This window comes from Nicotiana tomentosiformis, chromosome 12 (genome assembly GCF_000390325.3).
Source record: "Nicotiana tomentosiformis chromosome 12, ASM39032v3, whole genome shotgun sequence".
Taxonomy (NCBI): Eukaryota; Viridiplantae; Streptophyta; class Magnoliopsida; order Solanales; family Solanaceae; genus Nicotiana; species Nicotiana tomentosiformis.
The window spans coordinates 84,576,030-84,648,118 of NC_090823.1; the positions used below are offsets into that span (position 1 = coordinate 84,576,030).

Genomic DNA, 72,089 nt, shown 5'->3' on the forward strand with positions numbered 1-72,089 from the left:
TTTTTTAAACTTTTTTTTTTGTAATTTCAAATTTTTATTTTTTCATTTTTCTGCACCTCACTCCTACCGGGAAAAAAATATTTTTTTTATATATTTTTATTTTTCGGTTTACAAGTTCTAAAGTTATGAATTCGGAGGTTTATGTATTTAGAAGTTTACGAGTTTAGAAATTATAAAGTTTACGGGTTCGAAATTTCGCGATTTCAAAAGTTTAGCTGTTCGGAAGTTTATGAAATTTGTGGGTTCGAAAGGTTGTTGGTTCGAAAGTTTATGACTTTATGTTTATTGTATCTAAATTATTTATGAATACTCTTGAGAAGTTATTTTCCTTAATTTGCGTACAAAACACCAAAAAATGAATAAGATTACTACTTGTTTTTCAAGAAAATATTTTCTTGGAAACATTTTTCGTTATATCAAACACACCCTTATTCTCAGGCCCTTTCAATCCAGAAGCGGCCGAGAGCAGGTTTCGTTGCGATGCGTAGTAATAACGCTGATCTTTCCCTGTTCCAATCATATTATAGTTGTGACTCGTGCAGTTTCAATCTTCATGTTATATATATGTGCTTCTATACCCATAACCTTGAACCAAGAAATGAAATACCCTCTTCCTCTCTTCTTTTCCTTTCCTATAACCAGTGAGGCCACTACTCCTTTTTGTTCCCTTTGTGCTAAAGTTGTTCCCGCTTCCGGCTGCTGGGTATTTTACAACCACGATCATGATTACATCTGTCACTTCCACGGTGCTGTAGCACAATACGTAAAGGAGATTAATTATGATATAAAACTATAAAAGGTGGCCTTATTTTTAGGCTTTTTATTTGTAAGCCCTGTTGGCATATTTGGAGCCTTTTATTTAAGGCCTTGTTGGCCAAATAAATGGCCTTGTATTTTGAGAGGATGTGGCCAATTGTTGGCCAAGCATTTCTTTCCTCTCTTCCTATATAATGAGGACTCTCTACTCATTTGGAGACACACCAACAAGACTTGAGTCTTCATTTCTTGTTTCTTTCTTTCTTCCTTTATTAAGAGTGTTTTGTATGAGAGTTAGTGTGAACCCTTTCTTTGGAGTGATCTTGTGAGGTTAATCCCTTAGGGTATTTGGGATTAATTAGAGTATTTACTCTAATTTTGTACTCTTATTTTTATAGTAAATTGCCCCTCTCCGCTTGTGGACGTAGTTCACTTTGACCGAACTATGTTAAATTTGTGTCTTCTTTATCTACTTTAATTGTCGTTGTTATCAACTTCCATTGTCTTTGTTATTGCCATTATACCGTTGTTTGGCTATATTTCGCACTACCCGGGTTCCCGATCCTAACAAATTGGTATCAAAGCCGGATCTAACCGGGTTAGTTTCAATAACCAAAATGACTCTAACAAAGACCTATGTTGAGAAATTTGATCGAAGTGCAAATTTCGGAATGTGGCAATTAAAGATGGAAGCTATCCTAATTCAGGATGGCTTAGACTTGGCGTTGCAAGGAAAGGAGAAGAAGCCGGATAAAATGACGGATGAGGAGTTTGTCGTCATAGACAAAAGAAAAAAAGCATGTATCATTTTAAATCCCTCAAATGAGGTTTTACATGAAGTTTCTGTAGAAACCACAGCCAAAGGCATGTGGAAAAAATTGAAAACCTTATATATGAAGAGGACGGTAGAAAATAGACTTTACCTGAAACAGAAACTTTATACAATTCGTATGGGCGAAGGTACCTCTATTCTCTCTCATCTTGATACCTTTGATTCCATTCTTATGGATTTGAGTAATATAGATGCTGAAATTAAAGATGAGGATCAAGTCGTGTTACTGCTTTGTTCTCTACCCCCATCTTTTAAGCATATAAGAGATACTATGCTTTATGCAAAGGATAATATCTCTTATAAGGATATTAAATCTATCTTAAAATCAAAAGAACAGATAGATAGTGATATTACTGGGGAAGCTAGTGGAACTCAAGGGGAAGTTGGCTTGTTTGTTAGGGGCAAATCCGACTCCAATTTCGGATACAATAATTTAGAGTATCGCTATTGTCATAAGAAACGTCACAATATCTCTGAATGTTATAAACTGAAAAATAAAGAAAAGCATAAAGAAAGAAAAAATGAGCACAAAAATACTGACACCGCCGAAGCTAGTGTAGCAACTGATGAGATTGAGGGAACTATATTTTTAGCAACTGAAACTAGTTTCAGATTAGACAATGAGTGGATTTTAGATTTTGGATGTTCATATCATATGTGTCCTAGTAGGGACTTGTTTTCTACATATGATTCAGTTGCAGGTGGAGTTGTCCAACTGGGTAACAATGTTACTTGTAACGTTATTGGCAAATGTACAATTCGGGTCAGAATGCACGATGATGTGGTGAGAACTCTCACCGATGTTAGATATGTTCCTAAGTTGAAGAAAAATCTCATATCTTTGGGCATTTTAGAATCCCTTGGGTGCAAATTTACTAGTGAAGGTGGAGTTTTAAAAGTTTTTCAAGATGCTCTTGTGATCATGAAAGTACATAGATCTAGTTCGTTGTATACTTTATTGGGCTCCACTGTTATAGGCCCTACTGCAGTTTCAGTATCAGACAACTTGTCTGATTTTGATAGCATTAAATTTTGACATATTCCCATTGGAGCTTTTGCGGAGAAGGTGAAGCAAATTTACTATATCAGCCAAAATTAGGCCAAGGTGGAGATTTGTAAAAGGTGGCCTTATTTTTAGGCTTTTTATTTGTGAGCCTTGTTGGCACATTTGGAACCTTTTATTTAAGGCCTTGTTGGCCAAATAAATGGCCTTGTATTTTGAGAGGATGTGGCTAATTGTTGGCCAAGTATTTCTTTCTTATCTTCCTATATAATGAGGACTCTCTACTCATTTGGAGACAGACCAACAAGACTTGAGTCTTCATTTCTTGTTTCTTCTTTTCTTCCTTTATTAAGAGTGTTTTATATGAGAGTTAGTGTTGGGAAACACTTGTGTGAACCCTTTCTTTGGAGTGATCTTGTGAGATTATTCTCATAGGGTATTTGGGATTAATTAGAGTATTTACTCTAATTTTGTACTCTTATTGTTATAGTAAATTGCTCATCTCCGCTTGTGGACGTAGGTCACTTTGACCAAACCACGTTAAATTTGTGTCTTCTTTACCTACTTTAATTGTCATTGTTATTAACATCCATTGTCTTTGTTATTGCCATTATACCGTTGTTTGACTATATTCCGCACTACCCGAATTCCCGATCCTAACAAAATCCGACTTCAGTCCCTTTCTGTAACAAATCGTCCTCCTACACTGGCAAGTGGGGAGGTCACGCATTTCACTCACCGCCATGCTCTCAAGGTATATAACTCGGACAATCCCCTGAGTTGCAACTTCGAATTCTCAACAGGTTATATTTGCAGTGGTTGCGATTACTTTATCGATTCGATTTGCTTTACCGTTCCATCCAATATTCAACATATGTCTCATCCCCAACACCCTCTCAAATTGACTTGCTACTTAGATTTTCAAAATGAAAATATCAATTGCCCGGGCTGCCAAGGTGATTCCAGTGTTGGTCGTACTATTGCGCCCGTTGTAAATTTTATATTAATCGTCAATGTGCTGGAGCTCCCAAGACATTGTACTTGGGGGATAATGTCTCTTACGAGCTCTTCTTTTCATTCCCGTTTAAATATGAGAATGCAGAGATCAAGTGCAACATTTCCTCCTAAATAATAGTGACCAAAGATGGACTGTTATACTATATTTGTATCGATCCGACTTGTCGTTTTGAGTAATTACTCTCCTTTCTACTATTTGAAATCTTGAATAGCTTCATATGATGTATTACAAGCTCTTCTTTTCCTTTCTACTATGTGAATCGTCGGTTTTGATTTTTTCAGGTGTTTCGGAATTAGTTCGTAAGAATGAATTTCATGTTGGAAGCTTAAATTAAAAGGGTTGATCGGAGTTTGACTTTTGTGCAAACTACCCCGGAATAGAGTTTTGATGATTCCAACAGCTCCGTATGGTGATTTTGGAATTAGGTGCGTGTCCGAAAAATTATTTGGAAGTTCGTAGTTAAATTAGGCTTGAAATGGCGAAAATAGGAAAATTGAAAATTGGAAGTTTGACCGGGGAGTTGACCTTTTGATATCGGGTCGGAATGCGATTCTGAAAATTTGGAATAGGTCCGTTATGTCATTTATGACTTGTGTGCAAAATTTGAGGTCGATCCGACTTTATTTGATAGGTTTCGTCATCGAATGTAGAAGTTGGATATTTCTAGTCGGTTTCGACGTCGTTTCTTCAAGATTTAAGTGGTATCACATTAATCAAATGAGTTTCAAATTCAGTTTTGATTGAAGCATTAGATCCGTATTGAAATTACAGAGCCATAGCAAAAAGAATCGTCGAATTCGGACATTGTATGAGTAAGTTATGCCCATTTCCGTGTCAGGAACGATTTTCCGTGTCAGGTTATCTATTCAACGCTTAAACGAAATGAGGATAGTTGATTAAACCGAACTTAGTTCCTCAGCGAGACTACAGTAGTTTGGAAGTTGCAGTAAGTCTCTTGTCAGGAACAGGTTCACCCTAGAGGTGTTTGTTTTTGGGAGTATGTTACGTTTTGGTGTTTTTGTTTCTGCTGTCTGATTTTAGTACTGTTTCTGTTGTGTGTTAATCTTTGAATGAAAACTCAGTTGCCCTTCTTTTTTTATGGTTAAGCATAATTTCTGCTGAAATGTCTAAATAGTGAAAAAGGAAAACAGAGTTGAATTAGAATTATATTCATGCCCAGTAAGCGTACTAGTGAACTTGTATGCCACACAAAGCTAGACAAACTTCCTAATAAACTTTATCTTCACCTACAATTCATTTTTTCTACAGAAAATATGATCATTTTGCGTTATACTATGATTTTTGATAAATAAGACGTCCAGAATTTAAGAAACCAAGAGAAAAATATCACGAGGACATGCAGCAGCACCACCTTCCCAACAAGAATTAATTCATCGTCTTAGTGCTTTAGAGAATAAAATAACATGGATCCTCTTAGAGAAAAATAACCAATAATAATAATAATAATAATAATAATACCTTCACATTCTGAATTTTAAATAAAATCTTACGAGCGTGTCTCAAGTCAATTCAACCATCAAGAACACAAACTCTTGAAAACATTTTAAAAGGTATATATTGACACAACCCATTTTAACCCAAGTGAACTTTGTGTGGGGTTGCGTCCATCTTAACCAGCTCACACTAACTCATCTAAATTGAAACGGAGGAAGTAGTTGTTAATGTGCTGGAGCTCCTAAGATGTTGACCTTGACGGATAATGTATCGTACGAGCTGGTGTGCACATCTGCTGTTTAATTGGTTTTAGTTATAGTGTTTGTATTTGTTTTAGTTTTTCTTCTTTTCTTGATTTGTGTCTTCAACGGATATGCAGTTCAAATTAGCTTCTGTTGGCCCTTTAACCTGTTATAAATCTCAAGCTATTAGTCCGTAATCAAATTGCTTTTTTCCTTTTAATTTCAATTTCAATTTACTCTGCTTATAAACCTGAGGCATTCTACGATATGTTTTGGTGAACTTATCAATTGCATTGGTTCAAATTAATTTACTTAAGTACAAGCGAAGTAGAATGCTTTGAGTAGGCTAATGAACATAAATTCAGGCTCCTGACCTTGAATCCAGCAAGATAGAAGTGAATTTGCAAATTAGTTAGCTTGCCAAGAACAAACGAATACATTATCTATAGTAGTTTTTACCATGAAAAACAACAGACAGGAAAAACAGGGAATAGACAAGGGTTGCTTATTAACTGAAGAAGCATGTTAACATGCAAGATAAGAAGCCCTTTTTTATAGTATCCATCTCTCTGTCCCAAAATATTCTTCTATAAAGAATTACTCAAATTATACTCTACAAAAGAAATTCATTTTGCAAATTGATTCAAGTTTATTGTACCCATCCATCTCTATAATCTGAAATAGAAAAAGATAACGAATAAAGAGCTTCCATATAGGATGTCGTTACAAGAATGGTGGAATCCTCCTATTTTTTGGGTGAAATCCTAAACAAACTCAGTGGAATAAATTTAGAGTCCAAGTTGTCTTATACAGTTATACTACTATTTCCTTATATATTATTTAATAAATATTAAAAAGTGAAAATAATTGAGAATATTGGTAGATATTGGTTAAAATCATGTACGTTCAAGCTCTTGTACAGAGGTTTCCGTGTATATCGGCCTTACTAGATTGCTAGATTTTTCAATTTTTGTACTGTATGTATATCTTTAATTAGTGTTCGATGTGAAGCGAGGACACCAAGAGGTAATTTTCTATAAATATGTTATTAAGCAAGGTAATTTTTCCTTCAGCCTCTTTGGCTTCATCTTTTTCAGCTTTCGACAAAGGTAAGAGATGTATATTGCTGACAATATACCGCTGGATATGAATGAAAACAAAACTCAAGATAAAATTGGACACAAAAATCGAAGAATAATGACGAAGTTACTAAGAGCTGCTTTTGTTGATGCCTCAGATCCTCCTCCTCCTCGTGAGGGTGACTTGAATCACTTCATCCATTGCTGCGATTACGCCTTTGAGAGAGTGAAGGCATCAAGTGCAACTTTTGCGATATCATCATCTCTGGTCGAGGTTTTGCTTGCGAGCATTGTGATTATTAGCTTCATGAGGTGTGTAGTAAGTTTCCTAGAGAAATTCGCCATCCCGGTTATGACCGCACTCTTGTGCTTAGGCCCTTTAAATGAGCAGTTTCATTGCGCTGCTTGTGGCTATGGTGATGATTCCCTGTTTCAGTCATACTATTGCTGCGAGTCGTGCAATTTCAATCTTCATGTCGAATGTGTTTCTATACCCATAACCTTGTCCCGAAAAGTGAAATACCCACTTCACCTGTTCCTTTCCTTTCCAATAACCAGTGAGGCTGCTGCTCTCTCTTGCTCAATTTGTGCTAAAGCAGTTCTTACTTCGGGTTGCTGGGTATTTTACAATCATGATCATGATTACTTGTGTCAATGAGAAGGTCGAATGCCCGGGCTGCCAAGGCAGTACTGTCAATGTTGGTCCTGTCAGGGCGTACTATTGCACCCCATGCAAATTTTATATTAATCGTCAATGTGCTGGAGCTCCCAAGACCTTGACGCTGGCGGATAATGTCTCTTACGAGCTCTTCTTTTCCTTCCCATTCAAACATGAGAAGGCAGAGATCGAGTGCAACATTTGTTTCCAGAAAGTGGTGGCCAAAGACGGACTGTTATACTATAGTCTGGAGCGTGATGAAGCTTTGCACGTTTACTGTGCCCTCAAGGAAGAAAGGTTATCTATTCAACGCTTAAACGAACTGAGGATGGCTGATTAAGCAGGATTTTTTGCCTCAGCAAGACTTTAGTTTGTCCAAGTTGCAGTATGTTTCTTGTCACGAACTCGGTTCGCCACTTTCCTAATAGGTGTCTGTTTTTGGTAGTGTGTTAAGTCTTGGTGTGTTTGTTTCTTTTTCTTTTTTCTTTTTTCTTTCCGCCTAATGTATTTGATTCTGCTGTTTGATTCTAGTAATGTGTCTGCTGTGTTTAATCTTGGAATGAGAACTCTGTTGCCCTTCTTTTTGATAGTTAGGTTTTAATTTACTGTGGATTTTGCTCTTCCTTTGCTGAAGTCTCTAATACTGATAGTTGAACTAGTAAGCAACTTCATGAACTGTATAGACACAAAGCTAGATAAGCTTTCTAATCAACTTCATTGTCGATAACAATTATCTATTCTACAGAAAGAAAAAATCATTTCCAGTTATAGTAGGATTTTGGATAAAATAAACAAACTTCTATATGAGAAGGAAGGCAAGAATTCAAGCAACCAAGAGAAAAGATCACGAGGACATGCAGCAGCTACCACTTTTCCCACCAGAATCCGATTCCTGTCCAGGGACAATGATCCTAGTGCCCTTTAAAGATTGTGACTTCCCGTAATCTGCACCTGGATTTGCAGTGAGTGTGTTCTTGCTAATGATTCGATAAATTTCTGTTAAAATTGTCATAAATGCATCCTCGACGTTTGTGGATTGAAGGGCTGATGTTTCCATAAAGAATAGATTCTCCCTTTCTGCAAATTCTTGAGCATCTTCAACTGGTACAGCTCGAAGACTCCCTAGATCACATTTGTTACCAATGAGCATTATAACTATGTTCTTGTCTGCGTGACCTCTTAGTTCCTCCAGCCATCTAACCATATGGTCAAATGATTGACGTTTTGTTAAGTCGTAGACTAGCATTGCGCCAACTGCACCTCGATAGTATGCACTTGTTACTGCTCTATATCTGTGTGAGAGAGGAGATATTTGTTGTGTTAAAACAATTATCCAATTGGCAAAAGTTAATAGTATGAGCCTATGACAGGGAAAAATACTGACACCTAAATCCCAAAGTATAACATTTTAAGTAGAATTCATCCAATCAAAATATAGGTCTCTGCCCTTTCCTTCCACCTAATGTACTATATTACCTCATAAGGAGGAAGATAAACCAGGAGAATAAATCCATCTACTTAGCTTGATATATACTAGATTTAGATACTTACAGATTCCTCACAATTTTCTTCTTTAACAACATTAACACTATAATGCTATTCTAGAAGACAACATGTCTTTACGGTGTACGCATTATTTTAAATGTTTTGTCGCTGAAGCTTTCTTGCTGGCCTTAAATACTTTACAGGATGTTCGTATACAAGCTGCTGTAAATTGTGTTAGGTGCTCTTTGAATTGCAAAAATAGAAGGAAAAAAACAAACAAGAAAGGAATGCAGTGATGTAGAAGGGTTCTCTTGAAGCGTTATGCAATTGTTAGAGATAACATCAGCAAGATAGAATCGCATAAATTTTCTAGTAGTAGCTTTGTTAGCTGTGTGTGAACAAAGTCTCGCGTGGAATGTAGAAAAGAAAAAGAAGCTACTTATAACAAGTTAGATGTTCTTAAGGGTGTGAGGCCTTTTGGGAAAACCCTGCGAATTTGGCCCAAAACAAACAATATCACACGGTGTTAAGAGTATCTTTGGACTGTTTTAGCCCAACAGCTTTTACGATGAACAATAATAGAAACTAGAAATTAAAGACAGAAGAAATGGGGAAACAGGCAAGGGCCGCAAAAAGGAAGATGCATGCCAAATATTCTGGTACTTGAAGTAGGATCATACATTGTTAAGAATAAATTATGACTTCTATGAGACTATGACAAGTAACTTCTGAAAATTGGTAGAAACCAAAATTCAAGAAAAAAAACATATATATAGAAATTAGTCCTTAATCACGAGGACCTAATTTCAATTTATATTTGGCTTGGGAAGGAGCATTAAAACTTTCTTTTTTCCTCTTTAACCATTATGTATCCATAGCTCACCGGACCGACTAATACGCATTTCACGTTAGATAAGCCTACTAAAGGAAGGATATGTGGGATTCTCAATGAACAAAAATGACCCTCAAATTAACCATCTATGTTATGCGATGACTTAGTCATTTTCTCCTCTGGGAATAAGAGGTCAATGAAGATGATAATGAAGAAGCTGCAAAAGTATGAACAAGCCTCAGAACAAGAAATTAGTAAAGAAAAGAGCTTTTTTCTCGCTCCTACGCACACTCCTCAATCCAGAAGAGATAGAATTCAGAGAGTGACTGGTTTCAAATACCAACACTTTTCACTAAAATATTTGAGGTGCCCTATCTATTGTGGTAGAAAGAAGATCAGTTTCTTCACAGACATGGCTACTAAAATTGTCTACAAAATCCAAGGATGGCAGGGTAATCTTTTATCAGTGGGCGGAAGGGCCACCCTGATCACACACGTTCTTCAGTCACAGTGACATAATGGTTGTTATCTTCCCTCCAAAGTCCATCCTCAAACAATTAGAGAAGCATTTTGCGGACTTATTTTGGGGAAACAATGATACCAAGAAAAAATTTCACTCGAGTGCTTGGAACAAACTGTGCTTTCTTACTAGTGAGGGAGGAGTAAATTTCAGGAGTTTAGTGGATATACAAATACTGTCGGAGGAGTCATTCCATGGCAAAAAAGAAGCAGCCTAGAGGTAGTGGAGGTTGAGATCACAAGACAACCTTTGGTCTAAGTTTATGCTAAGCAAATACTGTCGGAGGAGTCACTCCATGGCAAAAAAAAAGCAGCCTAGAGATTCTAGCAGCTGGAAAGAACTTATGGATATTAAGGATAAAGTTGACTCTCACATTTTGTGGAGAATACATGTAGGAGAATTATCTTTTTGGTGGGATAACTGGAGTAGGCTGGGCTACCTAGCCTCCTTACTGCAAATTCACAATCCCGGTACCCTTCTGGTAGAGGATTGCATTGTCGATGGAAATTGGAACCTTGATCTCATTAGTGAACTAGTTCCAGTTACTATTTTACAACACATCAAGCATGTGAAAATTGAGAATAATCAGGAGAAGGATAAGTCTATCTGGAAACCTTCTACTAATGGTTTATTTTTAGTCTCCTCAGCCTTTGAACTACTCAGACAAAGAAGGGAGCAACAACAAATCTGGAAACAAACTTGGATCAAGCATATCTCTTTCAAGATATCTTTCTCACTTTGGAGGATTTGGATGAAAAATATCTCACTTGATGATATTATACTCAAGTTTGGGCTTACAATTATTTCTGAATGCTCATGTTGTCGACAACCTCACGCAGAAACAATTGAGCATGTTTTTCACACTAGTAAAAAGGCCAAACAAATATGGTCTTTTGTTTCCACAGCTTTGGAATTTACATCATACTCCCCTATTCTACTAATGAGATTTTTCACTTGGAACAACTTCATTTCTACCAATTTCTATATTAGAGCTCTGAGTCATTTTGCTCCGGTTTATATTTGTTGAAAAATCTGGAAAGCTAGCTGTGAAGCTAGATTTGGAAGAGGATATCCTCATGTGGAAAGAATTTGTGAGGAATTTTATTTTCATCTGAAAATCCATTTAAAGAAGATTGGTGCTCCAATTGACTTAAAATGGAATTGGCATACCTTATGTAATGCTCTAGACAACGCCAAACCTATGTTAACTATTGTACCAGTTAGTTGGGAAAAACCTCCACTTAATTGGTTAAAAGTTAATACAGACGGTAGCAGTAACTCAGCTAACCAAACTGTTGGTATTGGAGGTATTGTGAGGGATAGAAATGGAGATTTGATTATGGCTTTTGCTAAAAAAACTCCATTTCTTCACTAACAATCAAGCTGAGGTACAAGCAGCCTTATTTGCAATTAATTGGTGCAATCAAAAAGCTCACAGTAACATTATTTTGGAAATAGACTCATTGCTTGTTGTAAATTTGCTAACTGACAGGAATGTTATTCCATGGGAATTAGCTCAATGGGTGGAGGAGATTAAATAGGGTCTACAAACCCATCATTTCAAAATTCAACACTATGGCAGATGTTTTAGCAAAAACTGGGAGCAACTTATTTGATGGTACTACTGTCTTGTTTGATGAATGGAAAGACCTCCCTAAAAAAGCTAAAGGATGCTCCAGAATGGATCAAAATCAAATTCCTAATTTCAGAATTAGGAAAAAGCACAAGAATGGAACTTCCTGAAGCTATGTTCTTACACATCGGTAATAGGGAGTTGTGTTCCCTCATTTTTTGGAAGTTTCACTGTTTATTCCTAATCAATCCAACACTAGGATCAACTTATTTATTTGGTGATCAATATGGGAATGACCTTGCATCATGTAATATTTTGCTAACTTTACGGTTAGGAATACCTAACTTACTTGTTGTAGAAGGAGAGGTAAGGTTTTATGTCCCCCGTCTGCATGTATTTCCTTTTTGGATTCTAATATACAGGTTGGGGTCAGTTTAAACCCCTCGTGATGGTTGGTATGGGAAAAAAAACGGCCTAATAAAGGAGTAAAAGAAAGGTTATTTATATACAGGGATCAAACCCGAGAGTTTTGGTAAAGAATAGAGGATCCAACCATCCCACCACACGTCTCCGGGGTTTAGCCAGCTTTTCTCTTAGGAATATTTTTGAAAGGAGAACGTGAAAAAAACATACAAAATTAAAAATAGAAGCAGAGAATGAAAAATTAAAGTGAAAACTGCACACCTTTCTTGTCCTGCAGTGTCCCAAATCTGTGCCTTGACGGTCCTGTTATCTACAAGCAGAGTCTTTGTCTGGAATTCAACCCCAATTGTAGCCTTTGAATCTAAGTTAAATTCATTCCTTGCAAATCTTGCCAAAAGCTGAGATTTTCCAACTGCAGAATCTCCAATTAAAACAATCTTGAAAACATAATCAATCTTTCGATTATAATCTCCATACAAATTCGACATTATACCCCAAAAATCTCCCTTAACCGAAAATTCGTATCAGCCTCTCTTCCTCAACCGATGCCTTTCAAAATCTCCAGATTTTAGCATAGAATCGAGATTAATATCGATCGAAATTTCTACTGAAAATAATTCAAAAGGCTAAAATGAACCTGATGCCAATTTCTCATGAATTTGAAATGCACGATTTGAGTTAGAATTAGGCTTATTGTATGATAAAGATAATTAATTTTGAAGATCTGTTGCTCCATGCATTCATGGGAGAGTTGAGGAGATAACTTGGAAAAATACCAACGGTTAGTACGGGCCCCTTCAACTGTTTTCTGGAAAAAGGAAAATGAAACAAGGAAAACAGTTTTTCTTTTGTTTTAATTTTCTCCGGATTTTCTAATATAGAATGTCATGGACATTGCTAACAAATTTAGTAAATTTTCAGTGAAAGTTTTTATCATTTAATTAAGAGTAAATACTCTAAAATCCCCCTAAACGGTCGAGCTTTTGTCCGTTTCCTACTTAAACTATTCGGTGTCCCCAAACCTCCCCTGAACTATATTGCCCTTCATATTAAAATCCCCTCATTGCATTCTTAGATGTGCGTCTAGTACTCGCTCCTAGTTGTCTAAAAAACGTGTCATGTAGCACTACACGTGACTATTTAACTCAGCCTAATATCCGCCTAAACTATTACTTTTTTGTCAGTTACCTACTTAAACTATTTGGTGTCCCCAAAACCCCCATGAATTATATTCCCCTATATATTAAAACCTCATGTTGGACTTTTAAAGGTACGTTTGTCTACCTATATTAACTTATGTTTTGTACAAAAAAATTTATATAGTTTATTCATGATGTATTACTCTCGAATGATTGATTAATTCTATGAGTTTTGGCCAAAATAATATCTAATGTACTATGTTAATTTTAAATTTAATTATGATTGTACTTTATGCTAGACTCCAGTTGATAAGTCCTTATTTATATTCGCTTTGTAGCACAGTTAAAATATAAATAAAGGCATATAATGTAATATTTCTTAAAAGTCATCTTGTATTACATAAAAAAGATTACACAAAATAAAATTTCGCAAATAAAAAATCAATTGCCCAGCAATTATATTCTCTAATTCCAGATTACATAAAGAAGGTTCAAGAGATTCAACTTTATTCTTTATAAGGTGTTGAGTTTAATAAGAAGATTTAAATTGATATTCTTTTAGCAATATGTGTAAGGCATGAAAGAAGACTAAAACAAGAAAGAGAATATATAATTTCAGAGGAAACAAGAGAGGGAGAAATTTTTCCGAGGAAACCCATATGAAGAACCGAAGAAAAAAGGTTAAAAATGAAGAAGAATGTGAAAATCAAAGAGGAAGGTGAAAAAATAAGGATGAATGGTGAAAAATGAGGAAGAAATATGGATATAACTGAAATAAGGAGAATATTTATTAAAATAAATAAATTTGAAAGAGGGTTAGGCTAATTAGCCATTATTTTCTGTTAGGCGGGCCATTTTGATGGCTTTTTTCAGCTAGCACGCGCTCCCAAGCGAGTATCTACATATGTTATGCCAGTTCAGCGACAATGGGTTTTTAATACGAGCGGCAATATAGTTCAGGAAGGTTTCGGGGATACCGAATAGTTTAAATAGAAAACTCACAAAAATATGATAATTTAAGGAGGTTTTAGGGTATTAACTCTTTAATTATTTAATTAACGGATAACTAAAAATAAAGAGCTATGTGTCCTTAAAATGCTTATCATGATAATTGTTGATTCATAGATGTCTATATTCTTGAAGCTGATCAATCGTTGTTGAGTGTTTATCACAAACGTAATGATTAGATTATAATATAAACTAGAAATTTAGTTGTGGACACTAGATACGTATAAGGAGCCCCCTCCATTAGGTGAATCTTTCAAATGTGGACATAATCTCTATTATAGATTTAAGATATATTGTAATGCAATTTTCACACCATAATTTAATATTGTATAGGAAGTCACTTGTAGTATTTTATTTTAAGTTATCAATAGATATTATTTTATTAAATAACGTTATCTACATTCATCTTTTAGGTGATCTCTAAATAATTTATACCAATAATATATATACTCCATCTATTTCAAAAAGATTGGCAGCTGTAGTACGTTACTATTAGCTACAGTAGTATGTTACTAATTAGTTAGATTGTCAGCAGCTATATTATAATCCTATATATTAATTAGCATACATCATTATATTATACAGCATGATCTTCTCCTTACAGGGACACTAATACACTATTGGATTTGATAAGTAAAGTTTAGCTCAATTATATAATCAGAATGTAATCACAGCTTAAAGACGGATCACGTTTGTTTGAATTCAAAGAAAGAATAAACAAAGAAGAGATAAAATAATCACAGCTTGTGGATTTGTGTCTTAGGTCACGGGTTCAAGCCCCCACACCATGCAAAGCAAAGCATGATATTTAAGTGGAGAAGGGTAGAGGGGCGGGCCCATTATCCACCGAGTTTCGAAGGCTGCGGTTGGTCCAAAGGATCGGCCCCAGACGGATTTCTCGGTCATCAAAAAAAAAAAAAATCACAGCTTAAAGACGGTCTCGATTATTAAGTGACCTTTTGTAGTGGTGATGAATATACAGTACTTCCTCCATTCTGGTTTATATGAATCTATTTAATTTTTGATCTGTTCCAAAAAGAATGACTCATTTCTAAATTTGAAAATAATTTAGCTTAAACTTACAATTTTACCTTTAATGAGAAAGTTTTATAACCACACAAATATTCTAGGCCCCTTTTTGACTTGTTTAGGACCACAAATTCCAAAAGTCTTCAGTTTTTCTTAAACTCTGTGCACAATCAAACAAGTTCACATAAATTGGAACGGAGTACTTAATATATAGATATGTTGTATGAAAAGTACATTGGATATACAGTGTGCGTGATTTTCAGCCTTGGGCCCTCAGGCTCATGTATAGAGTTCAGAACCCATTTGTGGTTCTTTTTGACAAAAAGAACGAAAATACGTGGAAAAAAGTGTGATCTAACTATGTATAACGCTCTTTTAAAGAGTGTTATACCTTAACAGACGTTTTGGACGTTAAGGTATAGCGTTCTTTAAAAGAGCATTATAAATATATAACGTCCTTATAAACAGCGTTATGCCTGGGCTGATAAGACAGTTATGCATAGCGCGGTATATAAAAGCGCTATATGTATAGCGCTGTTATATACCGCGCTATACATAGATAAAACGGTCCCCTTCCCTTCTTCCCCGAGATTAAAACCAGTCCCCTTCCCCCATTTTTTTAAAAATCTTCAGCCCCCCCCCCCCTCCCCCCTATTTTCTTTCTTAACAAAATTTAGTGGACCCCACCCGTCCCATAAAAAGACAAGATTGTTGGTCTCACATCCTAGCCATCCATTCCTATTATTGTGGTTTGCTTGTTTCGGACTCAAATATTCAATTCTTCAACTTTTCGAAAAAATAAATCGAGTTATTCCGATTTAGTTTATGTCGAAACTCATATAAATAATGCATATTAGGTGTTTTGAATTTGTTCCATCTTGTTTTGTATTTTTTTTTGCGTTTAAACTGGTATATTATTTTTATCCGGACTAAGATATTAGTGTTCTAAAATAATATGTAAAAATTGAGAAATCGTTATTATTTGTTAATAAAAATGTTAATAAATTACTTTTACTGTTTTATATGTATTTTCGTGAATGTTTTGTGATTAAAATGTATTTGTTGATTTTATCTAGTTTAGATTATTTATTTGTTTAAAGACTAGTAATATAGTGCCCTTTTAGCTTAGTAAAATGTAGAGCCTTTTGCGTAGTATCCCTATTTTTTAGTATATCTTATACTGATAGATCAAACACAAACTCTGTCCAATATACAAAAATTAATCATTTAATTTACAAACAAACATATAAAATTATGAAACTAACATGTAAAATGATAAAATTGACACACATAAGAATTCAGGATAACTTGATGCTACTGGGCCTCAAATATCGAGCCTGGAACCCATATATGAATACTTTATCTAATTAAATATTGTATAATTATAAAAAATAATTATTTAATTTACAAAACAAACATACAAAATTATGAAACTAACATGTAAAATAATAAAATTGACACATACAAGAATTCACGATAGCTTGGTGCTATTGGGCCTCAAATATCGAGCCTGGAACCCATATGTTAATACTCTGTCCAATTAAATATTGTATAATTATAAAAATTAATTATTTAATTTACACAACAAACATACAAAATTATAAAACTAATATGTAAAATAATAAAATTGACACATACAAGAATTCAGGATAGCTTGGTGCTACTGGGCCTCAAATATCGAGCCTGGAATCCATAGATATATACTATATCCAATTAAATATTGTATAAGTATCAAAATTAATTATTTAATTTATAAAACAAACATACAATTAATGTTGTTTAATTTACAGTAGACGACATGGACGTGCCTATGCATCCCGGACCTTTTTGCGATGAGCTATTAGTGTTACAGGGCGATCATAGGTCCGCCCACGTATGGGAGGGAGATTTACTGGCCCAGACTCTCCGCGCCAGGAGAGTGGACGACATGTGGGATTTTATGAAGGACAGAGATCTCCATCCCCGTGTAGTCCAGCGTTGCAGCTCGACTAGTCTTTGGTCATGGCCCTGATAGAGCGGTGGCGACTGAAGACGCACACATTCCATCTGCCCATTGGCGAGGCCATCATCACGCTGTAGGACGTGGAGGTTTTATATAGGCTGCTCGTTGCACTGCCTCAGGCCATGAGAGAGATGACGCGTGGGCAGTATTTGGACATGCTGCAGCAGCTCACTGGTTTCAGGCCACAGGATGATATTGCACACTCAGGGGCCAGTCGCATGAGTTTGACAGCTATTCGACAACATTTGGAGATATTGCACCCCGACATCACTGGCGAGACAGATGATCTGCATATTCACCGGTATACGAGGTTGTTGCTGCTCCTTATGTTTGGAGGGGTCTTGTTCTCGAACACTTCGGGGAACCTAGTCAGCTTGAGATTTCTTCATCATCTTCAGCGGCTAGATGATTTACCCCAGTACAGCTGGGGTGATGTTGTTCTCGCCTACTTGTACAGGCAGATGTGCCGGACGAGCATGGGCACCCAACATGATGTATGTGGATTTTTGTCGCTGCTACAGGTGACAACATATTCGAATACTCTATTCATTATAACATATCTAGTAAAAAATTATCATTTAGTTTTACGTCAACTTTGTATGTTAGGTTTGTGCCTGGGAGCGGTTCCTGCAGTTGCAGCCACCTCTACCACCATTACCTCTGGATGTACCACCTCCTTTTCTCCCTCTAGCTAGGAGGTGGGTTCTCCGGCTGGGAGACGTACATATCTACGAGGCTCGGCATAATCTCCCCCTTTGCAGGGATTTGTTGGATATGCTGGAGGGAGCAAAGGTAAATGTATACCTAAGTTTACTTGGTATAGCTTCACATGTGTTGCGCATACTCACGTTTTCTGTTGTCATTTAATAGTTCATTTGGACGCCATACAACGACGACTTGATAGGTGGCCTGCCCGATTATTGGTCGGCCGACCGACTGATTTGGAGCACTTCCGTCCCGCTGATGTGCCTCGATATTGTGGAGCATCATGCCACGGAGCGGGTACTTCGCCAGTTTTGCCGTTCGCAGCTTGTACCGAGAGGGCCCACATGGGAGCCCACACATTATCAGCTGGATGATCGTTCTAGGATGGACGACGCATATATGGCATGGCTAGAGGCGCAGGTCGATACTTGGAACCGGCGAGCTGACCTGATTCAGCCCCCCCTTCACAGAGCCGGACGGATACTATTCATGAGTATATGCCCCGGTACCGCCGCGTTACCCGACTTTTCGTCGGGAATCCTATTTATCAAGCTGGCGGTCGGTACGTTCCATACGCCGGGCAGCACGAGGCCCCGGTATGTTTTCTGGTATTATTACTTATATAACTGTAACATAGTGTTATGTAGTTTATATTTTATACGTTGTGCAGGCTATTGGCCTACATATAGTCTACTAGATGGGATTGCAGATGCAGCAGCATGCCGGCGAGGGAGCGACCGCTTTGCACGATTATGGCCAGTAGGTTACAGAGGTGGCTGCCCGAAAATTGCAGCGAGCCTGAGAGGATCAGCGCTTAGGACACGACCCTGCTTATATGGCGTCGGAGCAGTACCAGTGAGGTAGGGGTGCCCCACGAGGCAGGGCTGCCCCATGGGGTCATGGTGGGCGGCGAGGAGGTGGTCCCCAGCAAGGGGGCGTTGAGGCCCCTGTTGATGATGTTGATGCTGATTTGCCGGGTGACCTTCATGAGCCGGACGAGTATCCCAGCAACATGCCGTCATACAGCCTTGGGTTGCAGCTCACTCTAGGGACTTCGCAGGTGACCCCGTCAGGTCCATTATTGACCACGGGCACGGACATTACCGGAGAGGATTGGGATGCGTACTTCCCAGACCTATCGACCGCTGCTAAGGATCGGCTGACCCAGATGTGAATAGTGGGTGTCGGCTGAGTTATGGCTCATCATCGAGGGGTGCTTGGGAGCTTTCACAGGCGCATGTATATTTTTATTAGTATTTATTCTAAATTTGTTTTTTCTTTTCTCATTTATTTTCCATAAATAACTTTATTAATTTTCTTATTAAGGCTTCATCCTCGCCCGTCACGGAGGCCGCTTTGTGCGATGCTGACCTGGCTGCGACGGATGATTATATTCAGGAGTCCGATGAGATCGTGGTAAGAAAATTTAAATTGTTGTGACTTAATATATATTTTCCTATACTGAGCTGACTTATTCTTCTGTAGGTTACTACTAGACTGACGGCCCCTTCTATCGATCCTGCCAGCCCTACTGATGATCATGTTGCAGCGCATCCTGCTATAAAGAAGCGACATGATAAGGATGATCCTGATAGCGTAGCCGGGCGGGATGGGATGCGCCTTAGGCCAGCGGCTGCATTGAAGCACACAGGTTGTGGAACACATTGATTTTTTATTTTTTTTTTGTATTTGATGTAAATATTATTTTATGTAAATAATAGCAATAATTTTTATTATTTTCGTTATATGCGCATTATGTATATATTTCTCGGGTTCTTCGTTATTTTAATACTGCAACACAAACACAAACACAACAACTTAACATAATTTAAATTCGGCACACATAATGAAAATACATGACATGGAAAGCATAAAGATAAAATACAACACTCAACACATACATTGGTTTGTTTAGTCAACTATTCTCTTCTTCAACCACTCAAATTGATCCAACAACTTATTTTTTTTCTTCTTCCACCTCTTTTAGTTTCTCCTTCAACGCCGCAATTTCTCGTTTATACATAACCTCATCACGTTCGTATTTTTTGTTCAAATCATGAATATACTGCAAAATTTGTTTGTAGCATTCCTGCTTACAGGGTTCATCAATCCACACATCAAAATTGCAAAAAGGTTCGTCGGGAATCCTATAAAACTTGTTCACACACATCCAGTATCGGCGCCCAACTTCACCATCATCCCAATAGTCCGCCATCATACATCTTTTGCCGCACTGGCACCTTGGTACATAAAAGCGTTCAGACATTTATTAAAGCGAAAAAAGAAACCCTGCTTTTATGGAGAGTTTTGCTATTGGTTATTGTTAAGCGCAGAATATAACTAGAATGCGCCCGTTATTTATAGGAAAGATAACACACATAACATAGTATTTAACTGCGATATGCTAACACATAATATAGTATTTAACCGCGCTGTCTTATCAGCCCAGGCATAACGTTGTTTATAAGGGCGTTATATATTTATAGCGCTCTTTTAAAGAGCGCTATACCTTAACGTCCAAAACGTCCATTAAGGCATAGCTCTCTTTAAAAGAGTGTTATACATAGTTAGGTAACTCTCTTTTTTTTTTACACGTATTTCCGTTCTTTTAGTCAAAAAGAACCACAAATGGGTTCTGGACTCCTCATGTATAGTAGTAGTAGTAGTACTGTAGTAGTCAATAACAGTTTCACGCAACGCAAGATATTGTTCAAACATCAAATCAAATCACTTGTTTATATGTTATCTACTCAACTCATAAAGTCTCAGTTTTTCTCATTCTTGTCATTAGCACTTATCATCACACTTCTTTTTGTGACACAGTAAAAAAGACGTACTGTTCAATATTTGCCTGAACAAAAAATTTAGAAGAATGGGAATGATGGGGAAGATTATGAGGCATCCAGATGAAGTATACCCATTGATGAAGCTCATGCTAGCTGCAAAACTCATCGAGAAGGGGACACCATTGCAGCCACACTGGGCCTTCTGTAATACTACTCTCCACAAGGTCTCTCGCAGCTTTGCTCTCCTCATTCAACAGCTGCCTACCGACCTTCGCAACGTGCTAAGTCAAAAGCCTTTTTTCCTTGTTTTAATGTAAAAGAAACTTTACTCAATTACCTTCAAAGTGTCTACAAGTAATAATTTTAAAAATAAGGCAAATTACCTTTCCTTTCCAACATATTAAGATTAAAATATACCTATGATTATACAAGTGTGAAAGTGCAAGAGGGGGGTGAATTGTAATTTTTCTTTTCTTTTACGAGGTAGTCGACTAAATTGCTTTCTAATCGAATAGACTTTTGATATGGGATGTAAACTAAATACAGAAAAGTAAATGACACGGGATGTTTCCGAATGAATCCTACATCCACTCGCCTTGGGTTATAAGGGTGTTCTCTTTCAAGTATGAAGTTTCTTGATACAAGTTAGTTGGTGTTGTTAAACACCAACAACTATGTCACTATATTTGTTCTTTCCTCTCTTCTTGATACAATGCCTCATCAGTGATTTATCTCTCTTTCTTATCTCCCTAGTTACACAGTAAATCTAGAGTAGACTACAATGCTTGTTTGGAGTAGAACAAAGATATTGATATTGGTTCGATCAAAGTATGTCCTTCCTTTATATCTTTTGTTGTATATATAATAACTGGGTTCTATTCTTCACCGCGTGACAGTTCAATGATATCACGATTTTTATTAAACGGAACAGTTCCGATACCGATAATTTTTTCTTTTGAATCATCACCAAACATAATGTTTCGCCATTGATGTTGGTAACTTCCTTGAAAGCTTTTTGTTTCCCGTCATGTGACTGGAACACGCACTGGCGAGATACCATTTTCTTTTTCGATGTTTCCTGTGGTGTTCCTGCAAAGAAAGATTATTACCTTCTTTTAGATACCCAAGCTTGCTTGAGTCCTTGTTGTTTAGTTCTACCAGGATCAGGGCTGTTTTTTTGTTTCCAAATCCATCGTGAGACATTTGATTTGCGAAATCTACAGAAGGAATAATTGTGTCCAACCCTATTATAGTAATAACACACATGGGTTCATCTAGTCTTTGATCTACTACTAGTGTTAGTACTTGTGGACTTTGTTCTGACAAGTCCTTTTCCAGTTGATTTGTATGTCACTTGGTTGTACTTGACAGAACTGTGACTGGTGGACTTGCGCATGCCATTAAGTTGTATTTGCAATTTCTGAACCTCATCTTGAAGTACATCTCTTTCGATTTCATATACTTCAAGTTTGAGTTCCCAGTCCTTCTTTTCCCTATTGAGTCTCTTTAATTCATTTAGCATTCTTTTTAGACTCTTTTAGGGTAAGATCAAGAATATCCTGCAATTCGTTACATCTATCATAGTTATAAGGTCTTACCTCACTTGTTTCACCTTGTGCCATGAAGCAATTTTCAGTATCTTCTTTACAGTCGTCGTCTGATGCATCTTCATCAGTCCAGCATCTAGAGTATTAGTTCATATTATTTTCCAAAATCGTCATAAAACATAGATTGGTTATTTCTTCATGTTCTGAACTATCTTCATCGCTCCAACTTTCGAAGGATTTATTTTTGTTGAATCCTCTAAAGATTTGTCTTTTAAGATCTGAGCATTCAGCTTGAACATGGCCATACCTTCCATATTCAAAGCACTTTCCGTTATTTTTGTCTTGCTCATTGTATTGCCTGGTTCGTCTAGATGACATCCTTCCCTTTTTTGTCTTTCTGTATCTTCTCATCAATCCATTCATGTTTCTTGACACCATGGGAATTTCTTCTTCAAGAGCTTCTGGATCATCATCAAAATCATTTTCAGGACCTTCAGTTGTAGTTTTGAAAGCAGTTGTATTCTTCTTTTCTTCCTGACGCGTTTTCTCAAATGCTATAAGATCTCCTTGTACATCATATGAAAGTTTGTCTAGATCTTGAGATTCGAGTGCAACTACTTTTGTCTGCCATGTGTTGAGCAAACTTCTCAGGATTTTTCGAACTTGATCACCACTTGAGTAAGGTTTACAAAAGGCTTTCAGATCGCCAATGATTTTGCTGAATCTTGCAAATATCTCCTCAATGGATTCTCCTTCTTTCATCTAGAAGAGTTCATAATCGTGAACCAATAGGTTTATCCGAGTTTCTTTCACTTTGCTAGTTCCTTCATAGGTAACTTCCAGTTTGTTCCACATTTCCTTGGTGGTATCACAGCTTGAAATTTTCTCATACTCTTCTCCACTTATAGCATTATAAAGCAAGTTTCATTCCTTAGCATTAACTTGAACGACAGTTATTTGATCGTCTGTGTATTTATCTATATCTTCAAGATCAGCGGGTGGTTGAGCTGCTGCTGGTAGTGGATAATTTTCCTTTTTCATAACACGCCATACTTTGACACCATAGGACTTTGCATAAATTTCTATGCGCACTTTCCAGTGAGAGAAGTATTGTCCATTGAAATGTGGTGGCCTTACTTGCGATGCCTCTTCTTGAAAGAGTTCTCTAATAGTTACTTGGCTTGACATGATCTTTTATCACTAGCTGTTAAGCAAAAGATAAAAGTGTAAGACCGGCTCTGATACCAATTGAAAGTGTAAGGAGGGGGGTGAATTGTAATTTTTCTTTTTTTTTACGAGGTATTCGACTAAATTACTTTCTAGTCGACTAGACTTTTGATATGAGATGTAAACTAAATACAGAAAAGTAAACTACAGAAAGTAAATGACACATGATGTTTTATACTGGTTCAGATTCAGAATGAATCCTATGTCCAGTCCCCTTTGGTTGCAAGGGTGTTCTCTTTCAAGTATGAAGTTTCTTGGTCAGGTTGGTTGGTGTTGTTATACACCAACAACTTCATCACTAGATTTGTTCTTTCCTCTCTTCTTGATACAATACCTCACTAGTTATTGTTTTCTCTTTCTTCTCTCCCTAGTTACACATTAAATCTAGAGTATACTACAATGCGTGTTTGGAGTAGAACAAAGAGATTGATATTGGTTCAATCAAAGTATGTCCTTCCTTTGCATCTTTTGTTGTATATATAAGAATTGGGCTCCATTCTTCATGGCGTGACAGTTCCATAGATGGAGGAGGGCAACCCAAGGGAGTTGATCCTCAGAATCAATCAAGATGATCTATTCCAAGAATAGAATGGAACTTCCTTTACTGAACCGTTGCTTCCGTGATTTTCTTTTCTTCGCAAGCCGTTGTGATTGAATATTCTCTGTGATGCGTGATTGAATATTCTCTATAGATCTTCTACATTGATTGATTGATGCCTTCCATAAATAGATGAATCGAATATTTGTTTTTCATGAATCTCGCAATCACAACACATTTGCTCCTTGATTCTTGCTTCTGGATCTTGACTTGCACGTTTGACTCCTTGATTTTATCTTTCAGATCTTTTACTAGAATCTTTTCAATTCTTGTGGCTTCCTTCTTTGGGATTGATTTCCTGCAATTAGAATTAAGTTATTTTCTATCATTAAAATATATATCTAACAATCTCCCCCTTTATTATGATGACAAAAAAACTTAATTCATTTCACTTCCCTGTTTATACACTCCACTTGCTTTTAGAGATTTTTGTAGCTTTAGTCGGCTCCCCCTCAACTTGTTGTCAGGTACTTTGAGTCGACTCCTCCTTATTCAGTTGCCCAGTAGTTGACTTTTGTTGAGTTAGTCCACTAAACCTTACCTATAAGTTAGTAGTACTCTATTCTCCCCCTTTGGCATCAATCAAAAATAGGGCTAAGCAAGTCTAACTACTAGCAGATAAGATTAGCAGATAGTAAGCTTAATTACAGTCATCCATAGAGTACCAAAAAAATATGCAAGATATCCAGATAAACCAAAAGAAATTGTCTAAGCAACCAACACAGATCATCGACGAAGGAAATAGGTAAGGGTGTTGCAGATAGCTTCTTTGAGGCGATCAAAGCTTGTGTTCATTGTGACTGAGATTCCATCAACACAATCATGAACTTCCTTGAAAGCTTTCACTGCCTTTTATGCGGTTTTCAGAACCATGACTCTTAGCTTGGACATGTTAGATCATATTTCCTTTGCAACTACGTAGGTATATCCAACTAAGGTCTGGGTGGCGAGGAGTAGCTCTTTGATGGTAGTCAGTTTGTCATCAAGTGCATCTATCTTTTCAAGCAACTCCGGATTGTTGACAACAGCCTGAGAAGTATCAACTTTTACCTTGGAACTGGAGAGAATCACTTTGGCTTCAATTTTCTGCGTCTTCATCCAAGTACCATCCACAACAACATATCCCATGCTAATAAATGCCCTATTGTTATAACACTTGGAAACAGATATATAGGGATAGTTTGAGAGAAGGATATTGAAGGCCTCGATGAGGTGAGTGATGACCATCCCGTAAGGTAGACTCGAAGGATCTTCGGCACATTCAATCATGAAATTGATTACCCAGGAGAACAGTTTCACCTTGTGCTTGGTGAGAAGACAGTAGACCAAAAAGGTGTCCCTTTGAGATAATGTGGTGTAAGAACCTGTTCTGGGAAGAATGATGGTGGCAACAATGTGGGCAAGAATACCGATTTCAAAATTGATGTCACTAGGTCCTAATTGACTTGGCAGTGAATCAGACAGGGAGTCAGCAAGGCATTGTTTGGCTTGTTCAAACAACACTTCAAAATCATCAGGCCAGGAGTTTTAAATAGAGCAGAGTAACCAGAACTTTTACACTTAAGCAAAGAATCAAAAGTAGAACAGTCTAGAATGATACGTTGACCTAGCATGAGTGATTCAATTTTATCATATTTCTGGGAATGAAGATTTACATAGAACATACGAACTAGATCTTCATAGACTTTTGGAGGGATTAGGTCAAAGAAATTTTTCCATCCTTGAAAAGTTAAAAAATCTTTTACCTTGCAGTTTAGGATTTCCATCTCTTCCAGGTTGATGATTCTTCCATGAGCAATTGATTTTTCTTTGAAGGTGACGAACTTGTCTTTGTTGGGTGAATCCCAATAGTTTAATTCTGACTCCACCGCACTGTTCAGGTCTATCTTCACTTTCTTTGGGATGAACGCTTCTACTTCTTCTTCCATGGGGCACTTTCCTAGGGCCTTTTCTATTCGAGCATCATCAGAGAGGTTTTCTTGAGAAGATAAGAAACCCTTAGAGTGGTCAGAGCCAATAGTAGCTGGTTTTGACGGTTGAGAAGGAGGTTTCCCTTTAGACCGAATGTTTTTGCGAGTGAAAGCAGAGGTTTTTTTAAGCTTTAGCCATTAGAGAGTTTGAATGGAGATTGCACAGAGAAGACTCAAAGAAGAGGTGGACTTATAGATATGGAGGGAGGAGTGAAGAGACATGACTGAACCGACGTGACTGATAGGTCAGAGAAAGGCAAGATGCACGGCTGATTGATTCAGTTTTCATCTCGATAAACTAAAAGGTGGAAAAAAGTGCTAAAAACGGAGGCGCTTAATTAATGCTACAGGCAGTAATAATGAGATACACGGTACAAAAGATTTTTTACCAAAATCACTAAAACACGCAATCTTTGAAAAGTACCAAAATTCCAATACCTTATTTTAAAAAAGTAACAATGCCAAGTAAATCCCTAAGATTTTGAAATATGTCCACTAGAAGTGGCTTAGTAAAAATATCAGCTAATTGATTTTCAGTACTAACAAATGATAATTCAATGTCACCCTTAAAAACATGATCTCTAATTAAATGATGCTTGATATCTATATGTTTTTCCCTAGAATGATGCACTAGATTTTTTGATAGACAGATGGCACAAGAATTATCACAAAAACTTTTAACATGCTTAAAAGAAATATCATAGTCACTTAGTTGATGAGTCATCCAAAGTAGTTGAGCACAACATTGTCCGATGGAAATGTATTCAGCTTCAGTTGTAGATAATGCAACTGATCCATGTTTTTTACTTTTCCAAAAAATAAGCGATTTTCCAAGTAGTTGACAAGTTCCACTTGTGCTTTTCCTATCATCTTTATCTCCTGCAAGATTTGCGTCTGAAAAACCTTCAAGCTTAAAATTGTTAAGACATGGATATCATAATCCATGTGATGTAGTTCCAATAATATATCTAATAATTCATTTCACAGCTGATAAATGTGACTCCTTGAGAGCAGCTTGGAACCTGGCACATCTGCACACACTAAACATTATGTCAGGGAAACTGGCAGTTAAATACAGTAGAGATCCAATCATTCCACGGTATTTTGAGTCATCCACTGGTTTTCCTTCCTCATCTTTGTCAAACGATGTAGCTGGACTTATGGGAGTTACAAGTGCCTTTACATTGCTCATTCCGAATTTTTGTATCAGCTCCTTCGTGTACTTTGTGTGATATATAAAGATCCCTTCATCTGATTGATGAATTTGAAACCCAAGGAAGAAAGTCAATTCTCCCATCATGCTCATTTCAAACTCATTTTGCATGAGATGTGAGAATTACTTACATAGAACAGGGTTAGCACTTCCCAATATAATATCATCAACATAAATTTGAATAATGAGATTTCCAAATGGCAGTTCCAAAAAAATGCACTTCGACATCAAAAAAGACCCATAACATCTATGTCAACTTTTGGTCTGAATACAGATAAAATAAATAGCTTTGTAGATGATCCTTCTAGAAGAGGGGGTATTCTGCCTAAATAGTAGACACAAATAATTTTTTTTGGGGGGGTGTGAAGCAGTGTCAAACCAAAACACCCAACAAGCATTAGCTCTCCCTAAAAAGGAGGTGATCCAGTCGCACCTTCCAGTACGGCTACCTTGTTACGACTGGAGTACCTTTTGATGAAGAGGGTAGTATCAATCTTACCTCTTGAGAATCCATGACTGACCAAAAATGAGCTTAGTCTTTCATACCAAGCTTGAGGTGCTTGTTTTATCCCATAGACTGCCTTAGTCAACTTAAACACATGATAAAGGAAATGTGAGTTTTTAAATCCAAGAGGCTATTTAACATAGACCTCATCATCAATGAAGCTATTTAAAAATGCTCTTTTAACATCCATTTGAAATAATTTAAAACCTTTAAAAGAAACATATGCTATTAAAATACGAATTGATTCTAACTGTGCTACCGTTGCAAAGGTTTCATCATATTCGACTGCTTCTTGTTCAGAGTAGCCTGAGGGACTAGCCTAGATTTGTTCCGGATAACTTTACCTTCTCCATTCAGTTTGTTTCTAAATACCCATTTTGTTCCTATGATTGCTGCGTTTGCTGGCTTGGGCACCAATGTCCAAACTTGATTTTTGTCAAACTGATCAAGTTCTTCTTGCATAGCTTGTATCCAACTTGAGTCTTTCACAGCTTCATCAACTTTATTTTGGCTATATTTGGGATATGAGTGCAATGTTAGCCTTTTTCTTTAGAGCTCCTCTTGTTTCCATTCCATCAGTTGGATTTCCAATTATAAACTTTTGAAGATATTCAGGTTTGCTTCTCTATTCGTTTGGTACTACTTCAGTACGTTAAATAGTTGACTCATTCTTAGGTTGATCATGCTCACTGATGTCTTCATTAGTCGACTGTAGGATTTCATTTGCATTGTCAGCAAATTCTTTTGAAATCATTTGTTCACTAATCTTTCATTGATTTTGACTGATCTCTTCATCACCTGCAAGATCTCCTTTCTCGGACATAGAGTTATTATCATCAAAAATAACATGAACTGATTCTTCTACACATAAAGTATGCTTATTATAGATTCTAAAAGATCTACTATTATTAGAGTAACTGAGAAACATACCTTCATCACTTCTTGGGTCAAACTTACCAAGATTATCCTTACTATTATTGTAGACAAAGAATTTGCTTCCAAAAGGATGAAAGTATCCAATATTGGATCTATTACCTTTCCATAGTTCATATGGAGTCTTCTTTAAAATAGGTCGAATTAAGCACCTATTGAGAATGTGACATGCTATGCTTACTGCTTCTGCCCAGAAGTGATTTGGTAGGAAATGCTCTAGTATCATAGTTCTTGCCATATCCTACATAGTTCTATTTTTAAACCACTTCATTATGCTGTGGTGACCTTTGGTGCTGAAAAGTTACGAGTGTATCCTTGATCATTGTAGAATTACTCAAATGCTCTGCTTTCAAATTCTCCTCCATGATCACTCTGAATAGTTGAGATAAGGCACCCCTTTTCTCTTTCTATCTTTTTGCAAAAAATCTCAAAGTTCTTTAGAGCCTCATCCTTGTGAGCCAGAAATATTATCCATATAAAACGTGAGTAGTCATCCATAATAACAAAAGCATACCTTTTTCCTCTTATACTAGCAGTTCTAGTAGGTCCCAACAAGTCCATATGTAGTAGTTGAAGAGGCTTGCTAGTGGAAATTATATCCTTAAGTTTGAAAGAGTTTCTAGTTTGATTACCAAGCTGACATGCAACACATACATGATTTTTAGAGTAGTTTAGCTTAGGAAGACCAATGACCAAATCATATTTGGAGAGTTTTTCAATCAAATGCATGCTGGCATGACTAAGCTTTTTGCGCCAAATCCAGGGATCATCATTGATGGATGCAAAACAGATATGACTTTCCATATTATCAATGCAATCTAAAATGTAGACATTTCCAAACCTCTTTCCTAGAAGAATGATTTTACCGTATTCATCTTTAAATAGCACAGCCATCTCTTTTGAATTTCACTTCATATCCAGAATCACATAGTTGGTTGATGCTTAGCAGATTGTAATTTAGTCCGTCAACAAGATAAACTTCAATGATATCACAGTTTTTATTAAACGGAACAGTTCTGATACCGATAATTTTGCCTTTTGAATCATCACCAAACATAATATTTTCTCCATTGATGTTGGTAACTTCCTTGAAAAGATTTTTGTTGCCTGTCATGTGACTGGAACACGCACTGGCGAGATACCATTTTCTTTTTTGATGTTTCCTGTGGTGTTCCTACAAAGAAAGATTATTACTTTCTTTTGGTACCCAAGCTTGCTTGAGTCCTCGTTGTTTAGTTCTACCGAGATCAGGGTTGTTTTTTGGTTTTCAAATCCATCTTGAGACATTTGATTTGCGAAATCTACAAAAGGAATAAATGTGTCCAGTCCTATTATAGTAATGATATACATAGGTTGATCTAGTCTTTGATCTACCACTGGTGTTAGTACTTGTGGACTTTGTTCTGACAGGTCCTTTTCTAGTTGATTTATATGTCCCTTGGTTGGACTTGACAGAACTGTGACTGGCGGACTTTCGCATGCTATTAAGTTGCATTTGCAATTTCTGAACCTCATCTTGAAGTACATCTCTTTCGATTTCATATACTTCAAGTTTGAATTCCCAGTCATTCTTTTCCCTATTGAGTCTCTTTAATTTATTTATCATTTGTTTGAGACTCTTTTAGGGTACGATCAAGAATATCCTGCAATTCGTTACATCTATCACAGTTATAAGGTCTTACCTCACTTGTTTCACCATGTGTCATGAAGCAATTTTCAGTATCTTCTTTACAGTCGTCATCTGATGCATCTTCATCAGTCCAGCATCCAGATTATTTGTTCATATCATTTTCCAAAATCGTCATAAAACATAGATTTGCTATTTCTTCATGTTCTGAACTATCTTCATTGCTCCAGCTTTCGAAGGATTTGTTTTTGTTAAATCCTCTAGAGATTTTTCTTTTAAGATCCGGACATTCAGCTTGAAGATGGCCATACCTTCCGCATTCAAAGCAATTTCTGTTATTTTTGTCTTGCTCATTGTATTGCCTGGTTCGTCTAGATGACATCCTTCCCTTTTTTGTCTTTCTGTATCTTCTCATCAATCCATTCATGTTTCTTGACACCATGGGAATTTCTTCTTCAAGAGCTTCTGGATCATCATCAAAATCATTTTCAGGACCTTCAGTTGTAGTTTTGAAAGCAGTTGTATTCTTCTTTTCTTCCTGACGCGTTTTCTCAAATGCTATAAGATCTCCTTGTACATCATATGAAAGTTTGTCTAGATCTTGAGATTCGAGTGCAACTACTTTTGTCTGCCATGTGGTAAGCAAACTTCTCAGGATTTTTCGAACTTGATCACCACTTGAGTAAGGTTTACAAAAGGATTTCAGATCGCCAATGATTTTGCTGAATCTTGCAAATAGCTCCTCAATGGATTCTCCTTCTTTCATCTAGAAGAGTTCATAATCGTGAACCAACAGGTTTATCCGAGTTTCTTTCACTTTGCTAGTTCCTTCATAGGTAACTTCCAGTTTGTTCCACATTTCCTTGGCGGTATCACAGCTTGAAATTTTTTCATACTCTTCTCCACTTATAGCATTATAAAGCAAGTTTCGTTCCTTAGCATTAACTTGAACGACAGTCATTTGACCGACTATGTATTTATCTATATCTTCAGGATCAGCGGGTGGTTGAGCTACTGTTGGTAGTGGATAATTTTTCTTTTTCATAACACGCCATACTTTGACATCATAGGACTTTGCATAAATTGTCATACTCACTTTCCAGTGAGAGAAGTGTTGTCCATTGAAATATGGTGGCCTTACTTGCGAGACCCCTTCTTGAAAGAGTGTTGTAATAGTTACTTGGATTGACATGATCTTTTCTCACTAGCTGTTAAGCAAAAGATAAAAATATAAGACCGGCTCTGATACAAATTAAAAGTCCAAGGGGGTGAATTGTAATTTTTCTTTTTTTACGAGGTATTCGACTAAATTGCTTTCTAGTCGACAAGACTTTTGATATGAGATGTAAACTAAATACAGAAAAGTAAACTACAGAAAGTAAATGGCACATGATGTTTTATACTGGTTCGGATTCAGAATGAATCCTACGTCCAGTCCCCTTGGGTTGCAAGGGTGTTCTCTTTCAAGTATGAAGTTTCTTGGTCAGGTTAGTTGGTGTTGTTATACACCAACAATTTCGTCACTAGATTTGTTCTTTCCTCTCTTCTTGATAAAATACCTCACCAGTGATTTTTCTCTCTTTCTTCTCTCCCTATTTACACAGTAAATCTAGAGTATACTACAATGCTTGTTTGGAGTAGAGCAAAGAAATTGATATTGGTTCAATCAAAGTATGTCCTTCATTTGCATCTTCTGTTGTATATATAAGAATTGGGTTCTATTCTTCACCGCGTGACAGTTCAATGATAACACGATTTTATTAAACGAAACAGTTCCGTACCGATAATTTTTCCTTTTGAATCATTACCAAACATAATGTTTTCTCCATTGATGTTGGTAACTTCCTTGAAAAGATGTTTTAGCCCGTCATGTGAATGGAACACGCACTGGCGAGATACCATTTTCTTTTTCGATGTTTCCTGTGGTGTTCCTGCAAAGAAAGATTATTACCTTCTTTTAGGTACCCAAGCTTTCTTGAGTCCTTGTTGTTTAGTTCTACCAGGATCAGGGATGTGTTTTGGTTTCCAAATCCATCCTGAGACATTTGATTTGCGAAATCTACAAAAGGAATAATTGTGTCCAGCACTATTATAGTATTAACACACATGGGTTGATCTAGTCTTTGATCTACCACTGGTGTTAGTACTTGTGGACTTTATTCTGACAGGTCCTTTTCCAGTTGATTTGTATGTCGCTTGGTTGGACTTGCGCATGCCATTAAGTTGCATTTGCAATTTCTGAACCTCATCTTGAAGTACATCTATTTCGATTTCATATACTTCAAGTTTGAGTTCCCAGTCCTTATTTTCCCTATTGAGTCTCTTTAATTCATTTAGCATTTTTTTGAGACTCTTTTAGGGTAAGATCAAGAATATCCTGCAATTCGTTACATCTATCACAGTTATAAGGTCTTACCTCACTTGTTTCACCTTGTGCCATGAAGAAATTTTCAGTATCTTCTTTACAGTCATCATCCGATGCATCTTCATCAGTCCAGCATCCAGAGTATTTGTTCATATCATTTTCCAAAATCGTCATAAAACATAAATTTGCTATTTCTTCATGTTCTGAACTATCTTCATCGCTCCAGCTTTCGAAAGATTTATTTTTGTTAAATCCTCTAGAGATTTTTCTTTTAAGATCCGGGCATTCAGCTTAAAGATGGCCATACTTTCCACATTCAAAGCACTTTCCGTTATTTTTGTCTTGCTCATTGTATTGCCTGGTTCGTCTAGATGACATCCTTCCCTTTTTTGTATTTCTGTATCTTCTCATCAATCCATTCATGTTTCTTGACACCATGGGAATTTCTTCTTCAAGAGCTTCTGGATCATCATCAAAATCATTTTCAGGACCTTCAGTTGTAGTTTTGAAAGCAGTTGTATTCTTCTTTTCTTCCTGACGCGTTTTCTCAAATGCTATAAGATCTCCTTGTACATCATATGAAAGTTTGTCTAGATCTTGAGATTCGAGTGCAACTACTTTTGTCTGCCATGTGTTGAGCAAACTTCTCAGGATTTTTCGAACTTGATCACCACTTGAGTAAGGTTTACAAAAGGCTTTCAGATCGCCAATGATTTTGCTGAATCTTGCAAATATCTCCTCAATGGATTCTCCTTCTTTCATCTAGAAGAGTTCACAATCGTGAACCAACAGGTTTATCCGAGTTTCTTTTACTTTGCTAGTTCCTTCATAGGTAACTTCCAGTTTGTTCCACATTTCCTTGGCGGTATCACAGCTTGAAATTTTCTCATACTCTTCTCCACTTATAGCATTATAAAGCAAGTTTCGTTCCTTAGCATTAACTTGAACGACAGTCATTTGATCGTCTGTGTATTTATCTATATCTTTAGGATCAGCGGGTGGTTGAGCTGTTGTTGGCAGTGGATAATTTTCCTTTTTCATAATACGTCATACTTTGACATCATAGGACTTTGCATAAATTTTCATGCGCACTTTCCAGTGAGAGAAGTGTTGTCCATTGAAATATGGTGGCCTTAGTTGCGATGCCCCTTCTTGAAAGAGTGCTCTAATAGTTACTTGGCTTGACATGATCTTTTTTCAATAGCTGTTAAGCAAAAGATAAAAGTGTAAAACCGGCTCTGATACCAATTGAAAGTGCCGGGGGGGGGGAATTGTAATTTTTTTTTTTTTACGAGGTATTCGACTAAATTGCTTTCTAGTCGACTAGACTTTTGATATGAGATGTAAACTAAATACAGAAAAGTAAACTACAGAAAGTAAATGACACATGATATGATATTTTATACTAGTTCGGATTCAGAATGAATCCTATATCCAGTCCCCTTGGGTTGCAAGGGCGTTCTCTTTCAAGTATGAAGTTTCTTGGTCATGTTGGTTGGTGTTGTTATGCACTAACAACTTCGTCACTAGATTTGTTCTTTCCTCTCTTCTTGATACAATACCTCACCAGTGATTGTTCTCTCTTTCTTCTCTCCCTAGTTACATAGTAAATCTAGAGTATACTATAATGCTTGTTTGGAGTAGAACAAAGAGATTGATATTGGTTCGATCAAAGTATGTCCTTCCTTTGCATCTTTTGTTGTATATATAAGAATTGGGCTCCATTCTTCATGGAGTGACAGTTCCATAGCTGGAGAAGGGAAACCCAAGGGAGTTGATCCTCAGAATCAATCAAGATGATCTTCTTCCAAGAATAGAATAGAACTTCCTTTACTGAACCGTTGCTTCCGTGATTTTCTTTTCTCCGCAAGCCGTTGTGATTGAATATTCTCTGTAGATCTTCTACATTGATTGATTGATGCCTTCCATAAATAGCTGAATCAAATATATGTTTTCCATGAAGCTCGCAATCACAACATATTAGCTCCTTGTTTCTTGCTTCTGTATCTTGACTTGCATGTTTGACTCCTTGATTTTTTTCTTTCACATCTTTTACTAGAATCTTTCCAAGTCTTGTGACTTCCTTCTTTGGGATTGATTTCCTGCAATTAGAATTAAGTTATTTTCTATCATTAAAATATATATATATATATATATATATATATATATATATATATATATATATATATATATATAATAAAGTGAACATTTTTTCATTCCTTTGTTTTCTCCTTAAGTTCATCTTCAAAAACAAAATTTGGCAACCTAATACCTTTCTTCTATGCATGGATTTTGTTTTGCCATCGATTTCATTTGGATGGTCACTCAACTATTATTTCGTTTCATTAGAGTTATTAAACTATTTTTTGGATGGCCTATGCTTCTTTTCATCTACTCTCTAGCCGAGGGTCTATCGTTAACAGTCTCTCTACCTTCCTAAGGTAGGAGTAAGGTCTGTGTATACATTACCCTCCCCAGATCTTACTTATAGAAACTCACTGGGTTTATTGTTGTTGTAATATTATTAAATTATTTTTTGCAACGAAAATGTTAGTCAACTTTATTTAAGTATCACAAAAGTCACTAATTATCTTTCGTAAACAAAAAGTGTGTCAACTTTCATGATTAAGGAGTAAAGGTGAGTTACTTTTTATTATAAAAATAGATCTATACGTCAGTGAAGCTAGGTTACCAACTACATCATACCCCTTTGGTGCGGCCTTTCGCGGACCTTACGTAAAAGCAGGATTACTTTTTTTAGTATAAATGTTTTTCGTACAATAAAGTAAAAGTCAATGATCATACATAAATTACCCCTGTTGCCTTGTGAAGGTTGAGTTTTATAAACTTCCGTCCAACTCTGCAGGTTTGTGTTTACTATTTGGTTCTACGAGTACTTGACACTGTTGGTATGTTCAATTCCATAATCTCTCATCAGTTTAATTTCATGATATACAGTAGGAATTCTAATCAATTTAAGCATTATTCTATTGGTTGATTTCTGTAAGCATTGGAATATTGCTTCACTAATTTTGTTTTTTCCTTCTAATGGACAGAGGATGATACCAGCTTAGCTACTGAGGTTAGAGTACCTATCCTGAGAAATGTTTACTGCCACTTCTATGATCGTGAATGGCATTTTTCATGTGAGTGCTAATTGCATCTCAACTTTGTTATTCTTGCTTTTGTAATTAAAGAGGCTCCATAGGACAAGCTTTGACAAACATGCGTATTTGGTTCTTGGTTTTCTTCTTCATAAAATCTTTTACACTATTAATTATAAGGTTTCCAATTAATGCTTATCAAAAAAGTAATTTATTATTACTTTGCAAGCGACCTGATCGCTTAAATACTTTTTACACCGTCAAGCAGGGGCGGAGCTAGAGTGTCGGTTGCGGATTCAGTCGAACCCAGTAGTTTTGGTTCAAACCTTGTATTTATCTTATAAAATTCATTTGATATGTTAATTTAGAACTATTTACTTAAAATGATTAGAATCCCGAGCTTATAAGCTTCAAATCCTAGTTTCGACTCTACCGTCAAGTGCACAGAGCGTAAATTCAATGCACAATAGTATCAGTTGTTTTCCAAAAAGAAATAATTAGCATTGTACTTTTATTTTAGAGGAAATGATCTCACCTTAGTTTCATTTCGAGATATAGTTTTTTCCCCCCTTCATTATTCTTTCCTACTTCTCTTCTATAGTAATTGAGTCATTTCTTTTCTTATTTTATGATATTTATGTGAAGTTTTCTGGATTAGTTGCCTTATACCTGTTGTTATTCATTAGGTGGTACAAAGGCCTTCAAGGTTCTCATGGACCAATTCCATGATGTTTCCACTGCTTTCCTGGAGCTTGATAAAAAGTTAGTTCTTGCAAAAGATTTTTGCTTTTCTGCTACTAATTAATGTATTGTTGTATATTAAGAATTGATTGCAAAATATTCCAGAATCATAGTTTGAAGTCAAAATCAGAACAATAGTTTTATGTGAATGAACGTTCTACGTATTTTGCAGTTATCAGGAGGTGATTAAGGATATTACCAAGAGGATGGGTGAAGGGATGGCAAAATTTCTATGCAAGGAGGTGATTCAGGATATATATTAACTTGAACATGTCTAATGTGCATTATGAACTTTAATAGAATGGACGGGACGGGTTAAATTATACTCATCTTTATTTTGCTATTCCTCTTTCCCTTCTTCAATTCCCTCTCCATGATTCAAAAGCCTAAGAAAGTTTGGGTCTCACCAATCCATTTGTCTTCTCAGTACTGTACCAGAAAATTTAACTTTGACATCTGCAGCTTTACTAAAGTTTCTGTCAATGAATTTATTATTAGTATTTCTGCAAGTAATAATTTATATACCTGCATATATATCGTCTACATATTTTGAGGAACAATATAAGAAAACCATGAATTGCACGTTTTGTCATTTTGGAGTAATCTTCTATGTATCTGGAGAAAAAAGAAACAGCACTAAACAGTATCGACAGATGAGAAATACTTGATCTTTTGATTGATAATTTCAATGGCTAGTCATCATTCTAATTTAGATTTTCAAATCTTTTTTATGCTTCTGGAAGAGAAGATTTAGCACCAGAATCCCTCTCCATTTCTATGGGTTTATTTCTTCAGGTAATGCATGTTTAGCAGTCCTCAAAAAACTTTGTCTAGTGACATAAAACCATATTTGGAAATATATTTCAGAAAATAAGCATCATTAGAGATTATCTAGAGGACATAAATGAAGTACCCAAGTGTCGTATTTTCTGGCCCCGTCAAATTTGGAGTAAATATGTTAACAAACTTGAGGTTAGTTTTCTTTGAAATGAGGTTACAGATGTTTTATCATCTAGAATTCATTTTATTTCATCATAACAGTAATAGTCCTTGTTTGAAGTTCATATTTTGGTTCATTGCTCTGAATCTTCTTTATGTGCCTCAGGACTTTAAGTATGAGGAAAACTCAGTCAAGGCAGTACAATGTCTGAATGAAATGGTCACTAATGCTTTATTACATGCAGAAGATTGTCTGACTTACATGTCTAATTTACCAGATCCTGCTATCTTTCACTTCTGTGCAATTCCCCAGGTATAAACTTTCCTTGAACAGTTCAAAATTTTTGTTTTTGCCCGTTATCCTAATATTTTGTACAGCATATTGGTGAGTGTATGAGAATGGAACGCGTTCTGGAAAGTGTAAACAAACTCACTTTAAGCTTACACTTTAGTAAATCATTCAGTTGTCTTGTTACATATGCATCCCATATATGGTGTATTACAATAATTTTCATACTTCCAGAAATATAATACTCCATTACTTTTGTTCATATTAAGTAATCCTTCTTGAAGCATTCATTGCCTTTACGGTGCTTTCTTATACTACCAGATCATAAATATGGAGAACTTGGCGATGTACTACAACAACATTGAAGTTTTCAAAGGCGTTGTAGAAATGAGACAGAGGTAAAGATACACGGCTTCTCAATATGCATGTCTATAATTTCAATTGGACAAGGAAATATACATGATTCTCAATATGCATGTCAAACTTGAATCAGAGGTTTGTTATGTTTCCTTGTTATTCTTCTCTGGAAATTTTTGTAAGTATCAGTTGATGACTTTATCTACCACCAGGAAATCTTACATATTCGGCTGTCAGCCTAATTGTTATATTCAACTTCTGGTGAGTTTTTATGCTGATATATAGTTCATACATTTCATTAGCTTTTCTGCAATAAATTTCGATTATTTTCCTTGTCATCATACTGGCTATTCCTTATATATCAACAAAAATACCTTAAGAGACCATAGGTAAGCATTCAGATGACTCTACTCTTATTTGAGTAAAATGCGAAGAATGTGAAAATGTAAGAAAGAGAATCTTGATTACATTAGTAAAAATAAAATAAAAAACTGTTGGACTCACATTTGTCACATATATATATATATATATATCAAAATCATATTTCGACAGAATTTTTTGTTGCTAAATAATAAACAAAGAAAAGCAAACTTGTGTTCTATATGATCAGCATTCCAAGTGTCTACTTCATTGTATCAAATAACAATCATACTTAGTTTTCACTGGTTTTGCTAGCAAGGATATTAGGATTGGCATTCAATCTTAAACACAAGCAAAGAAACATGGTGGTTAATTAATACAGTAGTGCTTGCTTTTCATATTGTGGAAATACTACCTTATTCATTTTCCTTCATTTTGTATTACAGGTTTGATGTAGAAGAAAAGAGAAGTTTAGTCAAACAAGTGGAACCAAGTTGTAAATCTTTTAAAGATGATTGCTATATCCATTGATATATTCAATCTCCAGAATTCTCAATGTGGGTAACGGCTATGCAATCCTTATTAGTCTTATTCCTAGTAGATGTACTCAGTCGTCTATATTATCCCTTGAACATCATATCCTTGGTTGTTTAATACTTTCTTGGTTGATAAATTTCTATAATATATCCTTTTGATTTTCACTATAAGAACGGGTTATCAAATTATTTAGTAGGGTGCGGTTTGTGTTGTTTGGTACTATGTTTTTTCTTTCGCGGGGTTTTGGTGGTGGGAGGGGGGGGGGGAACATTAAAAATATCATCTCTGCCCCCTTCCCAAACCCCTAAGAAAAAGAAAAAAGAATACACTCCCTCTGTTCCAATTTATGTGAACCTATTTGACTGGGCACGGAGTTTAAGAAAAAATGAAGACTTTTGGAATTTGTGGTTCTAAACATGTAAGAAAGGAGTCCAGAGTATTTGTGTGGTTATAAAAGTTTCTCATTATGGGTAGAATTGGAAGTTTAAGCTAAATTGTTTCCAAATTTAAAAAGTGGTCATTCTTTTTGGAACAGACCAAAAAGGAAATAAGTTTACGTAAACTGGAATCGAGTGAGTAAATGATTTCACTCTTTGAATGTGGATGTATTATCCACATGAACAACCCAGAATTAAAGGCCTAGTTCTACTCTGTTATAGTTTGCTGCTCTGGCGAACCTGCTTTTCTTTGTATCCTCTCTCAGTACAACTGTCTTGTTTATGCTTTTTAATTAAAACCCTATATATGGATTCCAAACTTGAATATGAAAAGGAGCTAGAGCCAACATCAATTTGTTGTATACACATAATCGTTTTTCTGGTGAAGACAAAAACATGAGGTGGTTTCTTTCCATCTATCTAAGTCTTGGTGGATAGAGTATACATGATAATTGTTGATGGTGGGAGGTAGGAGGTATTCTGTGAAAATTAGTACAGGTATGCCCAAGATGACCTGGACACAGCGATTATTAAAAAAACACTAGTCGTTAATTAAGTACTTCCATGCTTTATTCCTAAAGGTGTGCCCGAGTGGGATTCAATTGAATCCCCTTCGTCAAAAACCATATTGACAAATAGAGTATAAAGGAATTTTTTTTGTTTTTTTAGTTTCCCACCAGGCTCAAAAATTACTTAGGTTAAAAGTTTTTTTTCCCTCTCAAGTGCTGTAATTGTTAGAATACATTCACGTGTCAGTCATTCATTACAGCACCTCACACACTAGTCAGTGCTGTGGGGCTGTCATGGGGCCAAAGCTGTCCTGTATCTTTGCACTTTTGTTGTCACATTTCCACCTCAGAACTGATATGGTATGAGCATTCCCAAGGCAATCCCAACTAACCAATTCAATGCAATGAAATAATATCAGTCCCTTTTTCTAATTGGACAAGAAATAGGCATAGCAGTAAGCAGTAAGCAGAGATGCTTCTTAAAATTTTTTGTTCCTTCAAATAATAGAATAGGAATCAGATAAGGTTCCTCTAGGGAAAAGGAGACACAATGGTCATCTAGGCAGTTAAAGATTTAAGTCATATAGGCTTTAATATTTAGATACGTTTGACTTCCACCAATAACAACCTCAGCCAACCCCATCTTGGTCGGTCTATAAATGGAAAGGAGGGATCCAACAGCTCATATATAAGATCAAGTGGGAAAAAAGAAGCATTGACTTTTATGCTAATTCACACTTCTTCATTAAGCAAAAGAAAAGGAGTCTGTGCTATGTATACTGACAGTGTAAAACGTTTCACATTATTATGTTAAGTTAGACCTTTAACAACATGTAATTTTCAATATCAGACCTGATATGATAACCTGAAAAATAGAATAATAACCCGCTATTACCTGTTATATTGCTAATAATGCAAAAGTACTTTATGTGCATTACTTAAACTCGAAGAGAAAAAGGAATGCATATACCAAGGAATACATAATCTTATTCTTGCATGTCCTATGCAACTAATGTACACTTTTCCACTAATTATGTTATTTGAACTTTGAAACATTGTTAGTTTATAGCATCTACCATCTGCAAAAACGACAGCCAAAGATCTGTTTTTTTCTTCTTCTTTGTGTTATTCCTTGTTCTTTTTCTAAAGTTTCTAACCTATACCCTTTTGAAAAGAAACTCCATTCATGTATACTCCTTCACTTGTACTCTTCTCCATTGTGCATAAGCAAATCAGACCCTTTGGTTTTACAATGGCTTTTGCATTGCTGAGCATTTGCAGTTCGCCCGATGATCAGTGAGCGTCTGAAAATCATGACATAAATGTGTGAGAAGTTTCAAGGATAGAATTGATTAAACCAGATTTTGGATTTATGCTTCCAAATTGTACCTTGTACTGTTTTTGGAGGTCTTTAATGTACTCCACAGCCAAATCTAACATGTCTGCTGTGTTTGTTTGCTGCCAACATGATTTTACCTTAATAAGACTCCATCACAAGAACAAAAGAAAAGGTGCTGAAATTGAAAGAAAAAGGAAAATTGGTATGAAAAATCTACCTTGTCCATGTTGGGAACAAGCTCCTGTAGCTTCCTCATTCTTTCACTTATACGAGTTCTTCTAACCTGAAATAATTCTTGATTCATAATTGAACTTTAAGACTGACTTCTTGAGAAATTTCAGAGATGTTGACAAAAATGAACATAAGACTTAGATTGGGCTTAAACATATATGTACATGTATATGAACATGTTGTTTATGTCCTACCCTTTCTGCAATGCTCCTAGGATGAGTAGCACAGCCACGTTTGGCGCGGATCTTACAGGGAATAGTAGTGTCTTGGAAATGCAATAACTTCTCAATAGCTGCAATTTCAGCTGGTGTCTTTGGTAAACTTAGGTGGTGTGACAAAACTGGAGGCCTATTTCCAAGTTCTTCAATCTGGTCACAACCAAGAATGCCAATTCAAATTCCACATAATATAACAAATGATTTCAAATAGCTTCCCTACATTTTATTTCCATACCTGATTAGCATTAGCAAATAGCTTCCCCTCATTATCTAGTTGATGGGAATCACTCCAAGAGGTAAAAGGAAATCCCATATTGTAGAATTGAGCTTCTGAGTTGCCATCTCCAGACTTGACATCATCAAGTACAGTTGTTATGCTTCTCTCGTTATCGACCTCTGAGATTCGAGACAACATTCCTAATGATGAAGGTGCCCCTGATGGGAAACTACTACTAAAATGACCTTTCAACCTGCTTGAAGATGGACTTGAATCTCCATTGGCACCATTTGCCATTCTATAACCTCCACCACTGCCTTTCAACGTGCCATAGCCTGTAATTTACTACTATTAAACATTAAGTAGCTAACAACTGAAACTTCTTATTAGTGAACACTAAGAGTGTCAAGAATGCAGAAGCCAACACAATTATATTAGGGAAAGAAGGTGGGGAAAAGCACCTGAAACTCCCATTTCATACTAGAAGTGGATGTAGGACATGCTCTGTGGATTCAACTGAACATACTGTTTTTAGCTCGATCTATGTATATATGTTTTAAAATGTGTACATATAATATGATCACACTCATTGAACCCACCACTCTACATCCTGGTTTCGCCTCGATTTAAACTTACCAACGACTCTACATCTTGCCATCATATACTCCAATTTGGAACAGATATGAACAGAAACTAAATCAGGGCAAACCAGAGACATGGTTTCATCTGCTTAATCTTTTAGCAACTGCTAGAAACTCTAAATCCACCAATACTTAATTAAAAAAATTAACTGAAAAAATATATAACCGTACAACAACAACTATACGAATCCTCACTTTTTCATTTGTATATAAATTTAGAAGTATTAATGAATGCACCCCTTTACCTACTTTTAAGAAAATAAAAATCTAGAGTACTTTCCCAAAGAAGAAAGATGAAGAATGAATATGAAACAGTACATACCAATTTGAGAATTGAGGTGAGAGAATAAGCCAGGTGGAGAAGTATTTTGCCTCATAAGATTTGATGCCAACTTGTTTTGCCTCTCAAGATTATTATTTCCCAATGAGCCCATCACCCTGTACCCACCACCATCCATTGACCCCACATCACCACTAGTATTTTGCCTTGGATATTGAGGTGGCAACTGTGAATTCTGAGAGACCAATTGGTTATTTAAACCAGCAAGATTGAACCCTTTATTCTCACTGCCAAAATTTTCAATCTTTATTACTCCATCTGTGAGATTCTCAAACAAAGAACTTGGAGCTGAACGAAACCTTAACAAACCAGAATTCATGTTCTGGTTTTTATCAAACTCTGAGTCCATTAATAGCTCTCTGTTTTTTTTTTTTTTTTTTGCAAATAACACTTCTTTATGTTTGGAATTTGCAGAATATATAGAACTAGAATCAGAAGATAAACATTTGGGAGTTGATTAGTACCATATATTTCTTCTGCATAAAAGTTATAATCTTTGTCTGAAATATCAGCTTGTTTGTTAAGCAGTATGGAGATAGAAATCTTCAAGAACAAGCAAGAAAGAATAGTCTGCTAAGATTTTTTCTTTTTTTTCTTTTCAGAGAAGAAGCTTTTAGATCTCTTAGCTAGTGTTTTTTCATGAAAGAAGAGTAGCAAATTATAGAAAAAGGTAATGGAGAATTTTTTATTTTATTTTTGGTGTGGTAAATAAGTGGAACCCTGAGGTCAATACAGGATAATTAGAAAATGCAAGAAATAGAATGATCTTTTAATTTTTCGGTATTGTCCCTACAAATTTAAATTCATGTTGAGTAAATCTATTAAGAGGTAAAATGCTCTTAATAATAATTTGTTTTATTCTTAGACACAATATAAAATCTCTTATTAAAAGTGATGAAGGAATCCTTATCATCACGCTATATTTGTGGTGATAAATAAATAATCTACCATTTGAACTGTTTTTAGAGGATATATATATATATTAGACGGTTGAATCTAAGCTCTTTTGAAGGTTTTGGTTGCATGGATTTCAATTCCCAAGGGGGACAGATGTTCGAGCCACTCTTTTTTTGTTTCTATTTTACTTTGTGTACAATATTTGTGGAATTAGAAATTAATTATTCTGTTGTATCTACTAGTTTCCTTTGTTTTCCTGCACGGCTGCACTACGTGTTACGACCATTATTGGAGCATCTAAAGATTCTTGACTGTTAAAAAAGTAAAAATGTTAGATTGTGCCAATTCAATAATATTACTGCAAGCATTTTCTCTTCTTTTTTTCGGAATAATATTATTATGCTGCGTATATATTACTTGACATTCCAAGATAACAACATAAAGCCTAAGGTATTTCGAATTTATTTGATTTTTGAGTAGATCTGTGTTGCGGAAGATCGTGGGTTAACTAGCACACAATCACACACAAAGAAAATAGAGAAGAAAAATCCACACAAGGATTTAACGAAGTTAAGCCTAATCCTCGGGGCAGAAGCAGAGAGTTTTTCATTATGAATGAGAAAAAAATCACAATACAATCTCTAGAATCCCCAATTACAACCTCTATATATAGATCTCAAATTGTCCCAAAAAGGTTTTCCAATTTGACAAGGGCTATAAGTTTTCTTTTCCCAAATCTATTAGGACAATGAGTTTTCCTAAACCTACAGGGATTATAGGTTTCCTTAAAATACAAGAAAATAATTCAAGCCACAAAATAACAAATCTCCCCTTTGGCTTGAATTCTCTTCATTAACAAGAACAACATCTATCTACCTTGCCCTCAGCCCTCACGAGGGCTCTACCCATTGCCACACACATCAACCAAGTCTAGGCAAAGCCTAAACTTGTTAAGAGACTCAATCTCTTCAGCCATAGCACTAATCCGTCGATTTGGTTCTGTACCCGGAATAGCTTCTGGATAGTTATAACACTCAAACGCATCAACGGTCTTTGCAACTGTCAAAGCAAATCCAACAGGATTCGTATATCCAAGAAGATTCCCATCAACTACATTTGCAAACCTTTGCGGTCGGTTGATCACTATCTTCTCTCTGCATGTTGCAATGTTATATGGTTGTTGTTGCGCATGTGCATCAACATTATCATTTTGATCAATATTTTGCACCTCCTCCACTTCATCTACTTTAGAACTACTGGGCTGAGCTAGTAGAGATTCAATTTCTAGCTCTATGCGGTCACTGACACCATGATCTGTCTTCGCTATTGCCTTCTCCCTCTGACTGTCCAGTGAGGCAGATTTATTTAATGTCATATCCCTACTGATAATTAGCCCTGGAGTCTTTTGATCTGTGCACCACAACCTATAACCTTTCTCTCCAGTTGCATACCCTAGAAATATGCACTTCTTTACCCTCGGCTCAAGTTTTTCATCACTCACATGAGCATAAGCAGGACAACCAAATATCCTTAAATTTGAATAATCAACAGGCGAGCCGGATCATACCTCAAAAGGAGTTTTGAACTCAATAGTTGTGGATGGAGATCTGTTGACCAAATAACAAGTTGTATTGATTGCTTCAACCCAAAAATCATTTCTAACATATGAGTGTGAAAACATGCTCTGTGCCCTATCACAAAGCCTTTTGTTCATATGTTCTGCAATATCATTTTGTAATGGTGTTCCGACACAAGCGTGGTATCTCACTATGCCCTCTCTGCTGTAGAAATTATCGAACTCGGAATTGCAAAATTTCAACCCATTGTCATTTCGAAGATGCTTAACTTTTCTTTTCGTCTGCCTCTCAACCATCGTCTTCCATTTAACAAATGTCGGAAATGCCTCATCTTTTGTTTTTAGAAAATACACCCACATCATCCTTGAGTAATCATCAATCAAAGTCATAAAATACCTAGCACCACTCTTGGAGAGAACTCTATTTGGACCCCACAAGTCTGAATATATAGAATCTAACTTGTCTCTAGTCTTGTGCTCGGCCTTCTTGCTGAACTTTACCCTTGTCTGTTTACCAAACATATAATGCTCACAAAAATTTAAAACTTAATTTTTATACTCATTCAGCAAATTCTACTTACTCAACAAAGACAATCCATTATCACTCATATGACCAAGTCTCAAGTACCATAACTGAGACTGATTCAGATCATTTTTCCTAGAAGCTACAACAGCTTCCCTTTCAACTACACTGGCCTGAAGATGATACAATTTAGAATGCAGTTTACCCTTCATGAGTACCATGGAACCTTTACACACTTTAAGTATTCCATTCTCGGAGTGAAACTTATATCCCTGATCATCCAAAGTCGAAAGAGAAATCAAATTTTTCTTTATTCGAGGAACATGCCAACACTCAATGTTTCTGATAATTCCATTGAACATTTTCAATATGATGTTACCAATCCCATCTACTGTAATGGATTGTCATCTCCCATGTAGACCGTCCCACTGATCTTCTTGTAAGTTGCAAACCAATTCTTGTGTGGACACATGTGGAAAGTAGCACCGGAATCAAGAACCTAGGAATTCCTCCCATGACTAGAATCCACGACACAGACTTCCCCTACATAACCACTACCATCAGAATTATTGCTAGTGTCAACAACATTTGCCAAATTATCTATTTTTTGCTTTCCTCTTTCCTCTTTTCTCTTTCAGCTCAGGACAATCTCTCTTGTAGTGATCTTGCTCCCTGCACTCATAACAGTTCTGCTTCCTTGCTCTAGACTTCGATCTGGCTGTTGACTTTTTTCTATTAAAGTCTGTTTGTTGTGTTCTTCCTTGTCACGACCCCAAATTCCCTCTGTAGGATGTCGTGATGGCACCTAGTCTCTAAGACTAGGTAAGCCTATCAATGCGGAATAATAATAAATATCTGAAATAAATAAACTACAATTCAAATAATTTCAACTCCCAAAACCCGGTAGAAATAAATTACAAGCTTCTAAGAATTTATTATCAATGTCTCTATATGTCAAGGTCTAAATAAATTATAAGGAAGCAACATAAAATGATAGAAGGGGACTCCGGAGTCTGCGGACGCTGGCAGATATACCTCGAAGTCTCCGTGCGTAGGTAACTCACTGATGTCTAGGCTGGTAAAATGTACCTGGATCTTTATAAAAAGATGTGCAGAAGTGTAGTATGAGTACATCACAGCGGTACCCAGTAAGTGCCAAGCCTAACCTCGGTAGAGTAGTGACGAGGTTAGGTGAGACCCTACTGGAATATAATAATGGCATGGTAAAATGTTTATCAATATAGTAAAATAAAATGACATTGGAAATGAATCAAATAGTATGTCACATTTAATGACACCAAATAATTACAAATAATATCTCGTGGAATCAAAACAAAATTTCCTTCAACTTTATAAAAATCACAATAATTAATCGAAAGCAACCATGGCCATAAATCAATATCAACAAGGGCACTACCGAGGTACCGCCTCGTAGTCCCAAATTATAAATAATTTCACAATATCTCATTTCCTTATACCACCGCGGGAGCCTTCACAATTTATTTAAAGAAAGCATTTTTCCCCCAAAATAGTATCACGCGTTTTAGCCACCCTTATCACACCGCATGACTTCTAGTAGTCACCCCTACTAGCCACTGTATCAAGCCACCCTTATCTCACCGCATGTGTTTCAACACCCAGACCTTATACCACCGCATGCGTATCAATATCACAATATATCACAATTTGTACCTCAAGTGCCCAATATTTCAATTTTCCACAAAAAAAAAAATCAACAACAATATTTTTCAATAATAAAGAGCTCACGGCTCATGCCAGAATAATCCAAAAAAAATCTTACGAAAATATTCAAGAATAAATAATTCAGGAAAATAATATTTTAAATTTTTAATACGTTGCTTCAATATCAAATTTAAAAATGTCAAATACTTCATATTAATAATATTTAATTTAAAGAAAATCAACCTTCAATAATGCACAATATAAAAGAAACCAAGTTTCAATTAAACAGGTAAAACAATTAGCAGGAAAAAAGGTAAACAAATTTAAAATATATATCACCGATCAATGATGAAGAATATAACAAGATAAAATAATTTAATAACTGCGCAACAATGATTTACACAATTTAAAAATATAATCTTTCACATTTAGCTCATGTACACACTCGTCACCTCGTGTACACGACTTTCAACATATTTCAATAATCACATTAATATCAATTCTAGGGGAAATTTCCCCCACACAAGGTTAGACAAGTCACTTACCTCGACTTGCTCCAATTTAATCAAGTATTATACTTTTTCCTCGATTTTTCGACTCCGATCGACTCGTATCTAGTCATAATTAATTCGATACAGTCAACAAAAATTATAGAATTAATTCTATATGAAAATACTACATTTTTTTTCAATAAAAATCCGAAATTAACTCAAAAATGGCCCGTGGGGCCTATGTCTCGAAATCCGGCGAAAGTTACGAAATATGAACGCCCATTCAACCACGAGTCTAACCATACCAAAATGACTAAATTCCAATAACGATTTGACCCTCAAATCCACAAATCTATCCAAGAGGGTTTTCAAATTTTTCCAACTTAAATCACCAATTAAATGTTAAAAACAGTGATGGATTCGTGTAATATAACAAAGATTGAGTTAAGAACACTTACCCCAATATTTTTTCTTGAAGATATATCAAAAATCGCCTCTGCTCAAGCTCCAAGTTGTTAAAAATGGCGAATGGGACGAAACCCCCTGTTTTTATACCTTACGGATCTGTCCAGGCTGACCTCGATCGTGGAGTCCGATCCTAGACCTCGATCATGAGAGTACGATCCTGGACCTCGATCATGGGAGTCCGATGATGGGGAGTCCGATCATGGCCCTCGACCCTGGGGCTCGATCACAGCCGTCGATCCTGGCTATCGATCATGGCTTCGATCCTTATGGCCTTCGATCACTGGCCTTGGTCATAACCCTCGATCCTGGGCCTTCGATCAGTGGCCTTCGATCATGGATCTCGAGCCTGCCTTCGATCCTTGGCTCAATTTCTGGGGGCTCGATTGCACAGCAGAAGAGAATTTGTAGCAGCTTTTGCAGCAGCTGTTTAAGTCCCATTTTTGATCCGTTAACCATCCGAAACTCACCCGAGGCCCTCGAGACCTCAACCCAATACACCAACAAGTCCTAAAACATCATACGAACTTATTTGAAACCTCAAATCACATCAAACAATGCTAAAATCACGAATCACACATAGATTCAAGCCTAATGAACTTTGAAACTTTCAATTTCTACAAACAACACCGGAACCTATCAAATCAAGTCCGATTGACCTCAAATTTTGCACGCAAGTCATAAATGACATAATGGAGCTATGAAAATTTTCAGAATCGGATTTCGACTCCGATATCAAAAAGTCAACCCCTCGGTCAAACTTTCCAAAAATTTAACTTTCGGCATTTCAAGCCTAATTTCACTACGGACTTCCAAATAAAATTCCGATCATGTTTCTAAGTCCAAAATCACCATATGGAGCTGTTGGAATCATCAAAATTCTATTCCGGGGTCATTTGCACATAATTCGACATCCGGTCCCTATTTGAACTTAAACTTTAAATTTTTCGTCAAAATTCCATATCTCGGGCTAGGGACCTCGGAATTTGATTCCGGGCATACGCCCAAGTCCCAATTCAGGATACGGACCTACCGAAATAGTCAAAATACTGATCTCAGTCCGTTTGCTCAAAATGTTGACCAAAGTCAACTCAGTTGTGTTTTAAACATCTCATTCACATTTTAATCCATTTTTCACCTAAAAATCTTTCGAATTTTTTTTTACGGACTGCACACGCAAGTTGAGTAACGGTAAATAGTGCCTAGATCACATAATTAATCATTAAATTTAAAGATGACATTTTGGGTCATCACATTCTCCACCTCTAAAACAAACGTTCGTCTTCGAACGGAGTTAGAAAAAGTACCTGAGCTGGTGAATAAGTGTGGATAACAGCTGCGTATATCATGCTCGACCTCCCAAGTCGCCTCCTCGACCGGATGACCCCTCTACTGAACCTTCACGGAAGCAATGTTCTTTGACCTCAGCTTTCGAACCTGCCTATCTAAAATAGCCACGGGTTCCTCAATATAAGATAGATCCTTGTCCAACTGAACCGAACTGAAGTCTAACACATGTGACGGATTGCCATGATATTTCCGAAGTATAGAAACATGGAATACCGTATGAACCGCAGAAAGACTAAGTGGTAGTGCAAGTCTATAAGCCACCTCTCCAACTCTCTCAAGAATCTCAAAAGGCCCAATATACCTAGGGCTCAACTTGCCCTTATTCCCGAACCTCATCACACCCTTCATAGGCGAAACCCAGAGCAATACCCGCTCACCAACCATGAATGCGATATCACGAAGGCTCGTCCAAGCCAAGGACGGGAACTCATCAGAACAAAAGAGGTATGCCTCCCTTATTATCTACTCATAATTTTTGTGTGTCACCTACAGAGATAGTCTACGTAGCCGAAGATGAGATCAGACCCGAACACCATAACATCCGACGCCCTCTATGAGTTCCACCAGGAACGAGGGCACAAAACTGAAGATTGCATCGCTATCAGACAAGAAGTCGTAAACATGTCGCGACAAGGGCACCTCAAAGAGCTGCTGAGCGACAGGGGGGAACCAATTTTGCCAGAGGACGCGAACACCAAGGACTGCCAAAGCCACCATCACCAGCTTGTACCATCAACATATTATCGGCGGCAGCGATGACGCCTCTATCAACAACGTGAAGTTCACCACTACCCACAAGCTCAAGTGATCTATCACTCGCGAACGATACGACGAACTCGAAGAAAGTATCATCTTTGAGAAGTCGGATGCTGACGGTTTGACTTTTCCTCATAATGATGCCCTCGTTATTAGTTTACGCATTTTAGATACCGATGTCAAACGCATCATGGTAGACGACGGGAGCGACGCATGCATTATCCATCCCCGATTCCTTACCCATATGAGACTCGAGGATAAGATAATGACACGCTGTATCACGCTAACTGGTTTTAATAATGCAGTTGAACGGACATCCGGGGAAATTACACTCTATGTCTTAGCCGGCGGCGTAACTTTAGAGACAACGTTCCACATCATGGACCAGGCCACTACATACAACACCATAGTGGGACGACCGTGGATACATCCCATGAGAGCCGTCCCCTCCAGCCTATACCAAATAATTAAATTTCCAACACCATAGGGGATATTCAGTATACGCAGAGAACACCGCATATCTCGGAAATGCTACCACATTCCCTTAGACAAAACGGTCACCCAACAAAGAAAGGATAAAGAAAAAGAAGCATAGCAATCAACAGGGTCGAGGTTGGAGCAAGATGAGACCGAGGACGTCATCAAATACCCCGACACGGTCGAAGCTGCAGGATCGACCATAGAAGACCTCGACTCCATTCAATTGGACCTCAACGACTATAGCAAGAAGGCCTATACGGTTACAAACTTTGGGAACCAGGTAAATTCTGTCCATTCTTAACATCTAACATAGATTTGTTTGCTTTCAGCCATGCAGATATGTCGGGCATCCCGAAGAAAATCACCATGCACAATTTAAACATCAACCCATTCCACTCCCCAGTGAGACAAGTCAGGCAAAAATTCAATCCTGTTATCAACGATGCAGTCCGCGAGGAGGTGGAAAAACTACTAGAGAACGGTTCCATAAGGGTGTCGAAGTACCCCAAGTGGATCGCCAACATAATGATGGTCAGAAAGAAAAATGGTAAATGGCGGATGTGCCTGGACTTCACAGATTTGAACAAAGCATGTCCGAAGTATTTGTTGTCGTTACCTCATATCGACTAACTCATCGACGCAACAACCGGGCATGAGCTATTACATTTCTTGGACGCTTATTTGGGCTATAACCAGATACTTATGGAAGAGGAAGATCAGGAAAAGACCACGTTCATCACCCACCAAGGAACGTATTGCTATCAGGTCATGTCGTTTAAACTAAAAAACACAGGGGCTACTTATCAAAGGTTGGTAACCAAGATATTCAAAGACCAGCTCGGTAAGTCTTTGGAGGTATATATAGACGATATGTTGGTCAAGTCCAAAAGGGCAAAGGATCACATCGATCATTTGAAAGAAACTTTCTACATACTCAGACGATACGGAATGAAGCTGAACTCGGAGAAATGCACGTCTGGCGTAGCCTCGGGAAAATTCTTGGGTTTCCTGGTGTCGCAGCGAGGGATCGAGGTTAACCCCGACCAAATCAAATATATCGAGGGGATACCAGAACTCTTAACCACTATAAAGCAAGTCCAAAGTTTGACGGGTCGTATCGCCGCCCTATCAAGTTTCATTTCGCGGTCATCGGATAGATGCCACAATTTTTTTGGCGTACTCAAGAAGGACAACGGCCTCGAATGGACTTCTGAGTGCATCCAGGATTTGCAAGAACTAAAGGCATACCTATCATCATCGCCCCTGCTCTCAAAACCCGAACCTGGGGAGAAACTCCTCGTCTATCTAGCCGTATCCGAGGTAGCAGTAAGCGCATTCTTAATCCGCAAAAATAAAGGTACGCAATCTCCCATCTATTACATTAGCAGAACACTCGTTGACACTGAAATGAGGTACCCACACCTCAAAAAATTAGTTATGGCCTTGGTCGTAGCTTCACGGAAGCTTAGACTCTATTTCCAATGCCACCCCATCTCGGTCGTCACAACCTTTCCCCTGAAAGCATTTTGCATAAGCCTGAGCTATCCGGGAGGCTGGCCAAATGGGCCGTCGAGCTAGGTGAGCACGATATCACATACCAGTCGCGAACAGCGATAAAGTCACAAGTGCTTGTCGACTTCGTTGCCGACTTTAGTGCAAAAATAATGCCTGAAATCGAAAGGGAAGCCATCCAAACTTCCCTCCAAACACAAGACCTCAAGGTTCTATATACCGATGGCACATAAAATGCATCAGGGTTCGGACTCGTACTCATACTCGAGGTCCCAACAGGCTAAGTAATTCGCCAGTCCATAAGGTGCCCGGATATGATTAACAATGAGGCCGAGTATGAGGTCGTAATTGTAGGGTTAACGCTAGCACTCAAATATGGGGCGAAACAGTTGAAACTCTGCTGTGACTCCCAGCTTGTAGTCAACCAAGTCACAAGGACTTTCCAAATCAATAACAAAGATTGCAAAAATACCAGACCAAAATCTGCAAGTTGTTGCCTCAGTTCGACGAATGTCGGCTCGATCAAATCCCACGAGCACAGAATGTCGAAGCAGACGACCTCGCCAAACTAGCCGCAGACCAAAAGCATCACGACCAGAGATAAAAGCCTAGTCCACCTCCTCAACTTATCACTAGACCAAATCGAGGTAAGAACCATAAACTTAACTTGGGACTGGCGCAATCGCATTATCGCATATTTGCAGGACGACACACTCCCACGAGACAAAAAAGAGGCCAAGAAACTAAGAATGCAAGCGGCCAGATACAGTCTCCTTCATAACGACATGTACAAGAGGGCTTACGGCGGCCCTCTAGCGAAGATCTTAGGCCCGAACCAAACCCAGCACGACCTCGAAGAAGTCCACGAAGGCCATTGTGGAGCTCATTCCGGCAATCGAGAAATGGTCAGATGCCTCATATGGGCGGTTACTACTGGCCCACCATGAAAAAGGATGTCACAGACTTCGTGAGGAAATACGAACAGTACCAAAAGTACGCCCCAATGATTCACTAAGCAGGCGAACATCTCCACTCGGTCACCTCCCCTTGGTTGTTCATCAAATGGGAATAGACATTGTGGGGCCTTCCTAGCAAGGCAAGGTAATGTATGATTCCTTTTGGTTTTAATTGACTATTTCTCTAAGTGGGTGGTAGCAAGAGCATTTTCCCAAATACGGGAACAGAAGGTAATCACCTTTATATGGAGAAACATCATATGCCAATTCGGCCTACCCAAGGAAATCAGATGTGACAACGAACCACAGTTCACATGGAAGAAAATCATCGATTTCTTCGAGAAATGGCACATCAAGAGAATACTCTCAACCCCATACCACCCAGCAGGTAACAGGCAAGCAGAGTCCTCCAATAAGTCTATACTGAACATCATGAAGACAAAGCTCGAAGACGCCAATGGACTGTGACCGAAAATGCTACCATAAGTATTATGGGCCTATCGAACAACTCCGAAGACGAGCACAGGAGAGACGCCTTACTCTTTGGTCTATGGGACTAAGGTAGTAATACCGGTGGAGGTCAAAAAACCCAGCCTAAGATACTCCCATAAAAGCGGCACGAGCAACAACGAAAGCAGAAGGCAGGAATTCGACGAAATCGACGAATAAAGAGACATGGACTACATAAGAATGGTCACCCCAAAACAACAAGCATAACGTTAGTACAACAAGAAAGCAAAGGTCCGGCCACTCAAAGTCGAGGACTACGTACTGAAAGCCAAAACTCAAGCGAGCAAAGATCCCCGAAAAGGCAAGCTGGGAACAAATTGGGTTGGTCCGTACAAAATCACATCCAAAGCGAACAACGGTTCATTCCAACTAGAGGCAATGGAAGGAAATCTACTACCAAACAACTTGAATATCAGCCACCTCAAGTACTTCAACTTCTGAGAGAAAAAGCGTCCCCCAAGTCGTACTCTTTTTTCCATCACTTGAGTTTTGTCCCATTTGGGTTTTCCAAGGAGGTTTTTAACGAGGCGGCGAAGGAAACGCTTTGAGTTAAAGTTCGCGAAGATATGGTCATGGCTACTATTTCATTTCTCGACCTATCAATACTCTCCAAGTCAACGTAACCAATGAAGGGACTAGATAGACTGGGACTGCGACTGGAACGCCAGCCAACACCCAAAAATATGTAAATTTCTCCAAGTATATAACCAAAGCAACAATGTCAAAGTAATAAGAAACTTACGCTTATCATCACACTTTTGTTTTTTAAGGTTATGTTCGACCCCGCTCGAAAAATACCTACCGGCCCTCGGTCACGATTTAATAAAAGGTTATGTTCGACCCCACTCGAACAAACACCTATCGACCCTCGGCCACAATTTAATAAAAGGTTATATTCGGCCCCACTCGAACAAACACCTAATGGCCTCGGTCGCGATTTAATGAAAGGTTATGTTCGACCCCGCTCGAAAAAACACTTACCAGCCCTCGACCATGATTTAATGAAAGATTATGTTCGACCTCGCTTGAGCAAACACCTATCGGCTCTCTTCCGCGATTTAATGAAAGGTTATATTCGACCCCGCTCGAACAAACACCTACCGGCCCTCAGCTGCGATTTAATGAAAGGTTATGTTCGACCCCGCTAGTATAAATACCTACCGGCCCTCGGCTGCGATTTAGTGAAAGGTTATGTTCGACCTCGCTCAAACAAATACCTATCTACTCTCGACCACATCCCAACAAAGAAACAAAAAATACACGCAAGTACAGAAAATAAACCACAAGAAGAGAAGAAGAATCAAGGAACAACTTTGATATTTCACATAAAACTGTTTACAATAGGCTCGTGGAGGCGCCAACAAAAAATACACAAAAAATCAAAAGGGAAAACTACTGGTCACCACCATTAGGGCCTTCAACATCCTCGCCAACTTGGCCCTCAACAACATCGCCACCCAGAGCATCAACGCCCTCTCCATCGCCATCTTCTCCCTCAGGATATGCAGCATCATACCAGGCATTTCCTCGAGCCGGTTTACACCCTCGTCCCCCTCGTCATCACTGGCCTCGGGTGTAGCGGATCATACCTATAAGCGACTCAAGCTTCACGAGCCTTAACACGAACATCTTCGAGGGAAGCCTCAGAAACTGATCCAGTCACATGCAAATCTCGAAAGACATCTAACTAGGCCTCGGCATGGATCCACTCCTCGTACAGCTCCCAGAGGAATATTGGGAAAATCTAAAGTGAGGGAAGAGGATGGTCGTGCCAGTAACTGGGCCTTCTCAGCCTCCAGAACAGCAACTTGGTCGTAGAGGCCAGAAGTCTCTTTATCTAACTCTCTGATCCTCCCATCAAGTCGCTCTTCTTTAAGCCTTGTTGTTGTTAAGTCATTTTCTCGCTCTGAGCGGAGAATCTGAATAACCACTTCAAGAGACTATGCTTTCCTCAAACCCTCCGACCGAGCAGACTTCGCCTTCTCTAGCTCCTGCGTCTTCTCGGCGACCTCGCTGCTAAGAGCCTCCGCCCTAAATTGACACTCCTCAAGCTGGGCTCGCAGTAAAATCACCTAAGCTTGGAGATCGTTGTATTGGGCTTCGACCCCCTTGCTGATCTCGAGCTCTTCCTCCTTGCTCCTCAACGTCTCTTCCAAGACGCTGCACTTCCCCACCATCCGTACTAGCTCCTCATCCATCGCCTTCAAGTTATCCCTCAATTGGCGCACATCGCCGCTTTCGCAAAGCCGACACCAAAGCTCCCTGTACTTATCAAGGACTCTGAAGTACTTGTCCTTCAACTTCACATAGATATCTTTACGCCTCTGCTCCCTACGAGCACTCTCAATCTCCAGGACGAGCGTCTATAAAACGAACAAAAGAATTTAGAGACTATGAAAGAACAAAACCAAAGGAAAATAACTAACAGCGAATGTACTCACCCGAAGGGCGAGGCCGACAATGTTATTTGATAGGTCACTGTCATTCATATCATGAGGGTCGTACCCTCAACTTCAGAACTAAGAGGGACAAGGGAGTGGATAATCTTCTCGGTATCCACAAGAAGATTACGGTCCATCGGGATCGTAATAGTTCTCGAACCCCCCTCTAACTTCACTTTAGGCTGAGTAAGTCCCTCGTCAATCATCCTCACCTCATCTACATCCATGTCAGAATCGGATCCAACATCCTCCTCAGCAACAACCTTACTTTTATCATCATTTGAAGGAAGTGCATCCGCCGCAACCCCGGAAGGTAGGGCCTCTTTGTGTCTTGGAAGAACAGGACCACCGCTGCTCACCATGCCTTCGAACACATCCCCCACAGGTCATATATTCGTATTCTCTAAACAAACAGCCTCATGACTAGCCTCAGGGCTCTCCCTGATATGCACTGTGGCCGTCTCCCGAAGGACAAAACCACACTCTCATACATCGGCGGTCGTCGACCTCTCTCCCCCGACGTCCACGACCCTCCTCTTACGAGGAATCAAATTGATACCATAGCGCGTGAGTTGTCCGCGTAGCACGTGAGTTTGCAGTGCGGATCCAGGTATTGATATGATGGTACGTGAGTTGTCCGTGCTTAGCGCTTGGGCTTTGGGAGCCCCTCCGGTGTCTATACACACCCCCAGTGAGCGCAGAGTGTTGAGTGTTTTGAGTATTGAGTGCTGAGTGATGAGTGATGGAGTGACACTGTTGTGAGGTTGAATTTATTTGTGCTGTTGCTACATTTATCTGTTAAAATTCTTTGTGGCATTTACTAAGTTATGGGATTTACCTGTTTATTTCTGTTTATTTTTAAATTGTGAAAAATAAATAATTAGACTGTTTGTCACGACCCCAAATTTCCTCCGTAGGATGTCGTGATGGCACCTAGTCTCTAAGACTAGGTAAGCCTATCAATGCGGAATAATAATAAATATCTAAAATAAATAAACTACAATTCAAATAATTTCAACTCCCAAAACCCGGTAGAAATAAGTCACAAGCTTCTAAGAATTTATTCTCAATGTCTCTATATGTCAAGGTATAAATAAAATATAAGGAAGCAACATAAAATGATAGAAGGGGACTCCGGAGTCTGCGGACGCTGGCAGATATACCTCGAAGTCTCCGTGCGCAGGTAACTCACTGACGTATAGGCTGGTAAAATATACCTGGATCTGCACAAAAAGATGTGCAGAAGCGTAGTATGAGTACACCACAGCGGTACCCAGTAAGTGCCAAGCCTAACCTCGGTAGAGTAGTGACGAAGTCAGGTGAGGCCCTACTGGAATATAATAATGGCATGGTAAAATGTTTATCAATGTAGTAAAATAAAATGACATTGAAAATGAATCAAATAGTATGTCACATTTAATGACACCAAATAATTGCAAATAATATCTCGTGGAAATCAAAACAGAATTTCCTTCAACTTTATGAAAATCACAATAATAATCAAAGGCAACTACGGCCATAAATCAATATCAACAAGGGCACTCCCGAGGTACCGCCTCGTAGTCCCAAATCATAAATAAATTCACAATATCTCATTTCCTTATATCACCGCGGGAGCCTTCACAATTTATTTAAAGAAAATATTTTTCCCGAAATAGCATCCCGCATTTTAGCCACCCTTATCACACCGCATGACTTCTAGTAGTTCCCCTACTAGCCACGCGTATCAAGCCACCCTTATCTCACCGCATGCGTTTCAACACCCAGATCTTATACCACCGCATGCGTATCAATATCACAATATATCACAATTTGTACCTCAAGTGCTCAAATAATTTAACTTGCCAAACTAATTCAACAACAATATTTTTCCACAATAAAGAGCTCACGGCTCATGCCAAAATAAATCATCAATAATAGTTGCCATAATAAAGAGCTCACGGCTCATGCCAAAATAAATCATCAATAATAGTCTGCCACAATAAAGAGCTCACAGCTCATGTCAAAATAATTAATCAATAATATTCTTCCATAATAAAGAGCTCACGGCTCCCTCACAATGAGTATAAAAATATTCAGGAGTAAATAATTTAGGAAAATAATATTTCAAAATCTTTACTACGTTGCTTCAATATCAAGTTTAAAAATATCAAATACTTCATATTAATAATATTTAATTTAAAGAAAATCAACCTTCAAATAATGCACAGAATAAAAGAAACCAAGTTTCAACTAAACAGGTAAAACAATTAGTAAGAAAAGATCAAACAAATTTGAAGTATATATCTCACATCAATGATGAAGAATATAACAAGATAAAATAATTTAATAAATGCGCAACAGTGATCTACACAATTTAAAAATATAATCTTTCACAATTTAACTCGTGTACACACTCGTCACCTCGTGCACACGACTTTCAACACATTTCAATAATCACATCAATACCAATCCTATGGGAAAGTTTCCCACACAAGGTTAGACAAGTCACTTACCTCGACTTGCTTCAATTTAACCAAGTATTATGCTTTTTCCTCGAATTTCCGATTCCGATCGACTCGTATCTAGTCATAATTAATTCGATACATTCAACAAAAATTATAGTAATCACTTTCATAAGAAAATATTACATTTTCATTAAAATCCGAAATTAGCTCAAAATTTGCCCGTGGGGCCCACATCTCGGAATCCGGCAAAACTTACAAAATCCGATAACCCATTCAATTACGAGTCCACCCATACCAATTTTACCAAAATCCGATAACAACTCGACCTCCAAATCTTAAATTTTCTTTTTTGGATGATTTTGCAAAAATCTTGATTTCTTCCATTTAAATCCGAAATAAATGATGAATATGACCATGGATTTATGAAATATAATCACATTTGGATATAGGACACTTACCCAAGTTGAAGTCTTGAAGAAATCCTCAAAATCGCCCAAGAACCGTGCTCCAAAACTCCAAAACGAAATGAAGGAAATGACCATTTTTGGTCCTTAAGTTTCTGCCCCAAAAACACTATTCCGGTCGCTAAAAGTCCAATCCCGTCGCTAAAAGTGTCACATCTGGTCGCTAAAGGTGCACACCAGGACTATTTACACCAACAGTTTTATTTCACTAAAAAAGCTCTAACTCCATCATACGAACTCGGAATTCGACGATTCTTGTTCCTATGAGTCACAAATAAAACTACGAACCCATTCATTCAATGAAAACTCAATTCGGAGCTCATTTGCTCAATGTGATACCAATTTCGCTCGTTAAACAATTAACTCATATTTCGCGCTTAAAACTCAATCGCGACTTGATGAAATTAGACCAAACTTTCCAGATCACTCCTATAATTCATTATCAAAATGTCGAAAGTCTCGAAATTGAATTTCGATCTCTAGAACTAAAAATCGACTTTTGGATCATTACATGCTTATGTTAAAAACATCAAACTCTTCCTCGATAGCCTGTAATGTATCAATCATAACTTCTTGTACTCAACTCCAACTGCCAAATGGTTTAAAGTTCTGCAAACTAGATACAAAGTACTACAACTTTCATGTTTTGCTCATTGCCCAACTCCTTATAGATTGCTAGATATAAGCTCCCAAAGTCAGCCCTGTGCAGCAGAAATTTCTGGCGATGCACACTGCTGTAGCAAAAATCTGCAGTAGCAGCTTCAGTCAATCGATCATAACATTTTGTATAAATGTCTGAATGATAAATGGTTTATCATTCTGGAAACTAAAATCAAAGGACTACAACTTTCATGTTTTGAAAATGTTCAGATTCTTTATAGATTTCGAGATATAAGCTTCCAAAATCAGCTCTGCGATTGCACCGGTTGCTGTCCAAAAACAGCTTCTGCAGCAGAAAAATTCCAGCAGCTCCTTTTTGCCCGAAATTCATTCCGTTAACCTTCCGAAATCCACCCGAGGCCCTCGGTACCTTAACCAAATATACCAACATGTCCCAAAATATAATATGAACTTAGTTGAGGCTTCAAACCATGCCAAACAACGCCGAAATTACGAATCGCGCATCGAATCGAATTATGAGTTTTCAAATCTTCCAACTTCTATATTTTGCGCCGAAACATATCAAATCAATTCCGATTGACCTCAAATTTCGCACGCAAGTCATAAATGACATAATGGGTTTATAAAAAATTTCAGAATCGGATTTCGACACGGATATCAAAAAGTCAACCCCTCGGTCAAACTTCTTAAAAATTCAACTTTCGGCATTTCAAGCCTAATTCCACTACAGACTTCCAAATAAAATTCCGCAAAATCACCATACGGAGCTGTTGGAATCATCAAAATTCTATTCCAGGGTCGTTTGCACATAATTTGACATCCGGTCACTATTTGAACTTAAACTTTTAATTTTTTATCAAAAATTCATATCTCTGGCTAGGGACCTCGGAATTTGATTTCGGGCATACACCTAAGTCCCAAATCACGATACAGACCTACCAAAATTGTCAAAATACTGATCCGAGTCTGTTTGCTCAAACTGTTGACCAAAGTCAACTCAGTTGAGTTTTAAAGCTCTAATTCACATTTTAATTCATTTTTCACCTGAAAACTTTCCGAAATATTTTTACGGACTGCACACTCAAGTCGAGTAATGGTAAATAGTGCTTAGATCACATAATTAATCATTAAATTTAAAGATGACATTTTGGGTCATCACATTCTCCACCTCTAAAACAAATATTCGTCCTCGAATGGAGTTAGAAAAAGTACCTAAGCTGGTGAATAAGTGTGGATAACAGCTGCGTAAATCATTCTCGACCTCCCAAGTTGCCTCCTCGACCAGATGGCCCCTCCACTGAACCTTTACAAAAGCAATGTTCTTTGACCTCAGCTTTCGAACCTGCCTATCTAAAATAGCCACTGGTTCCTCAACATAAGATAGATCCTTGTCTAACTGAACCGAACTGAAGTCTAACACATGAGACGGATCGCCGTGATATTTCCGAAGCATAGAAACATGGAATACCGGATGAACCGCAGAAAGACTAGGTGGTAGTGAAAGTCTGTAAGCCACCTCTCCAACTCTCTCAAGAATCTCAAAAGGCCCAATATACCTAGGGCTCAACTTACCCTTCTTCCCGAACCTCATCACACCCTTCATAGGCGAAACCCGTAGCAATACCTGCTCACCAACCATGAATGCAACATCACGAACCTTCCGATCCGCAAAACACTTCTGTCTAGATTGGGCTGTACGAAGTCGATCCTGAATCAACTTAACCTTTTTCAAGGCATCCTGAACCAAGTCTGTACCCAAAAGTCTAGCCTCGCCTGGTTCGAACCAACCCACTGGAGACCGGCACCGCCTACCATACAAGGCCTCATACGGAGCCATCTGGATGCTTGACTGGTAACTGTTGTTGAAAGCAAACTCCACAAGTGGTAAGAACTGATCCCAAGCACCCCCAAAATCTATCACACACGCACGAAGCATATCCTCTAGTATTTGAATAGTGCGTTCGGACTGCCCGTCCGTCTGAGGGTGAAATATTATACTCAACTCCACACGAGTACCTAACCCTCTATGTAAAGCCCTCCAAAACCATGAGGTAAACTGTGTACCCCGGTCAGAGATGATGGATATCGGTACACCGTGAAGTCTGACAATCTCGCAAATATATACCTGAGCCAGCTGCTCTGAAGAGTAAGTAGTAATCACAGGAATAAAATGAGCTGACTTAGTCAATCTATCCACAATCACCCAAACTACATTGAACTTCCTCCGAGTCCGTATGAGCCCAACAACGAAATCCGTAGTGATCTGCTCCCATTTCCATTCTGGAATTTCCAACTTCTGAAGCAATCCACCCGGTCGTTGATGCTCATATTTCACCTGCTGACAATATAGGCGCCGAGCTACATATTTCATTATGTCTTTCTTCATCCGCCTCCACCAATAGTGTTGTCTCAAGTCTTGCTACATCTTCGCAGCACCCGAATGTATGGAGTACCGCAAACTGTGAGCCTCCCGGAGAATCAATTGACGAAAACCATTTATATTTGGCACACATAGCCTGCCCTACATCCGTAATACATCTTCATCTCTAATAGTGACTTCCTTGGTATTGTCGTGCTGAACTGTGTCCTTAAGGATAAGTAGATGGGGGTCATCATACTGACATTCCCTGATACGATCATAAAGAGAAGACTGAGAAGCCACACAAGCCAAAACTCGACTCGGCTCGAAAACATCCAAACTGACAAACTGGTTGGCCAAGGCCTGAACATCCAAGGCCAAAGGCCTCTCTGCTACCGGTAAATATGCTAAGCTGCCTAAACTCTCCACCTTACGACTCAAGGCATCGGCCACCACATTGTCCTTCCCAGGATGATAGAGAATGGTGATATCATAATCCTTAAGTAACTCCAACCACCTCTGCTGCCGCAAATTAAGATCATTATGTTTAAATAAATGTTATAGACTTCGGTGATCGGTGTAGACCTCACAATGGACACCGTACAAATAATGCCGCCAAATTTTTAAGGCATGAACAATAGTTGCTAACTCCACGTCATGTACATGATAATTATTCTCATGCACTTTTAACTGTCTGGACGCGTAGGCAATCACCCTACCATCTTGCATCAACATCGCGCCGAGACCAATACGCGACGCGTCACAATACACAGTATAAGACCTTGAATATGTAACTAATACCAATGCTTGTGTCGGAGTCAAAGTGCAAGGGTCGAGGCCGAGGTCGAGTATCTTTGACAGAGTTATAACGGCTAGTTTCAAGATATGATATAAAAGAGAATATTCTAGTGAATATTCTCTGCACTTGTACTATTACGGTTTCTTAGAAACATGTTCCCTATAAATAGAAAAAGATATAATGATAGGGGACATGTAATATTCATTTGTAAATAGCACACTTTGACTTAAAGAATCAGATCCCATTTTGCTAAGATACAAACATCACCTTTTCACTGAGATTCTTGCCTAAACTTTTTTACTAGATCCGAGAATAACTCAAATATTCAAAAGATTGTCTATCATTCATCATTGTGAGAAATAACATCCATTTATCCCATCCTTTCTTGGGTGACTCATTTATTCTATTTACTTAAATGATATTTATTGCTATTCATTATCATTGAATACTACGTTATTGCTTATGATTTCTAGAATATTTATTGTATGTCACTGCCACTGTCCGGCCAGATCTATGTAATATTTGTTGCTTCTTTAAGAACTTCATCTAGGAATGTTATTGTTAGCTAAGATTAATCATTATTCATATAAATTTAATTATTTGAACCAAGATCTATAGTTTTTGGTCAAACAAAGATATCTTTCGGATTTTCTTTTGAAAGGATCATCCGAAAATTTGTTTGGAAAATATTTGCTTATGGATGGTTTGAGTTCTAGATTATGTCTAAAGATGTGTTTGCATGTCTTATCCGAAAATGATCTCATGTGCTCAGTTACAAATTGAATATAAAAAAAATCAAACAAAATATTTTATGTTTTGTTTATCGATCTTCTATAAAAACTAACAAAATGAGAAATAAAGGAGATAAACTTGAATATTTTCATTGAAGTGGCTTTGCATTTGAAATTGGAATAGGACTCCGTCCGACGAAGAAAAAGAAAAATAAATATGGATGCTTTTTTACTAATGAATTACTATTACTTTATTATATTTTGAACTTTAGGCTGGGTTTTAACCCCAAAAAAGAGAAAAAGAAACCTTATGCTGGTTGGAAGAAGAGCGCTAAATGTCAGTACTTTTTTCTCGAGGTGATTTTTTTTTTCTTTTTTTGAAGTTTTTGGGATAAACTAGTAGATAATGAAAGACCAAAAAAAAAATTAAAAACCACAACGAAGGCAAGGACAGTTTTCTTGGCTCATTCTATAATTAAACTAATTAACGTTTGTAAAATAAGGGCCATAAACCGATCCCCGTTTTCATATTCCATATTTTCTAAATTTGCAGAACAGCCACTTGATAATTTCCCAAAAGTCAAACCACCAGTTTTCTTCCTCTTTCTTTCTCCTTTTGATCAAAGAATTTTCTCTTATTCGCAACGAATATACCAATTTCTTTTAAAGGTTGTGTGAGCTGGTCCCATTTACTAACTAGGAATACTAGTTTATACAAAGTGATGTAACCCTATTATCCTAAGCCTGTCCTTTAACTTGACTACTAATTAAAGCCAGAGTGATTTAACCAAAGGCATATATTTAGGAGTAACAAGGTACAAGGAGTATTTTTTTATGCAATGCATGCAGCTATTTCAAAAGACTTTTTTTTTGTTTCATTTTTTTTCTTGCAACACAAACAGTTTTATTAAACTTGTTGTTAGGATCGCGAACAACCCGGGTAGTGCGGAATTTAGCCAAACAATGGTATAATGACAATAACAAAGACAATGGAAGTTGATAACAACGATAATTAAAGTAGATAAAGAAGATACAAATTAAACGTGGTTCGGTCAAAGTGACCTACGTCCACAAGCGGAGAGGAGCAATTTCACTATAACAATAAGAGTACAAAAGAGAGTACAAAATTAGAGTAAACACTCTAATTAATCCCAAATACCCTAAAAGAATAACCTCACAAGATCACTCCAAAGAAAGGGTTCACACAAGTGCTTCCCAACACTTAACTCTCATACAAAACACTCTTAATAAAGGAAGAAAGGAAGAAACAAGAATTGAAGACAAGTCTTGTTGGTGTGTTTAAAATGAACTAATGACCTTCCCTTTTATAGGCAAAAAAGTCTTGACCTCTTAGGTGTAAAAGAAGAAATACAACTTGTGTAAATGATGTCCAACACACAATGCAATATTTTTGGGTCCCAAAGAATATTGCCAACAAAGTCTACACTTTGCAAAGATGCTTATGCTTATGTGAGATGGACTCCGTTTGACAAAATAATGGCCATATTACAAATCTCTACCTTGGCCTAATTTTGGATGATATAGTAAATTTGCTCCACCTTCTCCGCAAAAGCCCCAATGGGCATATGTCAAAATTTAATGCCATCAAAATCAGATAAATTGTCTAATACCGAAACTGTAGTAGGGCCTATAACAGTGGATCCCAATAAAGTATACAACGAACCAGATCTGTGTGCTTTCATGATCAAACGAGCACCTTGAAAAATTTTCAGAACTCCACCTTCACCAGTGAATTTGCACCCAAGGGATTCTAAAGTACCTAGAGAGATGAGATTTTTCTTCAACTCAGGAACATACCTAACATCGGTGAGAGTTCTCACCACATCATCGTGCATTCTGACCTGAATTGTACCTTTGCCAATAACGTTACAAGTAACATTGTTACCCAATTGGACAACTCCACCTGCAACTGAATCATATGTAGAAAACAAGTCTCTGCTAGGACACATATGATATGAACAACCGAAATCTAAAATCCACTCATTGTCTAATCTGAAACTAGTTTCAGTTGCTAAAAATATAGTTCCCTCAATCTCATCAGTTGCTACACTAGCTTCGGCGGTGTCAGTATTTTTGTGCTCATTTTTTCTTTCTTTGTGCTTTTCTTTATTTTTCAGTTTATAGCATTCAGAGATATTGTGATCTTTCTTATGACAATAGTGACACTCTAAATTATTGTATCTGGAATTTGAGTCGGATTTGCCCCTAACAAACAAGACAACTTATGCTTGAGTTCCACTAGGTTCCCCAGTAATATCACTATCTATCCGTTCTTTTGATTTTAAGATAGATTTAATATCCTTATAAGAGATATTATCCTTTGCATTTTAGCATAGTATCTCTTATATGCTTAAAAGATGGAGGTAGAGAACAAAGGAGTAACACAGCTTGATCCTCATCTTTAATTTCAGTATCTATATTACTCAAATCCATAAGAATGGAATCAAAGGTGTCAAGATGAGAGAGAATAAAGGTACCTTCACTCATACGAATTGTATAAAACTTCTGCTTCAGGTAAAGTCTATTTCCACCGTCCTCTTCATATATAAAGTTTTCAATTTTTTCCACATGCCTTTAGCTGTGGTTTCTACAGAAACTTCACGTAAAACCTCATTTGAGAGATTTAAAATGATACCTGCTTTTGCCTTTTTGTCTATGATGGCAAACTCTTCGTCCGTCATTTTATCCGGTTTCTTCTCCTTTCCTTGCAACGCCAAGTCTAAGCCATCCTGAATTAGGATAGCTTCCATCTTTAATTGCCACATTCCGAAGTTTGCTCTTCGGTCAAATTTCTCAACATAGGTCTTTGTTAGAGTCATTTTGGCTATTGAAACTAACCCGGTTAGATCCGGCTCTGATACCAATTTGTTAGGATCGGGAACCCGGGTAGTGCGGAATTTAGCCAAACAATGGTATAATGACAATAACAAAGACAATGGAAGTTGATAACAACGACAATTAAAGTAGATAAAGAAGACACAAATTTAACGTGGTTCGGTCAAAGTGACCTACGTCCACAAGCGGAGAGGAAAAATTTTACTATAACAATAAGAGTACAAAAGAGAGTACAAAATTAGAGTAAACACTCTAATTAATCCCAAATATCCTAAGAGAATAACCTCACAAGATCACTCCAAAGAAAGGGTTCACACAAGTGCTTCCCAACACTTAACTCTCATTCAAAACACTCTTAATAAAGGAAGAAAGGAAGAAACAAGAATTGAAGACAAGTCTTGTTGGTGTATTTAAAATGAACTAATGGCCTTCCCTTTTATAGGCAAAAAAGTCTTGACCTCTTAGGTGTAAAAGAAGAGATACAACTTGTGCAAACGATGTCCAACACACAATGCAATATTTTTGGGTCGCAAAGAATATTGCCAACAAAGTCTACACTTTGTAAAGATGCTTATGCTTATGTGAGATGGACTCCATTTGACAAAATAATGGCCATATTACACTTTTACTGGAAGTTGATACCTTCGAGCTCACTGTTTAGAATAAACAAAATAGCTAGTTTTGTGACATTCTTATCAGGTAAGAAAGAAAAAAAAATCGAGAAATCATTAATCATATCTTGCTTGTCGTTAAAGGCTGAGAATTAGGGTTCGATAGAACTGATACAATTGATACAATTAATCCGCATGAGAACAAAAAAATGCTTCATAACAAGAAATGAGTGGTCATGTGGTACCAACCCTGTTAAGCAATTCAAGTTTTTTAATTCTTTATCTATTAGGGACAGTCGCATAGACTGAGACGTGAATATTGGGAAGTTGACATTTTCGGAATAGAATACTTATTTGACAAAGAAGGAGGAAGACACTTTTTTTGGCCAATGAGTCAATTCATTTACATCTAACGGGTGGAGAGTTAGGATTTAAAGTGTGTGGATTCTAAATTTTAAAATAAAACACTGCTTTCAGCAGGAATCGAATCTTCATCTTTCCCAGCGAACCCACAATCCTTACCATTGAACTAAGACCCCTTTTGTTACTGGATTCGGCAGTATATATTTACATAAATTTAGTAAATATTTCAATATAAATACAGAGTTCCGGAAAAAGTCATTGGGTTCGCTCGAACCCGCACTCATTACTGTAGCTCCGCCCCTGCGGGCGGATGTAATATGTATATGTTATGAGTTCACCAAAATTTAGTATTTTAGCTGAAATTCTATATATATATCTTAAAGTTATTTTTAAATAAATATAAATAATAGATTTGAACCTAGTAAATCAAATGAGCATTATATATGCTCAAACTCTTAAAGGGCAAAATCTGGATCCATCACTAACATCTAATGGAGTTAAGTAGTTTTAACTTTTGTCACTACTAGGGTCTTCGACTGGGGAGTTCCATCGAAACTGATAAAAGATTACTGTATATTAGTATAAATAATAAGCCAGTTTGTTAGGTTAGGTCACAACTTACCATTAAAGGAAGTCATGTGCACTGATTTTGGCATAAAAGACACAAAACATATTCTTCTTTATCCCCATTTAGTAAACGGAAGCCACTTCGTTTTTGGTGCTGTACAGACGCTGCCATGTGATTACTAAGCTTAATACTAATTTATAGTTCAAATTAATCAGAAATCAAGATAATTAGTTCAAAGATTCTCAGCTCCAATAAAAAAATAATTCGTAGAGGCAAGATATGAAAATGGTAGGAGTACTCTTTACTGGGAGCAGATAATTAGCGCCAGTACGAATTGTTCCATTAGATTTCAATGGTACTAACACGTTGCTGCTAATACATATGTTTATTTGGCAGTTTTTTGTGAAAAGCATAAAGAAAAAGCTTTTAGTTCAAACATTTTTCTTTTTGCGTAAAAAGTAGCATAAAAATTCAGTAACATGAATATGAAGAAAAACTACTTGCTTTATTTTCAAAACTAGGTTATTGCAATCTTTACTATTATAGTTATTAATTAAGTTTTTGCGATTGAAACAAAATACAATGCTTTCCAATCTTGTCATACTAAAATATATGTTTAGTATTTGTGAAAAAGATAGAGGAAAAGATAAATGCATTCAGATCATCTAATGTTTGAGCAGTGATGTGGCAGCTACCATTGAAATCTAGTGAAGCAATTTGAACTGGAGCTAATCCGCTTACGTCTTTACTGACTACTGTAATTCTATTTTGGAATGAGATAAATTTCGATTTGGACGAACCAAATATCAGTATGGCTAACTCAATTTATGAATTTCGTAGAGTGATTCATGTGCTTGAAAAACAAATTAAAGCAAAATCTTTGCATCTTTTGCTAAGTAACCTATAACCGAGGACGAAACTAGAAAGCAATTTACGAAATCGATTGAATCGAGTAGGTTTGTCCTAAACTCTGTCGTGTTATAAAATTCACTAAATATGTACATATTTAAAATTTAGAACCTAACTATTAACACTTAAAATTAGTGTTGTAGAATTTAGAAGGCATAAAGTTTAAGTCTTAGATAATGTTTCTATAGTACTATCATGTATGGAAATAAATGGACCATTGGGCCGCAGTAGTTGACAAAGACCAATAGAGCTTCTTCTAGCAATCAGTAATCATAAATTCCTCCTTTTATCATGGGCCCAATTACATATCAAAATGGGCTGAAATTATGGGCGGAGTGCAGCAATAGCCACTTTTAAGTCCGCTATTTAAAATATATCCATAATTTACAATGTATTTAAAGGTTAGCCAGTTCACTTAAACTTCATGACTAAGTGTCCTGAATTTCTGAACTACTAATTTAAAATTCAGGACATAAGATTCAAGTTTTTGGACAGAATTTTCGAATTTTAGGACATGATGTCCTGAAGTTTGAATTTTAAGGTTTAAACTCTAGGACGTCGTGTCCTGAAGTTGGAGCAAAATTGACTAATCTTTAAATACATTATAAACTGTGGATATACTTGAAACATCATGCTTAAAAATGGCTACCTGATGTCATTTCCACGAAATTATACGTATAGGTCTTCTAATTATTTTTTTGGGCCCCTTGCGCTATTTTCATTTGTTCCAATGACCCAAAAAGAAAATGAATCGAATGGACCTAGCCTATGAATCCATCGATTAGACTACTGCATTTAAAGTGGACCTCTTATATCTGGTAACTGTCTAATAAGTTATCTTTGATACAGGGATAAAATTGATATTTGACGTACAATAACATCACTTTTTTTGTTTGGGAAAATGGCACCAGGTGACAACACATGACAAGAATTGACAAATTTTTAGCCTTATATTAGGTTTGGCAAAGATAGCCCCAAACAATTAGCATTATATAGTCAAATCCTAAAAAAATTACTTTCTTATATATTCTCTCTCAAACAATTGACCCCAAACCATATGCTTCCCCCCCCCCCCCCTCGCCGCTCACTTTTCTTCTTGTTCACTGCTTCCCTTCCCTTTCTCTCCTTGTATTTTTTCTTCTATCTCTTCTCTTTCGCTCTCATAGTTTAGCAAAAATTCTTGCAAATTATGCAAAAATTCAGTGGGATGAAAAGGTAAGGTTGATCTCGCATCAGAAAAAATCAGAAGAAAAAATTAAGAGAAAAAAAATACATTTCAACTTTGTGTTTCTCCTCTTCTTCTTTTTTTTGGTTAGATTGAACGAGTGGGTGTAATTGAAGTTAGTTAAAAATACCTAAATGAGGATATATACAAAATTTGAGCAAGTTTAGAAGTGATTTAGACTGGTTTCAGGTAAAATATTAGACCTAAAAATCCAAAGGCGACATGTGTATATCATGGTGTATATCGTATACATGAGTGTATATCATACAGGTTTTTAAGGACGTCTGTGAATATATCGTGTATACAACACAATTGTCTTATGGATTTCCATGTGTATCACATTGTATATCGTATATATAACACAAATATTTATGGATATACACATTATATACATGAGATATCACTGATGTACATAGACATATACACGGGATACAATAGGGGATACACATGTGGAGTCATCTTGAACTTGAGTTTTCAATCTGAAATGTGTTATACAAAGAAGGAAAATAAAATTTTAGTATAATTTTTTGATATACACATTATTATTATGTTATACACTGTGATGTACAAATAATATAATTATTATTTTGTTATATATATATATATATATATATATATATATATATATATATATATATATAAAATTAGAAAAATAATTTAAAAATATTTGGGAGTTTTTTCGGATACTACTAAAGGAAATGGAACCTAATTTCTAGGATGATGATTGGTATGAGAGAAAAGAAAGATGGGTTTTAAATGTTTTTTATTATTTTTAAGGAAAATAATTTCGATGGGTCTTATTTTTAGGATGGTGGTTGAACCATTAGGAGAGAGAGAATAACTTTAGGCTACCATATGCCAAATCCTAAAACGTTGGCTTTTTTATGCCAATTGTTGGATCTAGTTGTTATGCCATGCCAAATCTCCCATTTTTTTCCTTTCTCTTTGTACAATCAAAACTACATTATTAAGAATGGCCCATTGGGCCCATGATTGAGACAGTTGTGCCTCTTTGCTGCTCCAAACATTGACTTGTTAAGATATTGTCAATTGTTGGGCCTGCTAATGGGCTCCATCTGTTAACATCCCTTTAAATGGGCCCAGTGTATTAATTCATTTGGTCCGTGAACCACAGCTGTGTTTTGGTTTAGTCATTTTCGGAGTCTGGACTAAACTGAAGTTTGTTTTCCTGTTTCCAAAGTGGAGCCCAATGGCCCACATCTAAAAAAGGCTGCTGTAAGTTTCTTCTTCTTTTAATTTTATAATCTCATTTATATCTAGGAAGAAAAGATATTTTGAATCGTACACACGTTAAAACGGATAAAATTCACAAATAATCACTTTTCAGCCTTTGTAATTGGAAAATAGCGCCATCATTATAGAGTTTCAAATTTCATATGTGAAAACTCCAGGACATTATCATAGTCATAGAGTTTTTTACCTGTGGAATACGAAACTCTCTGATTGTGATTATTTTTTCAAGGGAAAAGGCCCAAAAATGACCTTGTGGTATTCGAAATGGATCAATTATAACCCCCGTTTAAATTTGAATCCAAAAATGACCCTGCCGCTATAAAATGGGTCTAATAATGCCCTTGTGTTATTCAAAATGGATCAATAATGCCCTGGAATTTTTTTTGTTTTTTAAAATGCTTTCAAAAACTGAAAAATATATATTCTGTAAAAACTAGAAAAAGAAAGGAATTT

The 72,089-nt window shown here is 37.1% G+C and overlaps 2 protein-coding genes, 1 long non-coding RNA gene and 1 pseudogene across 5 annotated transcripts; 1 reads left to right on the forward strand and 3 right to left on the reverse strand.

The window, feature by feature from the left end:
* Positions 1-7,725: 7,725 nt before the first annotated feature.
* LOC104088293 (ras-related protein RABA4d-like) lies at positions 7,726-12,776 on the reverse strand. Its single transcript, XM_009592946.4, has 2 exons — positions 12,138-12,776; positions 7,726-8,335 (listed from the first exon to the last, which is right to left on the reverse strand). The coding sequence occupies exons 1-2, from the start codon at positions 12,362-12,364 to the stop codon at positions 7,888-7,890; spliced, it is 675 nt and encodes a 224-aa protein (XP_009591241.1). The 5' UTR covers positions 12,365-12,776; the 3' UTR covers positions 7,726-7,887.
* On the reverse strand, positions 11,299-11,941 carry LOC138903646 (uncharacterized). Its single transcript, XR_011412986.1, has 2 exons — positions 11,503-11,941; positions 11,299-11,424 (listed from the first exon to the last, which is right to left on the reverse strand). It is a non-coding gene; the product is annotated as an uncharacterized lncRNA (long non-coding RNA).
* Positions 12,777-20,631: 7,855 nt separating the features above from the next.
* On the forward strand, positions 20,632-39,066 carry LOC104088294 (squalene synthase-like; annotated as a pseudogene).
* A 1,595-nt stretch (positions 39,067-40,661) lies between these two features.
* On the reverse strand, positions 40,662-43,458 carry LOC104088291 (transcription factor bHLH130-like). Of its 3 annotated transcripts, none has more exons than XM_009592943.4 (6): positions 42,772-43,455; positions 41,827-42,143; positions 41,568-41,741; positions 41,360-41,425; positions 41,193-41,261; positions 40,662-41,107 (listed from the first exon to the last, which is right to left on the reverse strand). In XM_009592943.4, the coding sequence occupies exons 1-6, from the start codon at positions 43,136-43,138 to the stop codon at positions 41,051-41,053; spliced, it is 1,050 nt and encodes a 349-aa protein (XP_009591238.1). In that variant the 5' UTR covers positions 43,139-43,455; the 3' UTR covers positions 40,662-41,050. The 3 variants fall into 3 exon arrangements, 2 of the variants coding, with proteins under 2 accessions (XP_009591238.1, XP_009591240.1); XM_009592945.4 differs by lacking the exon at positions 42,772-43,455 and adding an exon at positions 42,270-42,737; XR_001967680.3 differs by having other exon boundaries at positions 41,038-41,107; positions 41,360-41,436; positions 42,772-43,458.
* Positions 43,459-72,089: the final 28,631 nt, after the last annotated feature.

Bases quoted from the DNA above. Each gene is read 5' to 3' on its own strand.
- LOC104088293 (XM_009592946.4), bottom strand. From the start codon at position 12,364: ATGTCGAATTTGTATGGAGATTATAATCGAAAGATTGATTATGTTTTC. The intron at 8,336-12,137 runs GTGTGCAGTTTT...TCTCTCACACAG, and splicing joins GACACTGCAGGACAAGAAAG to ATATAGAGCAGTAACAAGTG.
- LOC104088291 (XM_009592943.4), bottom strand. From the start codon at position 43,138: ATGGACTCAGAGTTTGATAAAAACCAGAACATGAATTCTGGTTTGTTA. The intron at 41,262-41,359 runs GTAGATTTTTCA...TCATGTTGGCAG, and splicing joins TTGTTCCCAACATGGACAAG to CAAACAAACACAGCAGACAT. The intron at 41,108-41,192 runs GTACAATTTGGA...CATGATTTTCAG, and splicing joins ACCTCCAAAAACAGTACAAG to ACGCTCACTGATCATCGGGC.